General features: G+C 49.4%; 1 pseudogene across 1 annotated transcript; it reads left to right on the top strand.

Moving 5' to 3' along the window:
- Positions 1 to 34,914: 34,914 nt before the first annotated feature.
- Positions 34,915 to 66,738, top strand: LOC308263558 (single-stranded DNA-binding protein, mitochondrial-like; annotated as a pseudogene). The gene is made up of 4 exons: positions 34,915 to 34,972; positions 38,711 to 38,772; positions 66,100 to 66,357; positions 66,594 to 66,738. The product of its transcript is annotated as a single-stranded DNA-binding protein, mitochondrial-like (transcript).
- Positions 66,739 to 71,379: the final 4,641 nt, after the last annotated feature.

Genomic DNA, 71,379 nt, shown 5'->3' with positions numbered 1-71,379 from the left:
GTGGAAACAGCATTGGAGGGGAGTGGGGTAAGGCTGCCACTGAGACCCGCTTGTGCCTTTCTATACCTTGGCTCATCCAGTTCCCACCACGCAGTGTGGCATTATTAGTCCAATTTTATGGATGGGTAAACCGAGGCTCACAGTGGTGAAGAGCTTTGCTTAGGGTCACTCAGCTAGTAATGGAGAGATGAAGGCATGATGTGGGCCCTGGTCTGTTTCCAAACTGAGGCTGCTTCCATGGTGCTCCCCCAGGGAAGAGTCCTGGCCCTGGGGCCTGAGCCCTCCTCCCTCCCTCAGGTGTGTCCATCCTGGGGCACTGACCCCTTGGCTGGAAGGAAGGGGCTGGGTTCTCAACCCAGTCCAGCCTGAACTGGACAGGAAGTCTCCACCCACCTGAGAGGGAGGGGAAAGGGTGGGACTTATTCCCCTCTAAGTAAGAAGTAAGATCAAACCATGTATTTTGTTCTGCAACATGATATTTTCTCTTAATATTTCCGTGCTTATACATACAGACCTCTTGTATAAAGTCATGTAGTGCTCCTTTGCATAGATATTTATTTATTTATTTATTTATTTATTTGTGGTGTTGGGGGTTGAACCCAGGCCTTTTACCTCCACGCTACACCCCCAGCCCGATTTTTAATTCTTTATTTTGAAACATGTCTCACTAAGTTGTGGAGGGCCTCACTAAATAGCTGAGGCTGGCTTTGAACGGGTGATCCTCCTGTCTCAGCATCTCAAGTATTGGAATTACAAGCGTGTGCCACCATACTCGGCTGATATTCATGTATTATTTAGTCCTTTACCTCTAGATACTTAGATTGTCTCTAAAGTTTCTCAATCTCAAACAGTGTCTTAGTGAGCATCCTTGTAAGAATATCCTTATTCAGACAGAAGTATTTCTAGAATATAGATCCCTAGAAATAACATCAAAGAGTTAAATACTATCTTATAGATCTATCTTACAGATCTTATAGATAGTACTAGCCTTCTCTCCAAAGAGGATATCAGTCTACACTTCCTCTGCCAAACCATGGCTGTGCCCATGTTCTTACCTTCTTGCCACTGGATGGACACACACACACACACACAATTTGTGTGTGTGTTGCCAGTCTAGTGAGTGTTTCACTTTTGTTTTCATCTGTATTTCCGAGTCCTTGTAGCTCAACCAAAGACCCACTAAGAGCATTGATCGTCTTGAATGCTGCTTTCTGTATAAGATGTTGTACCAAGCGATTCAATTTCTTGAGTAGTTTTATCCTCACAACAATCTTATGACGTAAGTGTAACAAGCATCCCACTTTACAGAGGAGGGCATGGGGGCATAGATTCATGTGGCTTATCCAGGGTCACAGCTAGATAGTAGCCAGGCTGGAATATGAACTCAGGCCATGGGGCTTCAGAGTCCAGCCTTCCAACCACCACACATGAGACTCTGATGATCTTCTGAGTCCATATGATAACTACCATTAACTGAGAGCAGACCAGGCACACCAAATTTTTGTTAACTAACATTTTACAAGCCTGTGTTACTGAAGCTGCTACCCTTATTTAGAGATGAGAAAAGTGGACTTCAGATAGATTACAGATCTTAGCTAAGAATATTCTGGCAAAAAGAAGCTGAGCCAGGCTTTGCACTCAGATCTATTTGAGCCAGAAGCCCGGTCCCCTTTCACATCTTCACGGGGTCTTTCACAACATATGGAGAGGAGCAATCACACAACCACAGAATGGTTACCCTCAAAATGCTTCATCTCTGCAAAGCAGAAAGTACGTCACCACAGCCTGGAGAGAGCATCAACACACATGTGTATGGGGAGCCTCTTTGTACTGCTGGGGAGTACAGTAGGGCTGACAGGAGAGCAATTTGGAGGAGATTCTGGAGAGCATCCCTTCCCTGTAACTGGAACCTGGAACCCTTCTGCACATCTCCACCCCTTGACGTTCATATCCACCTCTTGCTAAGGTAAAGCATAACAGATATCCTGGTCAAACGTTCCTTTGAAGGGCTCCAGGTCACCAACCTTGTCGACCCAAGGAGTTCTATCATTTCACCTTACAGGGCTATCTGTAAGATTACGCCCTGCTCTTTCTGAGGGTAAGTGTAAAAGTATGAATTGCCCTTGACCTGGCCACAAGGGAAGAGGATACACTGGGTCATTTGCACCTCTCTGTGAACTGGTTTGTCAGCTAGGATGGTGTTTCTCCAACCTGGCTGTCTACTTTCAGAGTTCCTAAGTTCTCAGAATGTGTTTTGAATTTGGACTGAAATTTCAATAATACTGAGATATTTTAGCAGTTATAAAGACAGAACTCTCTGTAGTTAAACTTTTTCATAGACTAGAACTTTAGCTCCTTAAGTTGGTGTTGCTCAACTGCAGGTCTCTGAACTTCTGGGAGTTCACAGATGGGCTCTATGAGAGCTGCTTCTCCTTTCAAGAGGTCTTTTATTACACAGGTTTGTAAGACACTAGGTGGGTGTGAGCTCCAGCACAGTGGGCCTTTCTAGCCCTGTACCATGGTGGTCAGTCTGCTGGCAGCTCAGAGATCTGGGTGCTAGTCTTGGTCACTTGATGACTGGAGGCGTTGGTTTCTTTAGGTGTAAAATTCACTTTTTTTTTTTTTTTTTTTTTTGCACTAAGGATTAAATGCTGGGGACATTCTATCTCTGAGTTACACCCCCAGCCATTTTTATTTTTTTGTTTTAAAAAGAAGTCTCACCAGGAGAATCGCAGTTTGAGGCCAACCTCAGCTACTTAGCGAGGCCCTTTGCAACTCAGTGAGACCCTGTTTCCAAATAAAGAATAAAAAATAGGGATGGGGATGTAGCTCGAAAGTAGAATGCCCCTGGGTTCCAGCCTCAGTATGGGAAAATAAAAAGGAGTCTCACTAAGTTGTTGAGGGTCTTGCTAAATTACTGAGGCTGACCTTGAACCTGCAATCCTCCTGTCTCTGCCTCTCAAGTATCGAGGTTACAGGCGTGGGCCATCACACCAGACGCATTCACTTTCACTCTAGCGCTTTGCAGGCCTGCGTGGCTGCTGAGAGGTGTGGGAGAGGAGCGCATTCCAAGTCCAGCCCCAGAGGCCCTGCCAGGCTGTGTGGCCTCAGCACGGCACCCTGGCTTATGACAGTTCAAGACTGGAGATGCACTTCTGTGGCAGTGGGGAGAAGAAGGCTACCAGGTGGGGTAGGGGAGTAGTGGAGGAAGTGGAAGCCATCACTTCTGCCTGCTGTGGGCGCCCTGAGGCTTTGCAGCTGGGCCTTGAGCAGCTGGGGCCACAGGTGGCCAGGGGACAGCACTCCAGGAAGACAGGACGGAGAAGCAGGTTGGCTGGGATGTGGTTGACCAGAAAGCAAGGGAGTGAAATATGTTTAGGAGACTGGACCTGGAGCTACAAGACCTCAGAGATGCTCTCGGCCAACTCTTTAGGGGACAGGGGAACATCACAAGGCCTGGGTTGGTTAAGGGCTCCCTCAAGATCACACAGACCTTTGGGGCCCTGCAGACAGTAAGGAGGTGGGTAGGAATGTGTTCAATGTGAGCAGAGGGTCCTAGCTTCAAGAATGTGTGTTGTGTGGGAGTCCAGTCCAAGCTGGCTACCTTCTCTGCCTTCCACCACACACTCCATAAAGCCCACCACAGACTCCAGCAACCCCCATCTCTTGGCCCTACAGGCTCCTGAGGTACTCTAGCATGCAGGCCTGCCTGGGGCATTTCAATTTTACTTTCACTCAACAAAATAGCTACATTCTGGCAGAAACCAAGGTGGAGGGAGGTCTGTGGCTCACCCTTCCCATTTCCTCAGTCCTTGGGCTGCAGTAATAGAAGTAAAATCTGAGGCTGGAACGTGGTGTGAAAGCCAGACCCTGCAGAAGGCCTCCCTAGACCAACAACTTCTGGGTTGGGGGCAGGGCAGGGCAGGCTCCCGAGCCTTCAGCTGACAGTTTTTTTTTTTTTTAAGTTAACAGCTAATAGGCTGTAACTTCTAGTCTTTTTCATTTTATTTTTTTGGTACCCAGGAGTATTTTGCCTCTGCATAAAATCCTTGGCCCTTTCTTTAAAAAATTCTTATCTATTTTGAAGCAGGGTCTTACTATATTGCTTGGGCTGGCCTCGAACCTGTGATCCTCCTGTCTCAGCCTTCCAAGTACTGGGATTACAGGTGTGCACCACAACTCCTGGCTTAGTTTCCAGTCTTAGGCACAAGAGCCAGCCTTCACTGAGCTTGGGAGCCTTCTCTTTTCTCTGGCTGTGGGGACTCCGGATGTATCCATACCTTCTGGCCTATCCTCTGTGGGCAGAAAGGGTTTTTATTGCCCCAGGATTAATGGAGTACTGATCACCAGAATGAGGCTGGGCTGGAATACCTTTTATCAACAAGATGTGGAAAGAACAGGCTAGTGTGAGTCCATCATCGGTGTGCAAAAGGATGGCTGTAAAATCCAGAGCTGCCATCTGCTATGGCTTGGATATGTTCTCCCAGAGTTTATGTGTTGGGAACTTTACCTGCAAATTTACATATGGATGGGATCTGCAGATGGGGCCTTTGGGAGGTAACTAGGATTAGTTGAAATCCTGAGAGTAAGGTCTCCATAACACCATTAGTGGGTTTAATTATATATTTGTGGCACTGCGGACTGAATTTGGGGGTGCTGTGCACTGAGCTACATCTCCAGCCCTTTTTATTTATAGTTTTTGAGACAAGGTCTTGCTAAGATACCCAGGATGACCTTGAACTTGCTATCCTCCTGCCTCAGCCTCCTGAGATTACAGGTGTGTTCCTTTATGTAGGTTTATACATTAGTGGGTTTATAAGGAAAGGAAAAGAGAATCGGGGTATGGTGGTGCATGCCTATAATTCCAGTACTTGGGAGTCTGAGACAGTAGGATTTGGGTTCAAGGCTAGCCTCAGCAACTTAGTAAAATCCTGTTTCAAAATAAAAAATAAAAAAGCTGGGAGTGTAGCTTGGAGGTAGAGTGCTCCTGGGTTTCATCCCCAGTCCCTCCCACCCCCTGCTGCACAAGAGAAAAAGAGACCATGCTAGTTTTCTAGCATCCTGGCTGTCTCATGTGAGTCCTCTGTTGTATTATGATGCAGCAGATATAATGCCAAGTGGATACTGGTACCATACCTTAGACTTCCCAGTCTCTAGAATCATGAATTAAACAAAACCCTAATCTTTATAAATTATCAACTCTGTGGCATTTTATTATAGCAACAGAAAACAGACTAAAATCCCATGTCTGGTCTGGGTTTGGTTGTTGCAGCCATGACTACCGTAACCACCACAGTCACATTTCCATTTCTACCAGTGTCACTTCCATCTCCACCACCACAATCACTCCTCCATATCCACCATTATTATCACCCGCACACCCACTACCAACATTGCCATCTCCTCTTCACCATGACCTCACCTCAGCCTTTCTTCCAGCTCCACCACCATTACTGCATCCATCAGCACCACCACCTCCATCACAACCAGCACGTCCATCCCCCTCCCCATTGCCTGCAGGAGCATCGCTGCACTGCCACCTCTGCCTTTTCCACTGCCATTGCTACCTCCACTGCTCGCATTCCCCACCTTCCTGACACCTCAGTCCTGGCATCAGCACAGTTACCCGGCCCATCCCTACCTCTGCCCTATTCATCCAAGCCATCTACACTACAAGAACTCAAAGAACTGCTGTCTGGGTCAACCCTTTCTCTTCTCATTTGTCCAACTCCAGAAGGCCAACTGGAGACTCCATTCCTCTGGTTTTTCCTAGGAGACTTTTCATGGAAGATGGAATTAAATGCCTTGCTCTCTAAGTTAAGGAAGATTTTGCATCTCTTGCTGCTCCTGATTTACCAGGCCCATCATTCTGTCTTAGAAGGAAATTGGATTACTCTGACAGAATGTGTTCTTTGGAAGGCATTGCTGGTTATTACCTAATTCCTTATGACCTAGTGTTTGCAGATTGATTTTTTGACGACGTGTCCCAGTAGTTTTCTATTATAACAGTTCAGTTGATGGGCCCAGCACTTCCAAAGGCATCTGCTTTCTCCCGGGTTTAAAGAAAGGCAGGGACAGGCAGCCTGGGTCTTTCTCTTGTCTCTAGGTCCCTCACCAGTTCTCCATAAATCCCCTCGGAGTGAGAGCTAGTGATTTGACTCCAACTTGGGCCAACTCCTTAAGTACCTAAGCATGTAAGTCATCAGGCCTGTGGATGTGCATACACAAGTTCTTTCCTTATCCTCTTGGCTTCCTGCCCTCTCATGATTCCACATGGTGCCTCTTTCAGTTTTTAGATCACAGCTGACCTTTTTAGGCTAAGAAAAAATTAAAAGCCTCTGCTTTTTAGTGTCATTGCTTTATAGGCTTTCTCTCTCCCGAGCTTGAAACGAGCCAACAATCTCCTTATCCCCTTTCTTTGGCCTGTTACAGTCAGAAAATATTTTTCTCATTCTTTTGCTGCCCATGCAAGTTACATCTCATTTCTTTTTCTGAATAACTCCTGATTTTATCTCCACAGCCTCTTGTTATTTCTTTCTATGTACCCCTCCTTTGTAACCTGGCCTGATTTCCACTTTCTTCGGCATGTCCGTTATCATTTGCGTTCTCTGGGAAGCTTTCTGCATAACTAATAAGGAATCTCCAGGTTCCTTTTGGCACCTTTACTCATCAGAGAGTTTCATTCTCTTCTAGTTTTGTTGCCTTCTGCCCAGTTCTCCTGCAGTTCTTTAACTCAGTCTCTGTGCAGAACGTTCCCAGAGCTTGGTGCAGAAGGCTTTTACCAAGTGCCAATATCTGAGTCTTGTTTAAGTTCCTGCTTTTCTTCTTTTCTCGCAGGTAGTGGCTGCTTTTCTCAATAATCCCTGGTGTTTTCCAGTGCCTCTGCTCCCCAGGACCCAGGCTCAGTACCCACAGCAGGAAGGAACAGCATCTAATGTGGAGGGAACATCTACTGGGGCTGCCTGGCCACCCTGAGGGGCTCTCTCCCTGAGTGGCCCCATCTGTTGATTCTCAGACTCCCTCATTCCATTCAGAACCTCTATTTTTGCCCAGGGCCCTGCCAGCTCTGAGCTTACGGGGTGGATGCACCTTCCAGAAATTCAGATTGTTAATGGCCTGGAGGGGTGTTCCAATTAGCAAAGACAGCCCTGATGTGAGGTTAATTCTGTAGAAGGTGGAGAGCACAGGGCATGAAGAGTGTGCAGTGGTGTGCTCCACCTTTGTACTGAAGGAAGTTGCTCTGAGAACACCAAATCTAAGTAAGGTCTTTAAGTCAGGAAGTGGGAGGTAAAAGGGCAGAACAGGATGAGCCAAGAAACAAGGCCACCTGGGAGTGTCTTCATAGGGAAAATGGAGCCTCCAGCCCATGATCCTCCAGACCCTCCATTGGTCTGGATGGATCTTGTCAGGACGGCCCTGCCAAGGCCTCTTGTGGTGCCTCCCCAGGGGTTCCAGATGCTCCCAGGGTCATCAGCTGTCATGTCCAGACTTGCATCTTACATGAAGGCTTCCTCCATCCAACCTGGTCATCCCTGGGAGCCTGTCCCTTCTCTTTCCCAATGGCTCTGACCTTAGGAACACTACACAAATTCTTCCCAGGATCTTCCAATGCAGGGCTCTTCTCTACTACTGGAGGATCCAGCTAAGTATAATATGTATTCTAGATTAAATTTCTGATGTCTAGAAAAGTTAGAAGATACAGATTAGCTAAAATGTTAAAAGTTTCAGAAATATGCATAATCCCATCGTCCAGTGAACCTTATTGACATATTTTCATGTTCCTTTTCCCAGATATGCATAATATCCTTTAACAGAACATACAGTTGGCAACATGGATGTCGGTCAGAAGCATGTACAGGTCTACATAATTATTTTGAACAACTGCAGAGTATTCCACTGTATCATTGAATGACCACTATTTATTTGAACTCAGGATCTTTTTTGTGGTACTAGAGATTGAACTCAGGGGCATTCTATCTCCAAGTTACACCCCCAGGTTTTTTTATTTTTTGTTTTGAAACAGGGTTTCACTAGGTAGCTGAGATTCTCACTAAATCGCTAAGGCTGGTCTTGAGCATGTGATCCTCCTGTCTCAGCCTCCCAAGTACTGAGATTATAGGTTGTGCATCACTATTCCAGACTAAACTGGAATCTTAAGAAGGCTCTGACTGAACAAAAATGAGGAAAGGCCTCCGTAGAGTCATGCTCTGCTTCTTCTGTGTTACTTTGTTTTTTGGTGGTACTGGGGTTCCCAGAAGCCCTTCTACGTCCGGGCCACACTCCCGGACCTATTTTTACATTTTTGTTTGGAAACAGGGTCTCCTAAGCCAGCGCACTCAGCTGGCTTCGAACCTGCGCGATCCTCCTGTCTCTGCCTCCCAAGCGCCGGGATTACAAGCGTGCGCCACCACGCCCGGCTCTTCTGTGTTACTTTGGAACTCAGTGTTTCAAAGTCTGTAGAAAGTGAAAGTGCACTGGTCCTGGCCAGGCATGGTAGTATACACCATGTAATCCTGGCCACTTGGGAGACTGAAGCAGGAGGATCGCAGGTTCAAGACCAGCCTTAGCAACTTAGCGAGACCTGTCTCAAGATAAAAATAAATAGGGCTAAGAGTATAGCACCCTGAATTCAATCCTCAATATTGCAAAAATAAGTACATAAATAAATATTTATTTTTAAAAGAAAGTACATGGGTCCTAAGTCATGAGACGAATTTGAATGCAGTCTCTTCTAGCCACTTGCACGGGTCTCAGATCTATCCCCACATGTCTCTGAGTCTTATCCTATTTGACTCATTTTTGTGTGCTTCTGGGGATTAAACCCAGGGGTGTTCTGCCTCTGAACTACATGCCCAGCCCCATTTTTTATTCTTTATTCTGAAACAGGGTCTCATTAAGTTGTGGAGGACCTCACTAAGTAGCTAAGGCTGGCCACGAACCTGCGATCCTCCTGTCTCAGCCTCCCAAGTACTGGAATTACAAGCATGCACCACCATGCCTGGCTACCTGACATTTTTGAAGCATTTAACACAACCAGCCACTGCCCTTTCTTGACCTCCTTCCTTCCTCTGGCCTCTGCAGCCACACCCTCTACCACGTGCTCCTCCTATATTTTACCTGTTCAATTTCCAGGACTGGAACTTTTTCTCCAGACCAGAGCATACCATGTTGGTATTCCCCAGGGCTCTGTCCTTGGCTCCCTCTGTTCCCACTTCTCAATTCTTTAGGCTCGGTTTGTTCCCTTTGGATCCCCCCCCCCCCCTTTCCATGCATTTGAGGGCCAAAATCTCTCTGGCCCATTTTTCTTTCCTGAAATCTAGATCCACAAATTCAACAGCCCAGGGTGCGTCTCCATCAGAAGTTCAGTGTTTCCACATCGAGCTCATTTCCCCTCCCTCTGAACTGTCGGTCGCCATCTCAGTGACAGGCTGCCAGTCTTCGGAGCCAGCAGCTGGGGGTCATCTGGAGCCCTCTCCCTCCTGAAATCCAGTCCCTCTTTCCTTATCATCTCTGCACCTTCCCCAGCCCTGTGCCCTCGTCTCCCACACCTGACTTTGTTCAGTCCTGCATCCTGCCTGCACCTCTGCAATGTCTTCACCTTCAGATTCCCACAGAACTCACCTGTTTTGCTTGGAAAAAAGAATCAGGTCATGAGATTTCACTTGCTAGAAACAAGAGTGACTTATTATGAAGGCAAATGGATTATAGGAACGAGGATATACATGAAAATAAACAATCCAGCTATAGCATAAAATACAGTACGTGCACCCACCAAACGGGTTAGCAACATCATCTGGCATCATGGACGTGGAAGTCCCTGCAGACAGCGGGCCAGAGTCCCAATTAGAATGGTCCTGGGTGGAGCGCACGCTCACCTGTGGGTGAGAATTCAGTCTGCAGTCCTCAGGGAGTCCTTGAAGAAGGCACCTGGACATTGTAGTCTTAAGAGGCACATAGTTTGTGTGCCCAACATGAGCTGTGTGAGGCTCACTTATTCCCTGTTCTCAAGGAAGTGGCCAGTTTCTCTGAGAAAAGAAAAAAAATCACTTCCCATACGTGTTTATGTTACCAAATGTTCTCGAGCTCTTTCTGCACCTGAAGGCCCAGTCTACCTTGATGTCAAGGTGCAGGGCGTTTGCTCTATGCACTTGTTGATTTATGTGCTTGCTGATGCCAAGGTTTGGACAGTTTATTAACTATCTGTACACTACCCACCGCAATACTTTTGTAAAAATTTAGGGATAATTTGTATACAATAAAATGCACATATCTTAAGTATACAGCCTGATGAATCATAATAAATATAGTACAGATGCATAACCACAACTCTGAAGAAAATACAGGGAGTTTCTGTCCCTCCTAACATTCCTCAAGACCATTTTAGCTGGTCCACCTTCCCCTGGGCAATCTCTCCTCCAATGTCTTCCAGAGATGACTTTTGCCTCTTACATAGAACTTCTCATAAATGGAATCATCTCGTTTACATTATTTTGCTCAGCAAAAGGTTTTTGGGATTTCTTCATGTTTCATTATGATAATTTATTTTTATTTTTGTGGTGCTGGGGATTGAACTGAGGGGCATTCTACCTCCAAGCTACACCCCCAGCCCTATTTTGTTTTGAATCAGGGTCTCACTAAATTGCTGAGGGCCTTGCTAAGTTGTTGAGGCTGACCTTGAACTTGAGATCCTCCTGTCTCAGCCTCCCAAGTACTAGGATTACAGATGTGCACCACCATGCCCAGCTCATCATGCTCATTTAGAAGGGAGCATTTATTTAAGCCAAGTCCCTGTGAAACTTTTCTTAGCTCCTTACCCCACATTATCCAAATTCCAGGCCCCTGAATAATCTGGCCTCATCTCCAGTACTGTCTGGGTTACTCAGCTTTCTGCTGCTGTGACAAAGTACCTAAGAAAATTCAACTTACGGGAGGAAAAGTTTACGCTGGCTCATGGTTCCAGAAGTTTCAGAGTGTGGTCAGGGGCTGACCTGAGGCAAGGCAGAACATCATGGTGGAGGAAAGCTGCTGAGCTCACGGCAGCCAGGAGTAGGGAGAGAGAGACAGAGAGAAGCAGGGGCTGGGGACAAGATATCCCACAGGGCATGCCAGAAGGACCCACTTCCTTCAACTAGTTCCTACCTCCTACAGTTTCCACCACCTCCTAGTTGTCCATTCAAATTAAGAAGCCTTCGGAGGATGAATCTACCGATGGAGCTGAAGCCCTCGTGATCCAGTCACTCCTCAAAGCCCCACCTCTGCACTGGGGACCAAGCCTGCAAAACATGAGCCTTTGGGGAACACTCAAGACCCAGACCAGAATATTTTCTATGTTTTCTGTAACCTTCAGGATCACTGGAGCGTTTGTTCACCTGCACAAACAGAGCTTCTCGTAGGCCGAGTCCACTGGAATCCCTGACTCCAGTGCAGCTTACCTGGTGAACTCCTACTCACCTGGCAGCAGTCTGCTCAGACACAGTTTCTGTGAGGTTGTCTCTGACCTGTCCCCACGCCCAGGACAAGGAGTCCATCAGCTCTACCATCAGGGCCCGTGTCCACTATTCTAGCGGCCTCTGAAGTCCCGCCCTTCATTGGTGAGTGGATCCCTTTATCAGTCTGTCTCGTCTCCCTTGTCTTGCACTTTGTGTATTTATGTACCTCTGTGACCCTTAGCTATACTCAGAGGGCTAAAAACACTCATTCTCTTCCAGAAATTCTTCCTGTGATACACACTCTGGCTTCCTACCCAAGAACCATTCCCTGTAGTCTTCTTTGCTAACAGAGCCTGACCTTACTCAAGCAGCCATGAGCCTGGAGAAATAATTTCCAGCGAGTAGCTGAGGAGTGGTCTGGACTGGTCAAAAAGACAGGATGAGGACATTTGAAGGGGGCTCCCTGGAGGGAAAGGAGTGGCAAGTGCTCCTGCTTGTCTTCTGCTCTCTTCTGGCTTAGGTACGTGAGGGTGATGTTTGGAGTCGTAGCAGCCACCTTGTGACTGTGAGGAGGAGGCCAAGAGAAGGGCGCGATGCCAGACTAGTACCGTGAACCCAGTGGGCATCTAGAGGACCCTCACCCACTTCTAAATCCCCGTTAAGTGAGGGATTAAATGGTTTTACTGCTTTTGACACAACTGGCTAGATTTTCCGATATTTGCAGCTAACAGCAGCCTTAACTGATAAGTTTTGTGAATAAACTTTTTATTTTGAGATAATTAAAGAATGTACATTTTTATGAGATTACAAGTCCCTGAACATCCAGATGATGGTGCAGAACAATCTGTAGTCTCCCCTTGTGTGACCAGATCGCGTCCATTTTGTCCAGTTTTTCTTTTCACTCTGGAGATTGAACTCAGAGGCACTCTACCACTGAGCTATAGCCCCCAGCCTTTTCTACTTTTTATTTTGAAAAAGGTTCTTAGCCGGGCGTGGTGGCACACACTTGTAATCCCAGCATTTGGGAGGCTAAGACCAGAGGATTGCAGTTCACAGACAGCCTCAGCTACTTAGTGAGGCCCTCTGCAACTCAGTGAGACCCTGTTTCAAAATAAAGAATAAACAATAGGGCTGGGGGTGTAGCTTGGAGGTCAAATGCCCCTGGGTTCCATCCCCAGACCCGCCAAAAAAAAAAAAAAAAGGTTCTTGTTACACTTCCCAGACTGGTCTCAAACTTGCCCTCCTCCTGCCTCAGCCTCCTGAGTGGCTAGGTTTGCAGGTGTGTGCCACCACACCCAGCACCGTGGCCATCCCAGCTGGGCCTCAGGAGCTCCTCCTTACCTCCTTGCTTCTTAGTCCTCTGACCTCTTGACCTTTCCTTAGCAAAGAGGAAAGGGCTTCCTCTGCTGTGCCTCTCACCCAGGCTCTGGGGCTATCAATTCCATCTGAATTTCCATCCGAAGGAGCTGGGAAGAGGGGGTTTAAGGGCCTATATTATCTTCTTAGCAACCCATTGAAAAGGTGTAGAAATTTTTTTTGTGAAAAATGGAAAGTCATGCCTGGTGTGATGGCACAGGTCTGTCCCTGTTCTTGGGAGGCTGAGACAGGAGGATCACAGGTTTAAGCCTCAGCAATTTAGCAAGACCGTCAACAACTTAGGGAGACCCTGTTTCAAAATGAAAAATAAAAATGGCTATAGGTAAGCCAGGCGTGGTGGCTCACGCTTGTAATCCCAGCATTTGGGAGGCTGAGACTGGATATCATTGTTCACAGACAGCCTCAGCTACTTAGTGAGGCCCTCTGCAACTTAGTGAGACCCTGTTTCCAAATAAAGAATAAAAAATAGGGCAGGGGGTGTAGCTTAGAGGTTCCATCCCCAGACCTGCCAAATACATAAGTAAATAAATAAATAAATAAATAGGCTTCAGGAATAGCTCAGAGGTAGAATATACCTGGGTTCAATCCCCAGTACAGAGAGAGAGAGAGAGAGAGAGAGAGAGAGAGAGAGGTAAAAATCCTGATCAAGCCGGGCGTGGTGGCACATGCTTGTAATCACCGCGCTTGGGAGGCAGACACAGGAGGATTGTGCAGGTTTGAAGCCAGCCACGCGCACTGGCTTAGAAGACCCTGTTTTCAAATAAAAATGTAAAAATAGGTCTGGGAGTGTAGCCCGGAGGTAGAAGGGCTTCCAGGAACACCAGTACCACCAAAAAAAAAAAAAAAAAAAAAAAAAAAAAATCCTGATCAAGACCATACAGCTAGTAACAGAGGAGCCCACAGCGCAGTGGGCTCACTGTCTTTATGCCTCAGCTCCTGAGCTCCGTTGGGTTTTAATAATGCCCATGTCAGTAGGCAGCCCATTGCTCCGGGCAGCAGCTGTGAAGGAACACGCACCTCTCAGGTCTCCTCCTTGAGTGTAATGCCAAGGCCTCGCTTCCCCTGGGCAGCACTGCGCCAACACTGAGTGCAGCTGGATGCCAAGGTGGGACCATGCTGGGGACAAGCGTAGCTCAGGGACGCCCTACTGGCTTGGCCAACCCTCTTCCTACTGTGCTGAGTCGGGGCTCTGACCAGCCTGCCTTTCTTCCTCCCTTCCGGTCTTCCTCTTCCTCCCATGGGCCAGACTCACGCCATGGCCCAGCAGTTCTAACCCCTTCATTTTTCCCTTGGCAGATATTTTCCCCAATAAATCTCTTGCAAATCTAATTTCTTCTTGGGGTCTGGCTTCTTAGAGAACCTGAACTAATGCGCCTTGGTTTTTAGACCCCAGTGTCAACCTGGCAACCTGTACATACAGCACTGGCATACACTGGGTCATTTCTCTTCTTCCCCTCTGTGTGGGGTAACAGTGGCTATGCTGTGAAGCTGTCCCTGTCTCCAATGAAAGCAAGACAGACTGCCAGAGAGCAGGAGAATATGCACAGAAGCTGAGGGCTTCAGTCCCCAGTACCAAAGGCTGAGAGGCTGGGGCACTTACCCCAGAGCACAGAGCTCTCGTTAACATACCCAGGGACACATGGGGTGGGGAGACAGAGGCAGGTGGAGAGACACAGGGTCAGGATGCAGCATGGGGCAGGCAAAGGGCATGAGGAAAGTAGCCCCTTCCTGCCCCTCCCATCTGGCTTCCCACTGCTGGTCTGTGTGTTTTGGTGCCATGGCAACCGACCGCCAGGGCTGCGCGTGGAAAGTGAAGCTAGCCCGTAGGGCACTGTGGGCAGCTGCACTGGCCTAGATTCCAGGTCCATGACCGCCCAGGCCTCACGGTGGGGACATGCCCTCCTCTGCGCAGGCTCACGGCCGGGTAGCACACTGGGCTCACCCTGCCCATACCAGTTCTGACTCAGGAATGCTCCTGCCTTTGTCTAGTCCTTCTCTTCATCACTTAAGACTTCCCCGGTTTTCCCAGTCCACAGAGCCCTTTTCTTTCCCTGAACTCATCTAGTAGTTACTGCACTGTCTAGAAGGTTCGTGATGTGACCCTTGGATTCTGTCTGCACTGGTCCAACAGGATTCTAACCCTATGCCAGACGCTGTGCTGAGAGCTGAATGCAGGCGCAGGGAGCTGGGCGCAGCCTCTCTAGGCTCATCAGACTCAGCAGGGGAGCAGCGCACCAGGGGCAGCTGCAGCTTCAGGACCAGAGGGAGAGGCTCACAGTACTTCTTGAACCTTCGACTGAGTCCAGGCAGGCAGGTCATTGTCCGGGACTTGTTTTCCTCAGCTACAACATGAGCATGATAGTATCTACCTTGCAGGTCTGTTTTGAAGACAGTCACATGCGAGATAATACAGGTGTGGTAACTAACACAACAACTGACCTGGTGGTTTTCTGTCTTTCCACAGCAGCACCCCTCCCCTGCACGCTCTGGGTCTACCCAGGTGCAAACACCCTGTTCCTGCAGAACCGCTCAGAGCGTTTGCTGTCTTGGCTCACAGAGTTCATGGAGGTGGAGGCTAGCCTTCTGGAAGCTCATTGTCTGCAGCTTTCTCAGACTTGTTCCATTTCACCTGGCCTCAGAAACGAAGGCGCCAGGGCTCAGAGAGGCTGAGGTCCTCCCAGGTCTCAGAGTCAGTGAGCAGAGGAGCTGGGCTCAGTGTCAGGCTGAGACTAAGGTTCTAAGTGAGCAGGAAGCACTTGGGTGGGAGTCCCTGAGACCATGAGGAGTCAGTTCTTTTTTTTTTTTTTTTTGGTGGTACTGGGGTTCCTGGAAGCCCTTCTACCTCCGGGCTACACTCCCAGACCTATTTTTACATTTTCATTTTGGAAACAGGGTCTCCTAAGCCAGCGCGCGCGGCTGGCTCAGAACCTGCGCAATCCTCCTGTCTCTGCCTCCCAAGCGCGGGGATTATAAGCGTGCGCCACCACGCCCGGCGAGGAGTCAGTTCTACCCAAAGAAGTTTACAAACTCATTGTAATGCCAATGCAATCACAACAGGATTTTGTATTTTGGTGAAATTTATAGCCAAGTGTGGTTGGTGCGGGCCTGTAATCCCAGTATTTGAGAGGCTCAGACAGGAGGATCATGGGTTTGAGAACAGCCTCGGCAACATAGCAAGACTCTTAGAAACCTAGCAAGACCTTGTTTCAAAACAAAAAATAAGCCGGGCGTGGTGGTGCACGCTTCTAGTCCCAGCGCTTGGGAGGCTGAGACAGGAGGATCACACAGGTTTGAAGCCAGCCTCAGCTACTTAATGAGGCTCTCAGCAACTTAGTGAGACCCTGTTTCCAAATGAAATATAAAATAGGTCTGAAAGTATAGCCTGGAGGTAGAAAGCCCCTGGGTTCTACCCCCAGTATCACCAAAAAAAAAAAAAAAAAGTAGGGCTAGGGGTGTAGCTTGAAGGTAGAATGCCTCTAGGTTCAATTCCCAGTACAAAAAAAAGAAAGAAAGAAAGAAAGAAAGAGAGAGAGAGAGAGAGAGAAAAGGCTCTTGGCTGAGTACCCTGGTGTACACCTGTAATCCCAGTGATTTGGGAGGCTGAGGCAGGAAAAGGGCTGGTGGTATAGCTTAGTGATGGAATGCTCCTGGGTTTGATCCCCAGTGCTCCCCACAAAAAAGTTCTTGTATAAGAGGAATTCAACATGTGATGACGTGGGATAAAATTTCAGTTATAAGATGAATAGACCCTATTCAAATTTAATGTACTGCACCATAACTATAGTTAATGATGCTGTATTGTAGACTTGCAGTTTGCTAAGAGCAGATCTCAAGTGCCCTGGTCACATGCGCACAGGTACCACATGAGGTGACAGATGTGCTTATTAACTTGATTATGGCCATTACTTTACAATGTAATGTGCATCAAATCATTATATTGTATACCTTAAACATATACAATTTTTATTTGTCAATTATGCCTCAATAAAGTGGGAGGAAAGGCAGTAGGGAAAAGATGAACCCTTCAATAAATAGAGTAGCCACGATTGGCTATCTTTGTGGAAAAAAACCATAAAGTTAGATTCCTGCTTCACACCATTCACTAAAATAAATTCCAGATGGATTAGAGAGCAAAATGTAAAAAAACACCCAAACTATAAAACTATTAAAAGAAAATATAGGAGAATTTGTTTGTAACCTTGGGGTAGGAAAGACTTTCTTTAGCAGGACATAAAACTTAGAAACCATTAAGGGAAAGATTTGATTATGTCCACATTTAACACTGCTGTATGACAAAGGACACTATAAATCCTATTAAAAGACAAGTGACAGCTAGGAGTGGTGGCGCACACCTGTAATCCCAGTACTTGGGAGACTGAGACAGGAAGATCGCAGGTTTGAGGACAGCCTCCGCAAGTAGTGAGACGCACCTCAGCCTAGCAAGACCCTGTTTCCAAATAAATAAAATCAGATTGCGGTTGTAGCTTGGAGGTAGAATGCCTCTGGGTTCCCCAATAACACACACACACACACACACACACACACACACACACACACACACACACACACGGCAGACTGGAAGAAGGTATCTACAACATACACGATAGAAAAGGATTAACTTTCAGGATGTATAATAAATTTCTGCATTAATACGTAAAAGATAAATAACCCAAAAGGAAAAAATGAGCGATCAGAATAGACAGCTGACCTGCAAGGAAGTACATGCCTCACTAGTAATAAAAAAAGATGCAAAGAAAAACAGCACTGAGCTAACATACTTTTACCTATCAGTTGTGCGACATTTTCAAAAGATTTATTATAGCCAGATTTGGAAGAATCTGAGAGTAATGAACACCTTCGTTGCTGGCGGCAAGACCGGAAATGGTCAAGGTGCTTGTGGAGGGCAATCTGGCAGTGCTTATTAAAATACAAAGCGCCTAACCTCTTCATGGGAGCAATTCCAAGGCTCTGCCTAGAGGAACGCTCCCAGGGCACCAGAGGGCACGTTCAGGGGGCGTGGTGATGGTGGTTCCTGGAAATGGGAACAATTAGAAACAACGAAATGTTCATGGGTAGAGAGAAGGCCAGACAGATCTTGGAATCTGTACATCGGTAATGGCTTTCTGGGGTCTAAACACATGAGGTAGATCTCTCCATCCTGAAATGGAAAGGTCTTACTGCAAGTCACAAAGCAATATGGCTCTGTGTATATAAACATGAACGCACACTTCAGAACTATGTTTACACAAATGTGATGCACAGTTCAAAAACATCCTGGAAGAGCGGACACCAAATTGACAGTCCCGAGGAGGGGATGGGGTGGAAGGGGGGGATTTATCTGAGTTATTTAAAATTTCGTTTGCAGCAAGAATGTATACATGTAGTACTTATCTACTAATGATACAATTAAAATAACTAGGAAAACCACCCATGACTCAAGGTCTAGAAGTTTATGCCCTCAACATTTATTTTCAGAACTAGAGATTGAACCTAGGTGCATTCTACCTCCAAGCTACACCCCTAGTCCTATTCTTTGTTTTTTTGTTTATTTGTTTATTTGTTTATTTATTTATTTTTTTTGGTGGTACTGGGGATGGAACTCTTCTACCTCCGGGCTACACTCCCAGACCTATTTTATATTTTTATTTGGAAACAGGCTCTCTTAAGCCAGCACCGCTGGCTTCAAACCTGCATGATTCTCCAGTCTCCGCCTCCCAAGCGCGGGGATTACAAGCGTGTGCCACACACCTGGCTCTATTCTTTATTTTGAAGCAGGGTCTCACTAAGTTGTGGAGGATCTCACTAAGTAGCTGAGGCTGGCCATGAACCTGCGATCTTCTTGTCTCAGCCTCCCAAGTACTGGGATTACAAGCGAGCACCCCCACTCCCGGCTGCCCCCAGCTTCTTAAGTTCTGTTTACTGCCATGGCTCTGAGCCTGTGGCTGAGATCAGCGTGCCCTGACCCCTCACCACCTCCACTACATTTAGTCTCTTAGTCTGGGCTCTTGGTCTGTGCCATTTCTGAAGTCTGGTGCTTTTTATGGGTCAGGAAGAGAGGGGAATGCAGCATAGTCAGAATCCCAGACCACATGGTTTAGAGAGTAAGAGCTTCAAAAAAGATATTGTTGGAAAAAGCAAGCAGGGCTTCCCAGAGGAGGTGGCATTTGATCTGTAGCTTGAAAGATGGATAGCTTTTTTGTGTGTGGTACTGGGGTTCCTGGAATCCCTCCTACCTCTGGAGTATACTCCCAGACCTATTTTTTATATTTTTATTTGGAAACAGGGTCTCCTAAGCCAGCACGGCTGGCTTCGAACCTGCGCGATCCTCCTGTCTCTGCCTCCCAAGCGTAGGGATTACAAGCGTGCGCCACCACGCCCGGCTTAAGATGGATAGCTTTTATCCTAATTCTTCCTCCTAATGATGTTACAAACCACAAAAACCCTTTTATTTATTTATTTACTGTTTATTTATTTTGTGGTACTGGGGACTGAATCCACGTGTGCTCTACTACTCAGCTACATCCCCAGCCTTTTTATTTTATATCAAGGCAGGGTCTTACTCCACTGCCGAAGCTGGCCTCACACTTTCAATCCTTCTTCAGCCTCCCAAGTGGCTGGACTTGCAGGTGTGTGCCATGGCACCTGGCTATCACAGACACTTCAAATAACAAAGCAGAGCCTTCATCCATAATCCCATTAGCCTAACCAGATTAGTTTTGTGAATTTTCTTTAATTCTTTGTCTATGAGACATATTTAAGTATGCAATCCAAATAATTCATTTGATGACATGTTGTTTTAAAAATATATATAGCATTTTGTCATAGATCCTTTTTGACATTACTAAGTAACATACATTTATTTACTTATTTATTTATTTATTTATTTATTTATTGTACTGGGAATGAAATCTAGGGTCATTCTACCTCTGAGCTACAACCTAACCCTATTTTATGTTTTATTTAGAAACAGGGTCTCATTAAGTTGTAGAGAGCCTCACTAAGTTGCTGAGGTTGGCTTTGAACCTGCGATCCTACTATCTCAGCCCCCCCCCCCAAGTACTGGGATTACAAGCATGCACCACCATGCCTGGCCATATATTAATTCATTTATTATTTATTTTTTGGGGGGGTACTGAAGGTTAAACCCAGAGGCATTCTACCTTCAAGTTACACCCAGCCCTATTTTATTTTATATTTTGAAACAGAGTCTCACTAAGTTGCTGAGGCTGGTCTTAAACCTATGATCCTCCTGTCTGGACCTCCCAAGTACTGAGATTACAAGCATTTGCTACCATGCCCAGCACTAAGTTACACTTACAATGATGAACACTTAATGGCTGTGTGATCTGCCACCCAGTGAGTATACTATATGACCTGAGCAACATTCCCCTCTTCTTGGCTGTTTGGGTTGTTTCTTATTACTAACACTGCAGTGAACATCCTTGAGCATGCAGTTTTTTTTTCCCCTCTGTCCTTTTGGGTTATTTCCTTGGAACAAATAAATTCTCAGAAGTGGAAATACTGGGTCAAAATTTATTAACACTTTTATGGCCCTTGAAACACATTGCCAAATGACTTCTAAAAATGTAGTTCTAAAACACACTGAGGGCTTTGTTAGGCAAATGTGAGAGGTAGAGGCATTGGATGGGGGTCCTGAGGCCAGGAGACAATGTGCATTAAAGTTTGTGTTCCTATGCATTGACCAGGATGGAATTTTGCCGTCTATCCCTTGAATGCCATAACATGGCCAACATGTAGAATTGTATGGCAGATTCTACTACTAACAAACAAAAAAGCTCTTCTCCATGTTATGTGGTATAAAAACGAAACAATCTCTTTCCCAGCTTCTTTTGCAGCTAAAAGTGATTCTGTGGCTCCATTCTGGATTCTGGAAGGAATTCTCCCTTCCTTTCTTTTTAACAAGTTTATTAAACCTTTCAACTAGGAAATTGAAGGCTTTTGATTTCTTGATTAAAGGAAAAATGTCTTTTCTTCTCTCTGCCCTGAGTGCGGATGTAATGCCTGGAGCTACAGCAGCCACATTAAGACTGTAAAGTTGGACAAGGATAAGGAACACACACACACACACACACACACACACACACACACACACACACACGTAGCAGGAAAGAAAGACAGAAAGAATCTGGGTCCTTGGTAGCACCATTTGAGTGGCTGAATTGACACCACCAACCATCTACCGCTAACTTGTTCTTATGTGGAAAAAATAAACCCCTATTTGATTAAACCATCGTTTATCAGATTTTTTTTTATTTGCTGCCACAAGCTTCTTGCAGATACAAGACTGTACCCCACGCCCTGTCTCACATAGCACCTGGGATTCAGATCCCATCCTGTCAGCCATGAGTTTAATCCTTCCTCTAGGGACTGCTGACCTGGACCTCTGCACCCAGTACTTTCACTGCCCACCTCATGTGGGCGAGTCCTCTCCCTGGGTCTGCATGCTCCTAGTGGGCCTCGAAGTCTGCGATCCGTTCCTGTAGCCCCTGAGCCCCGTTGGTTTCTTTAAGAGCAACCACTAGGCCGGGACCTTGTGGTCAGGATGCAAGTCACTGGCTCCCTTGGAGTTTGTAAGAAAGTCTTTGGCCAAAAGTTGCAGATTCATTCCTGGCTCTTTTCTCTACCAGTTGTTGGGCTTGGTTAAGACACTTAATCTCTCTGAACAACAATCTACTTGTCTGTAAAAATAGGGATAATTAAACTGGGTACAATGGTACATGCCTGTGATCCCAGTACTGGGAGGCTGAGACAGGAGGATGGCAGGTTCAAGATCAGCCTCAGCAGCTTAATGAGGCCCTCAGTAACTTAGTGAAATCCTGTTTCAAAATGGAAAACAAAAGGGGTTGGGGGTATAACTCAGATAGAATGCCCGTGATTAGGGTTGTTGGCAAGATTTAGAACTGCAAAGATGGTAACATGGTAAGTGCCCCACATATGTCTTCTGTCTCCTCTGGGGAGATACGAAGCTGGGAGTGACAAGGGTTCTTTCCAGTCGCCCAGAATGGAACTGACAGCCAAGGGTTGTACCGGGCAGGTGACCAGGTGTTTCTGGGATTGGATTTACTGAAGTCTGCAACAGGCTCCCAGAGGAAAGAAGAGCTTTGTTTCTTGGCCCTGGGGCCTGCGGGGCTGCTGAGACCTCAGGGGTGGAGAGTGCTGTCCTCAGTCCCCAGGGGTGGACCTGGAGTTATGGTCAGCCCGCTCACCTCCCTTCCACAAAGCGGGCAGCACAGGAGGGGAGCCGGCACAGGCCCCTCCTGTTCGGTCCTAGTTCACAGCTTGAGGACCGCATTCCCCAGGCCCAGCTTAGGGCATGGCTCTGTCAGTGGAGTTTTCCTCTGGCTGGACACACTCACTCAAAAGTTCTCCTCAAACAATAAAGATGGAATCCACCAGAGGTTTAATGAATCATCTTACTTGGAAGGAACATACACAGAAGCAACAGGGACATCCCGGACACACCATAAGATGCCAGGAGAGGTGGCCATATCTTAGGCCTAAGGGCAGAAGGGGAGATGGGGAAGTGGAAAGCCACAGGCTGATGTTATCGCTTCAAGTGAAATCTCCAAAATTGCAACTTTTCAACCATTTTATTTTTTTGATACTGGGGATTGAACCCAGGGGTGTTCTACCACCAAGTTACAACTCCAGCCCTTTTAAGTTGTGTGTGTGTGTGTGTGTGTGTGTGTGTGTGTGTGAGACTGGGAATTGAACCCAGAGGCATTTTACCTCTGAGCTCCATCCCCAGACCGATTTTGTTTCTTATTTAGAAACAGGGTCTCCGCTAGATTGCTGAGGCTGTCCTTGAATCTGTGATCCCGGAGTCTTAGCCTCTCAAGTACTAGGATTACAAGCATGTACCGCGATGCCCGGCAATTTTTTTGTTTTGAAATAAGATCTTGCTAGGTTGTTGAGAGTCTCACTACCTTGCTGAGATTGGCCTCAAAACTGAGATCCTCCTGTCTCAGCCTCCCAAGTATTAGAATTATAGGCATGCATCCCCAGGTCCAACCTTTAGTAACACAGACACACACACACACACACACACACACACACACACACACACACACACAGGCATGTTGATGATTAGTGAAACTAGAATGAAAAACTGGAAACTGATGTGGCATGTAGGCAAACTGGGCCACAGAGAGGAGTGGCTAAAGGGCACTTGCTGTCTTCACTAGCTCCACCCCCAGGCCACCAGCAGTCAGGCCTTGTGCCCTTCCTCACCCTCAGTTTCTCTAATTAGACACTCAGGCTGGTCTCCACACTGAGGGAAGCCATCGTCCCCATTTCCCTTCAATAGTTTCCATCCAGCCAGGCATAGTGGCACACACCTGTAATCCCAGTATTGGAAGCCTGAGACGGAGGATTGCAGGTTCAAGGCCAACCTCAGCAACTTAGCGAGACCCTATTTCAAAACAAAAGTAAAATTGGGCTGTGGTATAGCTCAGGGGTAGAATGCCCTTAGGTTCAAGAGAGTTTCCACCCCTCTTCAGCAGTCTCCTGGCAGCCTAAGGGGTGAGTGTGAGGCCAGGAGGACTCTTCTGAGTGCAGCACAGCAGGGCTCCTCTGTGGGCATGTCCATCACCCAGAGCAAGGCTGGCCTCGCCAGTGAGTCTGCTCATCCTCCGGCCTCCTAGGGCATAGCCTCACTTCCCCAGCCTCTCGGACAGCCCCGTGCTGGAATGCCCTCTATTTCTGACTTTGCCCCTCTGGGGGGGGGGTCCCCAGGGGACTGAGGACAGGAGAAGACTGGGGTCCTCCGTTCAAACCCTTGTTCTGGCCGGGCGTGGTGGCGCATGCTTGTAATCCCCGCGCTTGGGAGGTTGAGACAAGAGGATCATGCAGGTTCGAAGCCAGCCGCGCTGGCTTAAGAGACACTGTTTCCAAAAATAAAAAAAGTATAAAATAGGTCTGGGAGTGTAACCCGGAGGCAGAAGGGCTTCCAGGAACCCCAATACTACAAACAAAACAAAACAAAACAAAAAAAAAACCCTTGTTCTGCATCTTATTCTGTGATCTCGGTCAAGGTACTTAATCTCTCTGAGCATGCATTCCCTTACCTGTAACCGGGACCTCATGCTCCCTCCCTCACAGGCCTAATCATAGATGCAGAGCGCCTCTTTCCTTGTCTGGCACACAGTAGGCCATTGATAAATAGTGACTATTAGCGTATAAAAACCATTAAGACACATAAAAGCATAAGGGATAACAACATTAACAATGATTGCAGTAATTATCCCTCTCTCCTGTTTCCCCCAGGCAGAAGGAGGCCAGGAGTGGGGACCATTACAATCCCTCCAGCCGGGAATTGACTTCTGGTGCAGCCAGCCCTCTGGTTCTTCCGCAGATGGGCTGGGGCTAATTTCTATGGTGACTTTCCTCTTTCACGATGCCCTTCAGAGATGGGAGAGGGCCTGGCCCTGTTCTCCCCTAGACAGGGAGCCACTCTTGCCCACCCCTTAACAGTCAGGGCCATGAGCCCACCTCCCGGAGCTGCCACAGGTGGCTGCACTCGGCTGCCCCGGCCCCAATGGCCCTGTGAGTGGCCCTTCTCGTTTCTCCTCTGCCCCACATGGCTAAAGAACTGAGGGGCTGTGTGCTGTGAATGACGTTGGTTGTCACTGCACTTCAGCCATGAAGGCCACACCGCGCACGTGTGGAAAAGGCCCTGCTCTTTGATCTTCGTCAGCAAGCGGGACCCCTGCTAGATGTCCATCCTCAGCCTCTCAGCTGGGTCCCTCTTTCCTGCCCATCTCCTGCAGCCTGTTGGGTGTGGGGGACCTCAATTTCTCCAGCTTCTAATCAGCACAGCTGGAAGAACCAGCAGGCAAAGGTCAGGAGGAGGTGAAAGGCCACGGGCCTAATCTACAAGCCACCCAGTCACCAGAGCCCGGCTTCCCTCCTAACAAGCCATGGAGCAAACAAATTATCTTTGTTGTTCCTGGGAAATCTGCAAGTACTTACCCGTGTAATTAGCATCTGTGCCTCGTGCTGGCAGTTCAGGTGAACAGGCCGCGGCTGCGCGGTGCCAGGCCACTGTAATCAAAACCAAAGCAGCGGCCAGGGTGCTCTGGGGTGAAGACGGTGTCAAACTCAATCGGGCCTCACTTGGGCCGGCTTCCCTGGGAGCTCAGCAGGCACACGTGGAGGCTCCGCAGCTCTGAACCACCAGGGGAAGGGGCGGGAGGCGGCTGGCCCAGTCTTTCCCACAAACAGCCCCACTCCCTGAAGCTGGCCAGACAGAGGCCTGAGGTGGGCCCAGGGAGCTGCATTTTAACCAGTTTCCCAGGTCACCGATGCTCATGCAAGGAAGTGATGCACCTTTAGAGTTTGGGAAATGCTGAGTGTTCTAGGATCCTCTCTAAGAGGCACAATAGTGATATCTGACATGATTGCCTTCCAGGGGCAGGTCTTTACCTACACATACCTATTCATATGTTATCCTTTTTTTTTTTTTTTTTTTTTGTGGGTCTGGGGATGGAACCCAGAGGCATTTGACCTCCAAGCTACACCCCCTACCCAATTTTTTAATCTTTATTTTGAAACAGGGTCTCACTGAGTTGCAGAGGGCCTCACTAAGTAGCTCAGGCTGTCCGCGAACCGCGATCCTCAGGTCTCAGCCTCCCAAATGCTGGGATTACAAGCGTGCACCACCACGCCCGACTTATTCATATGTTATCTTAGTGCAGGTTTCTTTTTTCTTTTCTCTTTCTCTATATACTTGTATGTGTGGTATGGGGGATTGATCCCAGGGGTATTCTACCTCTGAGCTACACTCCCAGCCCTATTTTTTTTTTTTTCCTATGGTACTGGGGGTGGAACCCAGGGGCTTTTCTACCTCTGTGCTATACTCTCAGACCTATTTTATATTTTATTTGGAAACAGGGTTTCACTAAGTTGCTGAGAGCCTCACTAAGTAGCTGAGGCTGGCTTTGAACCTGCGTGATCCTCCTGTCTCAGCCTCCCAAGTGTGGGGATTAAAAGCGTGTGCCACCATGCCCAGCTTCCAGCCCTATTTTACTTTTTATTTTGAAATGGTCTCGCCAAGTTGCTGAGGCTGGTCTCTAACCTGTGATCCTCCTGTCTCAGCCTCCCAAGTACTGGGATTAATAGGTGTATACTACTGTGTCTGGCTTCACAGTGTGTTTTTGAGGGTAGCTCCTTCTATGGCAAGGAAACTTAGGGTCAGGGAGAGTAAATGCCTTGCCAAAGTCACATGGTAGCAGGACTAAACCAAACTCCAAATCCTGTTCTGGGCTCTCCCCTGGAGTTAAGTCCCACTAAAAGCTGTGACTGTTAAGTGGAGTCTCCCTGCCATTCATTACACCTGGAGTACAGCTCCCTGTGTCCCAGGGGGCTGGGAGGGATGTCTTGCTCCTGCCCAAGGGGGCAAGCTGTTCTCAGCTCCCTTTATCCCACTGGGGCAGAGCATGCCACCCTTTCTCAGAACAGGCCAGAAACAGGGAAACTGCCTGGCGGGAGGACTAGCACAGGGAACAGACTCAGCATGGAGCCCACAGAGGGAGTGCTCCCTGGTGCCCGAGGCAGCTGGCTGGCATTTGCAGAAAGAACAGCTGGGGGAGGCAGCTCTTCTCCACACAGCAGCGGAGGTTGTGCTTAAATGAACCTGCGTAAGCGCACCCTTGGCGGCCCGGGGAGGGTCAAGGCCAAGGCAGAGCGGCCAGCCTGCAGCGGGCGGGCGCTCTGGGCCAGAGGCGGCGGTTTGGACCGCGATGGAAGATGTTGATCCTAGCCTGGACAGCACCGAGGGACTGGGCTTTCATCAGTTCCTCAGCGAAGAGGAAATTGGAAATTAATATCACAATCCCACTGAGCAGCGTCCATAGTTTCCATATGTAATCATGCTTGGCTTAGCTAGGTAGTAAAATGTTTATGATTTTCTCTCCAAGGTTGAGTTTAGTCATTCGCAGTGAACCATTTAGTTGGCTTCATAAAGTCCTGAATTAAAGAAGCCATGTAGGTAGGTGGTGTTTTAGGTGGATGGATACCTGGCCCAGGTGGACCTCCCCCGCTGCTGATGTCAAGGCCGAGACCTGGCCAGGCAAGCCAGGGAAGAAGCCATCCTGCGGACAGTCCTCGGACGAGGTCAGGCATCGCGTACCGCGTGGAGCACTGGCTTGACAAAGAACGCTAGCATTTGTGCCGCACACAGAAATGCGAAGAGGGTGCCTCCCCCAGCACTTTCCACACGCCGAGGCATCCCTACACTACCAGCCAATGACGGGAGGCCGCTGTAGTCAGGCCAGCACCGGCACTTGTCTTTCCTGCTCCATTCTGGAAAGAGCAAGAACGTAGCCCTCCTGTGTCCCCGCTCACGTTCAGCTCACTCTGCACTGAAAGCAAGGAGGCCCATGGAAAAGGCAGACCCGCAGCGGGCGTGGTGGCGCACATTTGTGGCCCGTGGTTGGGAGGCCAAGACAGGAGGATCATAGGTTTGAGGACAGCCTCAGCAAGTTAACGAGAACCTTAGTGTCTTAGTGAGATTCTGTTTCAAAATAAAAAAATAAAATAAAATTGGGCTGGGAGTGTAGCTCAGAGGTAGAATGCTCCTGGGTTCAATCCCCAGTACCACAAACACACAAAAAATAAGGGCTGGAGTAGCTCAGTGGTAGAGCACCCCAGGTTCAATGGCCATAAGGAAGAAAGGAAAGAAGGAAGGAAAGGAGGAAGGGAGGAAGGAAGGAGCTGTATGGCTGCAAAGAGAGAGAGAGATGTGCACGTACATATAGACACAGGTTAGAACACACACCCTTATACACAGACACTAAGGTCATACAATACACACTCGTTCCCAGGCACACCCCTGTGCACACACACTTCCCCTCCGCAGTTGCCCTGTGGACAGGAAAGGCAGCCTCGCGCTCTCCCCGTCTCTGCCCCACTGCCATGCGCAGAGGGAGAACCCCAGAGACCCAGCAGAGCCGCTCCTGCCACCCCAGCGGTCAGCACGAAGGCCCTGATGACCACACATTGGGCCTCAGCCCTGCCCCCTGGGTCTGCCTGTCTGGCTTCTCTCCCACACGGTACGGCCTGCACGCCCCGGCCTCTGACGGCCGCAGGACTCTCTCTGCCTCACCCACTGTCACAGGGGGCTGCCCCCCCTGAGCCTCGCCCAGTCACAAGGACACCACTTGCCTGTCCACCTCCTCCCACACTTTGGTCTTGTCTCCTGCAAAGACACACAGCCTCACACAGACACCTTGTATCTGTCTGTCTGTCTCCTGCACAGGCAGGACAACTTGAGCCATGGCAAGCAGGAGAGGGTGTGAGCCTGATGGAAGCTGTTATTCTTAGCCCTGTCACCGACACTGCCACCCCTCCCGGCTCTGTCCCTGTCCTGCCCTTCGCCCTCCCCACGAGGCAGCGCCTGAGCCTCACGGAGGTCTAATCCCCCTCTCCTTCTGTGGGCAGGAGGAGGCTGCAGCCCAGCACTGTAAGGGAGCAGAAAATGGGATTTATTTTTTGCTGCCCCCTCCCTGCCTCCAGCTGCTCAGAGAGCAGTTGTGTGGGGACTGGGCGAGGGTGGAAGGGAGGGAATTTGCATGTGAAGATACTTGTTGGTTGGCCTGAAGCATTTAGTGCCACTGCTGATAGGTTCTGTGCATGTGTGTGTACATGTGTGTGTGTGCACATGTGTGTGTATAGGGTATGGGCCATGTCAGATATGGTAAGAAGACTCCAAAGAAGCAGAACTCAGCGCCAGGCAGGGTCCTTCCTAAGCTACTTCTTACCCCTTTCTTGCTTTGGAGCCATAAATAGATGAGAGCCAGCTCAGTTTCTGACGGCCTCAGGAGCTGCCGACTCCCAGGCTGCCCTGTCTCCTGGCTCTTGCTAGATCTCCACGCCTCATGTCTAGCTGCCAGGAGGGGAAGAGAGGAGTCCTACCCGGGATGCCCCAAGCCTGCTGTGCTAGGATCTTTGCTCCCAATATTCCCTCAGCACCACACTGGAGATGAAGATGGCTGCATCTTCTCTCTGGCCCCAGTGCTCTGGGAGTGTGTGAATTCTTCTGTCTTAGAAGATGCCCTCTTTGTTATCTTGTGCCAATGCCAGGAGCACAGCCCTGGCCTGCCCCTCGTGGGCGCTCACCAGGAGCACCACAGTAGCTGTTAGCTGGTCTCCCGGCCCTCGGTTTCCCTTCCTGTAGTCTCTGAACAGAGCTGCCAGTGGGTGAGACCCTACAGTGGGGCCCAGGCACCACCGCCCTCACACCTCTGCCCACTGCACAACCAGGTCTTCCTGAGCACTCCTGTGCCCCTCTGCCTTCTCTTGGAATGTGTTCCTTGCCTTCGCTTCCAGTGCAGCAGGGTTCAACTCAGATGTTGTCCTCACCGGTGACAGCCTTGCCCTCCCCCACCTGCCACCAGAGGCTTCCTTGCTCTCCTGCGCTCACACCAACCTTCATTCCTGTCCTTAAACTCTGCCCCCAGGGGCCTGGGACCGCTCCCTCAGCTCAGCCCCTCAGTCTCAGCACCGGTTCTTGTCCTAGTCCTGTCTGGCTCCAGCTGGGCCTCTGCCATGGACTCTGGTCATCCTCCCTGTGGGAGGAAAGCTCATGGCCGGGTGAACACCTGAGGATGTCCCTCACGGGCACAGTTCCCATGGCAGGGCCCGGGAGCTCTGAGCCCTGTTGGTCTCCCAGCCAAGGCTCGGGCTTCATGTGGTGGGGACGGGGGCCTGGACTTAAGTGGGGAGACCACAGAGGAGAGGAAGAAAGGGGCTCTTGGTGGGGGCCGACTTGAGTCAGTCTGCAGCCCCCAGGCACACGGGCCATGCAGCAGGGCTAGAGACACCCTTGTCTGGCCGCTGTTGGGAAGGTCTGAAGGGAGATGCCAGAGTGGGGGTTCCTGGGGGCGAGCGACCTGGCTTTTAGTGAGGCTTCGATTCTAACATTGGCCTGCTGGGTGTCCCTCGGAGTGAGAGAGGCTCAGGGAGAGCCAGGGACAAAGACTGAGAGGTAAGGCAGGGCCGGTAAGTGAGAACAATGGTGGCGACAGAGTGGGACACTGACACCAAAAAATGCCACCCGGATGCACAGCGCTGGTAGCTGATAACTTCAGACTGAGGTCACCTGGGGACAGCAAACTCAGGGGGGCTTTATCTGAGCTCCCCTTCTCTGCATCTCAGGAATCTCCCCAACCAAGGAAGACTGTGTTTACATCATTGGAGCATGGACAGGTCGATGGCACGCACAGACAGCCTTTATCATAGCTGTCCCCCAGCCCTCTGAGGACCCCTTCATTTTTCCCAGGAATTATTTACTTTCCTTTAAGCTGCCCTGCTCGGCTCCCCTCTCCCTGCGAGGAGGATACCCCTTCCACTCAGGCCCTCACTCTTCTCTCATGTGGCACCCTGTGCCTGTAAGAAACGAGGCTGGCTGGGTCTGGCGATCCGCGCTTGGCTTGGGAGGCTGAGATAGGAGGATCACAGGTTCAAAAACAGCCTCAGCAACATAGCAAGACTCTCAGCAACTTAGTGAGACCTTGTTTTAAAACAAAAAGTTAAAAAAGAGGCTGGGGGTATAGCTTGGTTGAATGCCCCTGGATTCAATCCCCAGCAACACACACACACACACACACACACACACACACACACACACACACGTGTGCATGCTAACTTTTCTCCTTCTTATCTGCCTGATGTGCCTTGATTTCACAGAAGCAATGTTGGAACCTTCAAGGGTGGAGGGGAAGAGGTCCCTCCCCTGCAACACAAGAGATAAACCAGCAGAGAAACAGGCGGAGACAAAGAGACCTGGAGTTACACACAGGCCAGGTTAGAAACCAGGTCATAGAAAAGAAGGGCAAGCCAGAGAGACAAGCAGAAGAGGAGACAAGAAGGCAGGAGAGGGGCCAGGAAGGCAGAGAGGAGTGGGGCAGATGTCAGGAGAGCCCCCTGGAGAGCGGCGGGGAGCTGGAGGCTGCAGCTGATGCTGTGGGGCAGCGGGAGGCAGGGACTGTAGCTAGCACCTCTGTGGCTCAAAGCTAGGGTGGGCCTGTGAGAGGGATGCAGGAAGAGCTCCGTGGGGCCGGAGGAGAGCCCGGGTCCAGCCATGACCCTCCAGGACCCAGGGCTACCCCACAGGAGCCCAGGAGACAAAGCCTGAGCCAGAGACCAGCACAGGAGAGGCCCAGGCCAGCACTGAAGCCCAGTGACTGCCCTAGAAGAGCTTCCTGAACGCAGAACCTCTCACCTCAGTAGGGTGGGGAGCTGCTGAGGACCACGGGCTGGGCCCTACACTGTCCCTCCACAGGGACAGAGGCCCTGCCTCTGCGCCTGAGCCTCTGGCAGACTCCTCAGGGCCTTGCCAGCTCACTCCCTGTTCTACCACCCAGTGCAGAGAACGCATGGGAAGTTCTTTTTGCTGTCTAGTTTAGGTACCTCCTATTGCAAGTACAGCCCACTCAACTGTTTAGGTGGCTTAAAACCCTCTCCCCCCATCCCAGCCCTGCCGAATCTGAAATGTCACACAGTGCTCAGACAAAGACCCTTTTCTATAGAGTTCCGCCCCTCCCACACCTCTCCCACCCCACCCCCTTCCTTACTCCAGGCTAAATTGGCAGTGGGGAGGTTTTGAGTCAACACATGCAGTGGATTGGGAAGGGAGCCCTGAAGGGGATTCCTGTCTGGGAAACATTTGCTGACAGCAGTGAGTACGCAAGGCCTGAACACACCCAGGAGCAGCCCGCCTTCGCCTTCGCCATCCCTCCAACTCCCAACTCCAGCTCTCCTTGCCCCCAACCCAATCCCTCCCTCCCTCCCTCCCTCATCCCTCCGTTATTCACGCAACTCAATGAGCTTTGGATGCCTACCATGCACCCAGCACCTGCTGGGCACATGTTTTGGTGGTTTTGGGGAAGGAACCCAAGAGCATTCTACCTCTGAGCTACACCTCTAGCCCATTTTTTTTTTTCTTTTTGAAACAGGGTTTCACTAAGTTGCTGAGGGCCTCACTAAATTTTGAGGCTGACTTCAGACTTGTAATCTTCCTGCCTCAGCCTCCAAGTACTGGGATTATAGACGTGTGCCACCATGCCTGGCTGCCTGGCACTTTTCGAATTACTTTTTCATCCAGTCTTTGCGACAACCAAGTAAGCTACCTGTTATTTCCCCTCTTAAAAATGCAGCAAGCCGAAACCCAGTCTACTGAAGTTGTAAGTCACACAGAGAATCCAAGGCAGAGCTGGGACTTGCATGCAGGTCTGTCTGTCTCCCTGGTCGGTGTGTGGGCCTCTGTCTAGTGTTAGGAAACTGGGTGCCTGGTGATAACCTCCCTAAGGTGGAGCCCTCACCATCTTAAGTGCTATATGGCTAGAACTGCACCCAGAGCCTGCACATAGTAGGTACTTGATTTACTCTTATCCCATGAATGTTAGCTCTTTGAGGGGAAGGCAGGAGTCAGCAAAGATGAGATGCTTGAGAAGAGAGGGCCTTTCTGGAAGCAGCTGTATCTGGGTCCTGCAAACCAGGCACTCAAGGCACTTACTGAGTACCTACTGTGTGCTCACCACTGTATGAGGACCTCTGAATACATAGATTTAAAATATGCATTTAGGCTTTGCCCTGAGGAGGTTTTTGTTTAATGCAGGAGGCAGAATGTATGAAGATGGTATTAGGGCACTTGGGGTCCCAAGTGCTGCGGGGGTGGGTGGGAGCAGGTGGACCCACGTGTGAAAGCAAAACAGTAAAGCTCAGTGAGACATGGTAGAAAAATATCTTCATGGCCTCAGGGCAGGGAACGATTTCTTGAACAACACACCAGTAGAACACTAAACCTAAAGGAAAGGCTTGATAAATATGACTACATTAGAATTAAGAAGCTGTTTTTTTTCTTGGGGTGGGGAGAATTGAACCCAGGGTCATTCTACCTCTGAGCTATATTTACTTTTTATTTTTGAAACAGAATCTTGCTAAGTTGCCAAGGGGCTTGTTAAATTGTTGAGGCTGGCCTCAAAGCTGCAATCCTCTTAGCTCCTCCTCCCAAATACTAAAAATACAGGTGTGTACCACCTCACCAGGTTAGAAATTGTGTTCCTTAAAAGACAACACTAATAGACTAAAATAGGAGTCAAGAGTGGGAAAGGATTTTGTGATCCATGTAACCAACAAAAGGCTCATCTCCAGAAGGTGTAAAGAACTCCTAAAGCCAGATGCACAGTGCACATGGCTGTAATCCCAGCAATTTGGGAGGCTCAGGAAGGAGGATCAAAAGTTTGAGGCCAGCCTCAGAAACTTAGGGAGATTCTGTCTAAATATAAAGAAAAAATTGATTCATAAAAAGGGCTACGAAACCAGATGGTGGTGCATGCTTGTAATTCCAGCTTTGGGAAGCTGAGACAGGAGGATCATGGTTCAAGGCCAGCCTCAGCTACTACTTAGTGAGGTGCTTTGCAACTCAGTGAGACCCTGTTTTAAAATAAAAAATAAGGCTTGGGGTGTAGCTCGGAGGTAGAATGCCCCTGGGTTCCATCCCCAGTACTGGAAAAAAGATAGGGCTGGAGGTGTAACTCAATACTCAGTACAGTAAGCAATAACACACTCTTCCAAGTGAGTATGGAGGAAATTGACAACTCAGTGGAAAAACTGGACCAAAAATGGAGATGCAGAAATACAAATAGCTAGTTGATATACGAGAGGGTACCTGACCTTATTAGGAATCAAGGAAATGCTAATTAAAATCTCAACAAGTTCTCTGATGTACACTGATGTTCTCTGATGTTCAGCTGATGCTGTGGGGCAGCAGGAGGCAGGGACTGTAGCTAGGGACTGTGATGCGGTCTGGGGAGAGGCCGGAGTGCGGGAGGACTGTGGTGGCTTGGGCACCACCTTTGGGGTAGAGCAGGTAGGATGTGATATCTGGGGGGTGAAGGGGTAGGAAGGAGCTGGGCTGACTCCTAGGTCTCTGACGTGGGAAGGTAGAGGCAAGTGGGAGGAGTTAAGGGACTGCCCTGGGGACACCACACTGCTTTGGTGGGGCCTACAAGAGAGACAGGCCCACATCCAGGGCACCAGGATGTAGCATGGACATGGAGCCACAGATATCAGAACTCCAGGGCAAGAAGCCATGGGTGGAGATGGGAATATTCAGGGTTCAGAACCCTGGAGAGCCCCAACACAGAGGCAGTGGGCAGAGGAGGAGCAGACACAAGAGGCAGGACAGGGCTGAGCAGAGTCAGAGGAGAGTGGAAGAGGGGTCGCACAGCTAAGAGCAAGGTCCAGCAGGGCTGGGTGGGCTGCGAGTGACAGTCTGCATTGGAGACAGGCAGGGTTGGGTCTGGGATATGCAGGAAAGAGAAGTAGAGGGAGCTTTAGCCTGAGTTCTCCATTTTCTCTACTAATTATAGGGGAGGGAGGGGGCAGGCCAGATGCCTGAGAGGGTGGTAAAGGTTTAGAATGGGAGCTGGCCACCCAGGGGCCCCATGGCTGGGTGTCCAGGCTGAAATCAGGGAACATGATTCTGAAGTGGCACCAGTTTGCACGTTGGGCGGTTTTCCTACGCCTTCCAGGAGCCGGATCATGATGGGGGAAGCAGATGACTGGGATCCTCCGGGACTGGGAAAGACAGGGCAAGGGGGTGTGGGAATCAAGGATGCCAGGGAGAGCGAATGATGTGGTCAATCACAGGCCAAGCACGGGGAGGAAGGAGAGCCAGGAAGGAGCCAGCAGCCTGGCAGGATGCCTTGTCCAAAACCTGGAGTCCAGTTCCGTGGTTGAATGCGAGGGACAGAATGAGAAAATGGGAGAAATCTCTGTGAATAGAGACAGGTTCATTTTGGACAGAAGGAGAGAAATTGTGGCCTTAAGAGGGGAATGCTGGCATTTATGATTTTATGTGTGTGTGTGTGTGTGTGTGTGGTACTAGGGATTGAACAGGGTATTGGGACAATCTACCTCTGAGCTACACCCCCAGCCCTATTTTATTTTTCTATTTTGAGCAGAGTCTCGCTAAATTGCTGAGGCTGACTTCAAACATGGGAATCCTCCGGTCTCAGCCTCCCAAGTACTGGGATCACAGGTGTGCGCCACCATATTCAGCTGCCTTTAAGATTTTATAGACGACATGGCAGGTGATCTGTGGGTGGCTGAGGTGGAGAGAAGAAAGAAGGTCACTGGCAGTGGTGAGGCCAGAGGCCAAGGCGAGAGGGTGTTGAGGTGCCTGGTGATTCAAGGCACCCAGGATAATGGCAAGAGTTGGAAGACAAAGAAAGACCCTGGTGTCCCAGTCCTCAAATGATGTCGGATGGGGGTGTCATGCTGGGTGGTGAGAACCCAGAGGTCAGACTGAGTGGGAGGGGACATATAATGGACTGAGGTGGGGGGAGGCAAAGAATGCTGCCACTCCAGCCTGGCCAGCTGCAGGCTTCTCCCATCCCTTTTTTCTTGGCTTTCATTGTTCTTTAAGCCTGGAGATACCACTTAACCCTGGAGGATGCACAGACCTGTCATTTACTTATTTCCCTCCAGACCTTAGGGCAGGGTTTCACTCCCAGGTGAGAAATGGTCCATGGATAGGGCAGAGGCTTTGAGCGCAGCTTGGGATAGGGAGAGTATAGCGTCATTCTGGGACTCCTCTGGCCCTTCCCCTTCTCCCTGGGGGCACACAGAGCCTTTCTACCCCTTAAGTTGCACGTGGAAAATTAAGGCAATACAAAGAGGCGCTGAATATTAAGACACAAGCAGAGGCGTAGTGACGTCAGGTACCACAGCAGCATCCTTGGTCCGAAACACCTGATTCCTTTCACTGCTATCCAAGTCCTGCTCAGCCCTCAAAGCCCAGTCAAGGAGCATCACCTCCCTCCCAGTCTCCCCTTCTCCACAGCTGTTACCTTGCTGGCAAGATTATTAGTCCTTCCATTTGGCATTTGTTTCTGCCAGTTTCAGAGGCAATTGCTAAGGGTCTGTGTTTCTCTAAGACTTATGGTACCTCTGGAGGGGCCATGGGGACAGTAAGACAAGGTCCTGTGGGAAAGAGCTCACATTCTGGTCGTAGGGTCAATGGATCCGGGTGGGTTTCTGAATTTCCAGGACTAGGACTTGCAAACTATGATCCTGAGGCAGGGCAGGGCAGGGCTGTGGGGGAGTGGGAAGGCCCTGGAGCCTGGAGAAACTTCCGAAGATGGCAGAGAACACACCCAGAGATTCTGATATAATAAATAGGTGGAGGATGGAGGGAGAATTTTTAGAAACTTCAGTGGTTCTGAATCTTACTTCTGGCTAAGAACCAGGCTTTGGGAAAACACAGCGAAGTGCATTGTGAGATTAACAAAGTAGTAAGAGCAAAGCTACAGTCGGGGTGCCATGACATGGTCCTATACATAATCCCAAACCAATCACTGGGAGGCACAATAACAACTGGGCATGTCATATCCATGTTTATAGCCGCACAATTCACAATAGGTAATTATGGAGCTAACCTAGGTGTCCATCAACAGGTGAATGGATTACAAAATTATGGGATATATACACAATGGAATGCTTGGCAATAAAGAACAAAATTATGTTGTTTTCAGGAAAATGGATGGACATGGAGAACATTATGTTAAATAAGATTTGATAGTCATAGAAAGCAAGCATCATGTGTTTTCTCTCATATAGCGTCTGCCTATGAGAGTGGGATAGCAGAGGGACTGTAGATAATAGAGGAGAAACTCCAGTGGAGCCAGGGAGGTGGTCTAGGAGAAGGGGTGGAGAGAAAGAATCAATGAAGTAATCACTCTCATTGACATTGTATATACGTGAGAACCAATGTCAATCTCAATACTCTATGGGGAAGGGGAAGTGGGGAGGGAGCTGGGGGAAGCCCACCAAGTGCTGTGTGCATGTGTGCCACCATCACTGTGAACGACATTATGGTGTGAGACTACACTGCACAAGTAAAAGTATAAAGAAAACCGACTGGGCATGCCATTAAGAGGTGCCAGATCAGTTCTTTAAGGCAGCATTGGGTTATAACCAAATGACTCAGGACATCCCAGCTGCTGTTCAAGGCACTGAGTACTTAACACAGAAACCTCTGTGTGCTTTGAATCTCTGTCTTTTCACCTTTGAATCTTCTGGCCAGATATTCAGAAAGAAGGAAACAAATGCATATTGAATACCTATCATATGCCAGGAGTTTGTGGTATTTATCTCAACACCTACAACGCTTCTATGATGGCGAGCATTGTAACCAAAAAAGGGAAAAAAAGAAAGAAAAAAGGTTCGGAGCAGTGGCCTCTGCTGACCCAAGGCCAAGATCTGCAGCCAACTATTGCTGACTTGTCTACTCTAAGGGGCAGACTGTGGCATCTAACTCATATCTTAGCTGTAAAATGGAGCTAAGGTGATTGCCTTGTATCTCTTTATAGTTATCATGCCCGTTTTATAGATGAATAACCTGCAGCCTGGTGGTGAGCAGCTGCAGTACTTGCACCGAGGTCTACTGGGGGCACCATCGCTTTCCTTCACTCTCCACCACTAGGCAGCCTGGCCTCGGCTGGTGTGTGTGCCACGGGGCCCTGGCAGAGGCTGTAACCATGCCCAGGGAGGTAGTTACCTGTGGGGCTGGGGAGTGAGGGTGTGTGGGAGCACCTGTGGCCATTAGGAAGACTTTTATGAGCCTCTTACACCGATGGGCTCCCTCCCCCAGGCCCGCAGCACGCCGAAGCGCTTCCTGTTTGCTCCCAAGCAGATGGTGCTGGAATCTCTGCACCAACTCCCATTCATAAATCACAGTCCGTTCCAGGGTGCTGGAGTGACTGTTCTAATTACAGTGGGGGAAGTGTGTGTGTATGTGCGCATGCATGTGTGTGTGCGCACACATGTGGTAGTAGCCTGTTTGTGAAAAGACAAGGCGAGGGCTGCAGGCCAGGAGGTGCCACCTCTTTCCCATCAGAGCCACAGCCCTCCCCTCCTCTCCCTCCCAGCCCACCCTGCTCTACAGAGGGAAGACCGCTGCCCTAGGCCTGAAGGAGGCCTGGCCAGGGCTTTTCCTGTTTTATGTGGCGCTCTGTTTTAAGGGCCCCAGGACTAGGCAGCCCTTCTTACCCCACACTTTCCGGCCCCAGGCCCCCCGCAAGGTGGGGGAAGGGGAGGTAAATATTATCAGTACCCTGGGAGTGGGTTCTAGAAGGATTGTAGGGGGGTGGGGAGCTGGAGATAGGCTTGGTCAGCTCTTGTCTGCTGGAGGTGAGAGGCAGAGGAGGAATGGAGAAGAAATTGACAGGCTGGAGGGAAGGCTGAGACTCCTGCGCCTCAGCTCTCCACTCCCGAGCACTCCGGTCCCCCCCGGGGGCCCTGGGCTTGCGGTGAACACCGTTCCGCGCATATTCAGATACATAGTGTGCAACTTGGTTTGGATCCATAGATCTTGTGGCAGAGTGCTTGTGAGTACAAGCAGCCTGTAAACTCTGAATCACTCTCTGTTCACACTGGTGTGAACGGGCACGCGTAGGGTGGGACTAGGGATTTGATGGCATGAGTTTGGATGTATATAGAGGGCCTTGGGGGGCACGTATCCATCACGGGCAGGAGAGAGGAGCAGTGTGGGAACCCAGTGGAGCAGGGATGAGACTGGCCTAGGTCTGTGCACACCTTTGGGACGGTGCAGTGTTGCACGTCAGTGTGATTGTGTGTGTGGTCCTGTTCCCTCTGCCTGTCCATTCTGAGCACCTGACCATAAAGGCTCATCATTGTGTGTGTGTGTGTGTGTGTGTGTGTGTGTGTGTGTGTGTGCAGACCTTCTTCCTAATCCCTTCAGCTTCACTTACAAGGGAGGGAACATGGGAGAGGGCAGGGGTGTGGGTGTTCAGTCCTCCAAGGCTCTTCCCCCAGTGGCTGCCTGGGGCTCCCGCTGACCCTCTTTCTCTTTCTCCCAGGCTCCTGGCTTCTCCCTTTGCCAAGAGGCCCCTGTGAGAGCAATTCTGCCTACAACTCTCAGGTGAGTGTGTCTTCAGGGGGTCCTCCTCTTTTCCCTCAACTGCCTGAAGCGCCTTCCCCAGGGCTGGGGGCACACTGAGGGGAGCAGGTGGGGCCACCCCAGGGGTTGTCCCTCCCTCCCATTGGTCTCCTTCACCCTCCGCTGCTCTCCAAGGGGCTCAGCTGGCCTGGGGAAAAGAATGTCTGTTACTGGCTGGCTGTGTCCCCAGGCACAACCCAAAGCTCTTCTCTGAGAATCCGTTTCTTCATCTGTCAAATGGGGGTTAAAATATCCTGCTGATGTCACAGGATCATTGTAAGTATGGAGGGAGGTAATGTGCGTATGGAATGGTGGACTGTGCACATGCACTAGCTGTTCCTACCTCTAGCCTTTCTTCCTTTCTTTCTTTCTTTCTTTCTTTCTTTCTTTCTTTCTTTCTTTCTTTTTTCCTTCTTTCTTCACTGGAAATTGAACTCAGGGCTTTCTCCCACTGAGCTATACCCCCAGCTTCTTTTTTGTATGTGGGGTGGAAAACAAGAGCTTTTCTACCTCTGGGGTATACCCCCAGAACCTATTTTATATTTTATTTGGAAACAGGGTCTCACTAAGTTGCTGAGAGCCTCACTCAGTAGCTGAGGCTGGCTTCGAACCTGTGTGATCCTCCTGTCTCAGCCTCCCAAGCACGGGGATTACAAGCGTGCGCCACCACGCCCGGCTACCACCAGCTCCTTTTATTTTCTATTTTGACGCAGGGTCTCACCGAGGTGCTCAGGCTGGCCTTGCACCTGTGCTTCTCCTGCCTCAGCCTCCTGAGTCTCTGGCATTACAGGAGTGTGCTACCACACCCAGCTCTCTGCCTTTTCTTTTTGATAGATGGAGAGACTGAGTCTTGGAGAAGCTTGACATGTGTTGCTTTTCGCCTGAATCCCCACCCTTGTCTCTCACTCCTGGCCCCTCAGCAAAAGGGAGCCCAGGCCCTCCTCCTGCCCCACCTTGTCTGCTTTGCACACTCACAAGCATCCTGAGGCAAGGCGGGCTGCAGCGGCAGGGCCCCCTCTGCTGGGAGGGTCCCTGACCCCAAGTGTAGCTAGTCTCCTGGGCAAGGCTTCCTGGCTGCTGAGTGGATCTCACACCTCTTGGTAGCTCTTATCTGGGTGCCTGGTAATTGTTTGTTTTCTCAACACTGTTTCTCAATTACCAAGCAGTTTACAAACACTGACAACAGTGTGATCCAGCCATTGCAGCACAGCCTGCCCACCTCCAGGAGGGTCCCCCAAGGCCCACCTTCCTTGGAAGAAACCTGCGGCACCCCAGCTCCCACCGACCAGAGCCTGGCTGGGCCGCTTGGCAGAGGCCTACAGGCGGGAGGAGCATGTGAATGGGGCAAGGACGGGAGACTGGAACAAGACAGAGGGGAAGAGACGCTTCTCGTTAACATCTCTTTATAAAGCCAGCGAGTTCCTACATCCAGCTGGTGTCTGAATCGGGCTGATCATAAAACACGGAGGCCCCCGAGGCTGAGGGCAGCTGGCTGGCCAGTGGGCTTTATAAGGCGGTTTTATGGACTCAGCTGAGATGTGGTGATGAGAAGCCAAACTTTAAACATCCTCTTAAAGTTCACTTTCACTCCCACAGGGCTTCTAGCTGAGCAGAACAGAGGAGAAGGCCTGTGGAGGCACCCGTGGAGGGATGAGAAGGAGGGCACCTTCCACATGCACCCACAGGAAGCAGGCCACAATAGCAGCAGGAGAGGTGTACGTTAGATACGAGGAAGGACTTCCTTCTGGGTTGGGCATGAGGGGCTTGATGTGGGGAGGGTAGAGTTTGGACTAACTTGCTTCCCCGATCACTCTACACCCAAAGCTTCCACTCCCGAGGCTTTCACTGGCCGCCGCCTCAGGGATACAGGGATACCACCTCTGTGGCCAGCGCAGCCTTTCTCTCCTCCCTCTTTCCTGATCTGAGTCAGGTAGAAGCTCCTGAAGGAGGAAGAAGTGGAGAAGGAGCTAAGGTCACTATTAAAATCTGTCCAGAAGCTGGAAGAATGCAGTAGAGCCCAAGGCCAGCCAGGCCTGCGGGTATAGTCCCCCCCACCCCGCTCTGAGATGAGAACATTTTTCTCCAGCTTCCTATTTGCCATGTCTGACAGGAGAAAAGCAAAAACCTAAGGAACTGAAGAAAGTGCTGAGAAGAGATTCAGAGCTGAAGAAGGCTAAGGAGACAAGGAAAGAGGAAAATTAAAGCAAAAAATTGGGCAGAAACCTGCGTGGTGCCCAGGCCGGGGAGAGGCCTCAGCCACCCTGCAGAGCCTGCGGGAGTGCTCACAGTTACATGCCAGGACCTCAGGTGGAGGGGCTGCCGGGCCTCCTGTGGTCTCCCAGTGGAGTTTTGCACCCAGGACCAGCTGATTCTAGCTCCGGACAGTTCTAGGCCCTGGGGAACCCGCGCTGAGCTGCAGAGCCTGCCCGGTTTCTAGTAGGCCTGATACCCCAAGCCTACAACTCCAAGATCCCTCAGTGAGACCTGCTCTCTGGGGCTTATGGCCCGCTGGGAGCAGGCAAGACCCTGCCCTCAAGAATTGAGAAGTGGAAATCCAGCAAAAGCCTTTCCAGAGTCCTCAGCTGCAGATGGTGCCCTTGCCTTGAGACCTAGGTCATTTTTTGGAAGCTTCTAGTTCAAGCAGGATTGGCTCAGAGCTCCAGCCTGCAGGGGGTGGTCCAGGTCAGAGGAAAGGGGCTCCCTCTGCCTCCTACGTCTCTCCTGGTGGTCACCTCCCTTCAGGAACACCATTCATTCCCCACTGTGTGCTGGGCTGTGGCTTAGCCATCCAGGTGAGCCTGGTTCCAGCCCTTCTAGGCTCTGGGGGAGGGGTGGGGAAGGAGAAGGAACCGGAAAGAGCATGGAGCACTATCATGCACCAAGGGCCCTGCACACATTAGACACTTAATCCTCACAGACCCGTGGAGGGGAGTGACTAGCCTCACTTTCTAAGGGACAGAAATGAAGTTCAGAGAGATTAACTATCTCACCCAGGCCGAAGTGTTGGGATTCAGACTTAGGGGTAGGCTTGTCTGCCCCCCAGCACTTCCAAGCCCAGGGTGTTCCAGGCACACGCCACATGTGGCCTCTGGGGCCCAGGCCTCCTGGGCACTTCCCACCCCAACTCCAGGGTCCTTGGGAAAACTGCGCTGCCTTTGAAGGGGCCCCAGGCCCATCAGCATCTCCACTATTTCACACTTTCCCTTCAGGATCATCAGATGAGGAACAGCTGGGCCTGCAGATTTACTAGGATTTTGCAAGTGATTCCTCCCGGCTCTTTTCCCGCTCAGTCCAGCCCCTGCCCCTCCAGCAGCCTCTGGGAAGCAGAGGGAGCCCTTTTGTTTGGGCCCAAGACCCCACATCTCACCAGGGACAAAGAACAAAGGAAGAAGGAAGACAAACGTTAGTTTTACTTCTTTGTTTCAGAAAGCAAATTATAGAGCACCCCTGGCTGGAGAGACGGGAGGCCTGGGTTCTCCCGGTTCCACCAGCTGTTTGACTGGGGGACAGTCACGTCACCTCTCTATGCTTTGGGTTCCTCCTCTGTAAGATGGGAGACAGGACCTACCCTGAGCTCCTCACAGGGAAGAGAGCATCAAAGCCAACGCTTTGGGCTCTTCATGGGTCTATCCCAGCCCCTGCCTCACTGTCCTGCACACAGAACCCTAGGTGGACTTCTATGTGAGTCCACCTGGAGGCCGGCTACATACCTGCTCAAAGCAAGGAGTTGGCCCGGCTAGGCGCTGCTTCTGAAACATTGAACCTTTTCTCCCCTTTGCTCTTCAGGGGTCACCTGTGTGACCTGCATGTGTGGGAACTTGCCGTGGTCATGTGACATGTGGAGGGGAGGAGGCACAGGAAGTGGTGGGTGCCGGGGCACAGTAGGCGCATTCAGCGCCACACAAGAAACAAAGGCTCCTGGCTGCCAGGGTCAGGTTCCACCCCGTGGCCACTTGTCACAGGTGCCATTGCAAGGGCCAGGCAAAGCCCTCGGGGAGTCGAGTGGAGGCACAGACCATTTCAGGGCGAATCATTATAAATCACTTAAATTATTAAACAAAATGTGTTAATATTTGGTCAACTATTAAACTACCGATGGTAAGGTGATGTATAAGAATTCGTGGCTTGGGAGGCTATGATGATGGTCACTGCAGTAATGCTATGCTGAAGGAATTTTTTCTTTTTTGCCAATAGGCTGATCAGAAAGTATTTGAGGTTTGTAATCTGATTGGAGAACTGATGTGTAATGGGAAACAAAAAAATAAGTAGGCATTCGCCCAAATAAGCATGCAGGTGTCAACACACCAACTGTTTGCCTTGACCCCCTGGTGTGACTGAAGGTCTGTGTCACAGGAGGCCTTGTGCAGCCATGCGCTGGCCCCGGTAACTGAGGGCCAGAGGCAGCCTGGACCTGAAGGAGGCCAAGTGCTACAAGAGCCCTGAGCACGGACACGGGAGCTCGGGGAATGAGGCCAGCAGAAGTCCTCAGCCACCGCCGGCGACGTGATGAGAGACGGGGTGAGAGGCATGCTGGATATTGGCAGCAGAAAAGCTCTCACGAGCCTTGTGCCAATCGTGCAGCCAAGCATTACAATATAACCACCAGGTAGTGAGGAGAGAGAAATGGGGTCTCCAGGCCCTTGGCAACATGGGTAGATGAAGGAAACAAACTGACAACATGGAGAAATCGTGGCAGTCCAGGGACAGCCTGCAGGCTTGTCGGCCGCTGCCCGGAGGAGCAGGGATGGGCTGCTTGAACCAGAAAGACAACCATGCCACACACCTGTAATTAGGCAAAATGCTTACTTTAGTTGTTTAATAAAGTTGTAGTTGACTCTTCCTGTAATCTGGCTATTCACCAGGAATTCTGTCATTTCTTTGTCTTAAAGTTCCCATTTAAGAACTTCGAGCAGGACGAACCTACCTAAATTTCCAAGTGTCCAGGCAGAAATCATCTACTTTGTAGAGTCCAGAAAGGGATACACTGCTCAGCTGCTCCCTACCGGGGAGCCTTGCTGCGGACAGAATGCCCCACAGGGATGAGCAACCCACTTTTTAAAGACGCAGGATCAGGTAAGCCCCGCTGTCGCCTGTATGAGGATGAGAAGCAAGGCTGCCTTAACAGAGCTGAATCGGTGGCTCAGCCAGGAAAGGGCTCAGCACATTTGCCCGGGAGCTGAGAGACTGCATCACAGGACAAGGTCTGGGGCTGTGTACTCCATACTTCCCTGATGGAGAAGCCATCTGCTTTGAATTTTGCAAAGATCCAGTTTGCTCAGGCTCCTGATCAACTAAAAATGGCAGTCACCTTGGATGTAGGTAAGGGAAGCTGCAGTTAGAGTGGATTAAAAATAAAAGTGCAGTTGTCAATACTCTGGCATTTCCTTGTGGGGGAGGGTTCACACTCTTTTTGACTGGAATTCCCAGAAACCTAATGGAAGGTCTAGCACTCTTTTTTCGCAAGCACACTGATCACATAGTGTTCGAAAGAAGTTTAATGCATGAAAGAGTCAGCTGTCCTGTGTTGTAAAATAGAAAAAGCCCAGCATCCTAAAAATCTAATGATGCTCTGAGTTTTAGTGCTCACAAAGCCTGAGCATCACCTTCTGCTAGTGGTCACCTTGCCATGAAGATGTGCACACAGTAGGTCTCAAAAGTTGTTATGCCTTCCCCTCCCCTTCCCCGATGTGGGCCCCGACCACTTAAGGGGATATAGAACAGGTCAAGTCTCGCTTGCAAGTTTGTTCAACCTCACACAGTGTTGTATATAAATTCCTCATTCTAAATAACGGTCACTCATTTCCCCCCTGGCCTTCAAACAACAGGCACTTCATTCACCCCAGCTGGCTGTGCCCTGCAGACTGGCTAACTGGCTCTTATGGGCTGAAACGTGCTGCAGCTTGTTCCTGCTCCATTCCTCCTGCTTCTCAGCTTTTCTACAAGCCACATGCAAAAATCTGCCCCATTACTCGATTATCACATTTCATACAAAATTAGGTATTGCAGATCTCATGTTATTCAATGAACTTGGCACAGGCGGAGAGCATGACTCAGAGACACTCCCGGTTTCACCTCTTTCCAGTCGTGGCCTCCTCCTTTAGCCTGACCCTTGGGAGACCCTGTCTGGCTAGGATTCCCTTCTTCTTCCCCAAACTTAGGTTAAAGGCCTCTTCATTCCAGGACAAAGGGCCTTTTCCATCAGCCTCAGTTCCACTCCCTGGAACCGACTTCTTGTGTCTCCTAGAAATATGCAGATGGATAGCCTTCCTGGTCTTCCTTCCTCTTCCTTCCCTGGGGTCTGCAGCCCTGCCGACCAGCCCGGAGCTTCCCTTGGTCCTGGCGGTTTTTCCATTCTTTTCCCTGTCACTAGTCTAATAATTTCTCTAAAAAGCTCCAGCCCTCCAGGATGCCGTGTCAGCAGCTCTGGGTGGCCCAGCACACACTTCCTCCAGGTACACGTGAGCATGCTACAATCCTGGTTCCACCCACACATACTGGCCTAGTAGCCTCCCCTGTTCCATGCTGCAGCTTCCCCAGCCTCAACTCCCATGTTTACATTTCATCAGAGTCAACCCCAGGCTCCCTGCGATGCTCTCAACAATCTGCAGTGATGTTTTTGGCTATCCCTCTTGCCCTGGAATGATTTCCCTCCACTCCTGAGGCAGATGCATGTGCACCTTGGCTTCCTGGCACTTTCCCTCCCATGCCCCACTGCCCTCCCAGGGGGCAGAAAATGCATGCAGGGTTCACGTGCTCCTTCAGCAAAGCTGTCTGAGTACCTATTATGTCTAGAATCAAATCTTCACCTTTAAGATTTATTAGGAGGGGTGAGGAAAAACACAACTTTACTAGGAGGAGGGGTGAGGAAAAACACAACCAGAAAAAAAAAAAAAATGAGAGAAAGTTCCTCTTAGGAGAGAGGTGGAGGAAGATTGGACACAAGTGAGACTTGATTTGCATGTTCACTCAATGACCAGGTCTCAGCGTTGAGGGCCAGTGGGAGACAGTGAAAGGGATTTTGGGTCTGATGATAGGTCCCAGAAGATGGGATGATGACTTAGAAACAAAGGCAGGATTAGGATGAATCAGCTGTGGTTCTGTCTTGTTCGCCTGGGAATGAATAAACATCGACAGAGCCAGGTTCCCTTTTCTAACCATCAGATTTCTGAGAAAGTCCTCCCCTAATTTTGAAGTTCCCTTTGGCAATAACCCCTCTTAATTGCTCTGAAATTCACATGCTGTTTGAAGCAAAAAATTATAACATTGTCTTGTGGGTTTTATAATGTATGTAGATGTAATACATATGATAACTATAGCATAAAGGATGGGGGTAGGGATAATGGACCTCTGCGGTTGCAAAGTTTCTACATTTGACTTGAAATAGTAACTCCAAGCAGACTCTAAAAAGTTAAGGAAGTATTGTAATCCCTGGGGCAATCATTAAAAAATTAATGCAAAGAGGTATAGCTACAAATCCAATAGATAAATTTCAGTGGAATTCTAAAAATCTAAAAGAGGGCAGAGAAGGAGAAACAGAGAAATAAAAAACAGAGGGGGCAAATAAATCTAAATTCAACCATATCAATAATTACATTAAATGTTAATGGACCAAACATTCCAATTAAAAGGCAGAGATTGTTGGACAAGATTTTTTAAAGACCTAATTATTTTCAGTCTACAAGAGATGTAGTTTAAATATAAATACAAAATAAGTAAAAAATAAATTGCTGAAAAATTATAGATATTCAAAAGCTGGAGAGGCTATTTAATATCAGATAAACTAGACTTCAAGACAAAAGTATTACTAGAGAAACAAATATCTCATAATGTCAGAAGTTTCAATTCTTCAGGAAGGAAGAATAGTCATAAGTAATAGCAGTGCTTCTTTATTTATGTATTTATTTTGGTTGTAGGCATTGAACCCAGGGGTGCTACACCACTGAACTATACTCCCAGCCCTCTTTGTTTGAGGTAAGGTCTCTCCAAGTTGCCCAGGCTGTTTCTAACTTGTAGTATTTCTGCTTAGCCTCTCAAGTAGTTGGGATTACAGACATGTGCTACTGAACCTGGCTCAGTGCTTCAAATACATAGAACAAAACTGGACAGATTTAAAGGGGGAAATAGAGCTGGTCATGGGGGTGCATGTCTGTGATCCTCATACATGAGACAGGAGGATTTCAGGTTCAAGGATAGCCTCAGCAACTTAGTGAGACTCTCAGTAACTTAGTGAAACCCTGTTTCAAAAAAGAAAAAAATAGGGCTGAGGGTATAGCTTAAAGGTAGAATGCCCCTGGGTTCAACCTCCAATACCACAAATAAATAAATAGAGAGATAGACAGTACCATAATCAGAGTTGGAGATATCATCAGTAAGGGTGGAGTTGTCTGATTCCACCTTCAAGATGAAGGGTTTTTCCTGGGTTGAGGCGTGGGCTATGGGCTAGAGGCTGTGGGCTAAGACAGCTCAGGGTAGAGGCTGGGAGGGAGCCAGCCCATGACAGAACTTGGAGAGTGTCTTTGAGACTGGGGTGCTGAGTGTCCAGGGGATTTTTATGAAAAGTTGCAGTTCAGACCCATTCAGAGGTGAGGAGGTAATGGGGGAGGACATTGGAGCTGGTTCTGAAGGGAAAGGGAGATAATGCTCCTGTGAAAATATCCATTTTTGCCAGCAGTTCCAGAACAGGATGCCAAGTAGTGGAATGGAAAGAAGCAGCAGAGACCAAAAACACCTTCACCCATTTCATTATTACTACCCAGGATCCCTTTATGATATACCCGAAGAGGTGGGCTCAGGTATCAAAGACCACAACACCAAGGCTTGCTGGGGTCTGGAGAAGCAAGCGGCAGCCCAGTGGTTCTCAAACTTGTCGTGCATCAGAGTCACACCGAGGGCGTGTTAAAACAGATTGTTGGGCCTTGTGCCCAGAGTGTCTGATTCAGCAGGACTGAGGTGGGATCTGATGCTGCTGATGATCTGGGAATACTCTTTAGAACAAAGTGCTAAGGGGACCTAGAAGAAGGAGGAGTCCTTTTGGTACACGGAATCAGTGTAAAATGTCAAAGTTGGAGGTAAGATTGATAGGCAGGTAGAGGAGGCAGTCTAGCACACAGAAGAGAAGAGGACACATTTAGGGGTTGAACTGTATTGTTAAAGCAGAGAAGGATGGTAAGGTGAGCTGGAACCCAAATCAGGCATGGCTGAGTTTAGAAAGGAAGGTTCACAGACCCAGAAATCAGAGATGTGGGTTCAAATCCTGTTTCTACCACTTATTGCTGTGTGACCTAAAAGTGATTACTTAAATCCTCAGAGCCTCAGTTCCCCAATCTTTAAAATGAAGCTAAAGTCAGTATCCTCTCCAAGATCCTATAGGAGGGGGTACAGGTGAATACCTGGCATGATCCAAGCTGTCAGTCCACACTAGGGGTGTTGTGAGCACCAGGCAGAGTGTCCTGGTGACACAACTCCAATGCTGGTTCAGTGGGTTTACTGGATACACCAGGCCTGGGCCAGGACCCTTCTGTATTTCCAGAAACCCTCCCTAAGGACACCTGGGCTTTTGGCTGCAAGTTCCAGACCTCCTTATTAAGGCCTTGACTTTCCTCTAAGTCAGGCTCTCCCCAGCCTGGCTCCGGCCCTTCTGGCACACTCCCAGGGTGGCAGTGGCAGCTCTGCTGGCACCAGGCAGAGTTGCCACAAGGAACCTGGCTCTGGATTTATTCACCGTCTTTCAGAGTTATCAGCCGGCGTCCAACAGAGCAAATGGCAGAAGCTTCTGGGTTTCTTTTTTTAAGTAAGAAAGCAAGGGGGATTTAGTCCATCTGCATCAAGGAAAGGAAATTCATTTCCCCCCCTGTGTTCTGAGATAAAATGGTTCATTTCCATAAAAATTGAAACTTGGAGATGAATCCTTGCCGCAGCGCCTTTTGGCCTGTGAGCTTGCTGGGGGCAGAGTGGTGTGCACAGGCCGGGAACTGTGCCTTCCCCCAGGAGAGAAGGGCGCAGGCTCCTGGGTCACCCTCGCACAGTTCGATCTCTGTGTGAGCACCTTTGTGGGGAGATGGGTGCTAGCTTAGGTGAGAGGGGGTTTCTATAACCCCATAGAAACTGAAATAAGACTCCAACTCCTCACCTTTTTGGGGGAGCCCCCTTAGCCATCACCCTCCCCCTTCCCATATAACTCAAGTGTACTCCTCTCTTCTTACCAAGCCCCCACTAAGGCCTTAGCATGTCTTGGGGCCATAGCCTCATGAGCCAGAGCAGACTGGAACAAGGTGGACAGACACTGGTCCCGGAATCTAAAACCTTCCTTCCTGGTACTTTCTTCATCCTGGAGCGTGTCCACTCTGGAGCTAATTCTGACTCCTGGGTAATGGTGTCTTGCCCCAGGACTGTCTCCATTACCCCTACCCTCTGCTTTGTCTGTGTGGTTTGAACGAAGCTGAGGAGACGGCCAAGCCTGCTTGTCTTGGGGAAGCATTGCTCGTGGTTGGAAATCATGAGTAAATTTTGAAAAATAGTCAAAGAAAATCCTGCTTAGGGAAGCAAGTTTCCCAGCAGGGGGAGGAAAAAAAAAAAAAAAGCCAACTGGCAAAGGCCACAGAAATAATCAGACATAGTCTCTGGGTTATTCACCTTGGTGTCATCTGTCCCCTCCCCAATCTCCCCTGAAGCGCGGATAACAAGAGGTACCCACGTTAAGGTGCTTGTCTAGGAAGAATCAACTAAGACACGAAGCCAAATTCCTGAGCAGCTTCCACTGCGATCCAGATTCCCGCACGCAGCCTTCTCCAGCTCTTTCTTCATCCAAATGCAATTCACATTATGTATCTGCTCCCTGGGGGCTGCTGGCCCTGGCAGATGTTTGCGGCAGAACACTGGGACTGATCCAAGGGTTAGACCTTCTGAGTCCTGTGCAGGGAGGTGCAGCTTAAAGGTGTAGGTGGATTTATCTCATCAGCCAAGTATTGCCTGAGTGAGTGTCTACGTGAACAAAAGGACAGTGAATTTCCCTCACTTAGCCTTGCAAATCAGTCCCCCAGCTTTCCCAGCCCAATGTGATGGGGTTCTTTCCCTTCCTTGAGAGACTGAGTAGAATAAATGAGGCAGTGCCCCAGGTAGGAGGAGGGGATGGATTTAGGCCCCTGCCGAGTCACCCCTGCAGTCTTCCCATTTCCCCCGACCCCTGTGCCATGGCTTTAATTTGGTCTCCATCTTCCTTGACTCAGGTTGGCCTTCCTGCCTCCACTCTTGTGTCTCCAAGCATTTTCACAGGGCAGCCTATTACTTTATTTTATTTGGTACTGAGGACCAAACCCAGAGACATTCTACCTCTGAGCTACACCCCCAGCCCTATTTTTTTCTTATTTTTTATTTTGAAACAGGGTCTCACTGAGTTGCAAAGGACATCACTAAGTAGCTGAGGCTGGCCGGGAACCGCGATTCACCTGTTTTAGCCTCCCAAATGCTGGGATTACAAGTGTGTGCCACCATGCCCGGCTCCTTTTATTTTTTATTTAGAAACAGGGTCTTTCTAGGTTGTTGAGAATCTCATTAAGTTGCCAAGACTGTCCTTGAACCTGCAATCCTCCTGTCTCAGGCTCCCAAATACTGGGATTACAAGCCTGTGCCACCACACCCCGCCACAGGGCAGTCTTTTAAAAAAGGCTACGTTTAGGATTTAAACACAGAAATAACCAGATGTGGAGCTCTGCAGAGGCCTGGAAGAGAAATGCAAGTGAAAGCCCAGCCTGGGTTCAGCCCCTTCCGGAGCCCCGTGGACCAGGCAAGCCTTCTATTTGCAAGTAGGGATGGTCCCTGCTACTCTGGACTTGGGGTTGAGGGAGAACTCCCCTCCCTGAGAGAATGATATCAGAAGGCACAACCAGAACCCAGGCTCCTCACTTCTTTAACCACCCTAGAGGAGAAGACCACTCTTCTCTGAACCCCCTGCAGTGCCTGCTCCCTCCCGGCTGTTTGTGGAATGACTCTGGGGCACCTGGGAATGTATCGGGTTGGGGCAGCTTGGGAGTGGGGTGAGGATATATCACATTTCTCTCCCAAGCTCTCCCAGACTTGCCCGACTTGGACTCTATGGGACTCTGGAGTAGTCCAGAGCTGCTTCTGAGAGTTGACAGGCTTATTTTTAGTTTAGATTCTAGCTCACAAGTCTGATTGGTTTTCAGTTTTGCCTACTTTGGGCCAGGTCCTGGTGGAGTCTCCTAGGACCCTGGTTTGGGCTGTTAAGGGTCTGCGAGGCTCGAGTCATTGGGATAGGGAAGTCCCATTAGCTTCCTGTCCCAGGGCATGGGCTGCCCTGGGGCTGCCCCAGTTGGAAGAGGAAGGAACCTGGGCCTCCCAGTGCTGAGACTTTGGTGATCTGGGACGGGAGGGGTGTAGACTTAACATCCTGTTTAAATTTGGCACTAGTAGAATTTTTTAACAGGGGTTATGACCCTCTCTCCGCCCTCTCCCAGGCCTTCCCTACATATTCCTCTAATCAATTTTTAGCTTTGGCTTTCATTCTGCTTTTCACCTTGGAGATCTGGGCCTGACCCAGCTGAGGGAGGGGTACCCTGATTTCTTGAATGTGGCCTAAAAATGCACTGACCATTTGAGATTAGAAGGTGGAAAGAGGAGAGGAGAAAAATAATAGAGGTAAGGACCATAAAGAAGAAAAAGAAAAGCAGGGCCCAGGGACCATGTCTGTGTGTGTGTGTGTGTGTGTGTGTGTGTGTGTGTGTGTGTGTTGTGTCCTACACATGTGAATGTGTTGGGGCTCAGGGTTGAGGTGCAGGAGGTCCAGAGAAAAGGCTATAGAGAAGAGAAAATGCCTAATTATACCCAGGCACAACCACCATGGAGCCCAGTCCCCAGCCGGCCATCTGAGTGGAGGTTCTGCTGAGTGAACACCCAGCCACGCTGTGACTCCCGGGTGGAGGAGCCCACATTCCTGCCCGGCAAAGGCCGCTTTAATCAAGGCTCCAGATCCTTCCTGCAGCCGCCCGGGGGGGACTGTAACGCTAAACACATTAGTGTGTGAGATTGAAAGGTAACACATTCTCATGGAAGCCCTCGGAACAATGGGCCTCAGGTCTGGGTTTCATTTGGAGGAACTGTGCGGTGGGAATTTCTCTAATCAAATAAAAGGAAAATGAAAAACTTTATCGTTCTCAAACTTTAATGCTCTTAATTGCATTAATTTGAAAAACATACAAGGTCTTTTTGAGCCATGGTGTTGGAGCTTGATAGGAGAGGAAGCTCAGGGCCTGGCTGGCTCCGATGGGCTCCCTGGACGAGGCAGCTAGTGTGGCCCGGTCTTGAAGGATGGCCTGGCAGAGACCCAAGTGATAGGAAGTTAGGTCTCTGTCCTGCCATGGTCCCTCCCAGCCCTGGTATTTCCGGGGCCTCCATGGTGGCTGGAGAGGCCTGAGAGCCCCATCAGCCCACTTGGCTTGGACCTGCTGCTGTCACTCACTCATCTGCCCAAACCAGGGGGGAAGGGCAGGGCCTCTCTGCTCTGTCAGCACCACAGCCCAAGGCCAGCTGCTCGGCCAGTGAAAGACCCACCCTGAATGCCTGCAGAAGCCAGTCCCCAGGCTGTCCCTCCAAGACCACTCCACCATGCTGGACCTACAAGCCCCAGTCTCTTCCAGCCCAAAGCTCCACAGGGAGCCTTTTGAGGAGATGGAAACAGCCTACCCAAGGACTGGAGTCTGTCAGGAGGGGTGGTAGGACCCCAAAGCCTGACCTGTTGTAGCCTTCCTTTTCTGAGCCCCCGCTGCAGGGCCGGAGACATTTCTCACCTAGAGGTTCAGAGTCAGGGGCAAGAACTGGGTCTTGTAGAGAGTTGTGGGTTCTGGAGGTTTCTCATCTTTTGGAGCATAGCCATCCTTAAAAATCAGATGAGAGCTGGAGGCCACTTATCAGAAAAGTTTATGTGCATGTGCACACACACACACACACGCACACACACGATTTCAGAGGTTTTATAAACACCTGCTGTCTGTATCCAGGAGCCAGTTCAGGTTCTGCTCCTGAGTCTTGGCAGGGACATTAACTTGCTGGACGTTCTTCCAGGGTAATGGGATTCTTGGCAATGCAGGATGGGGTGAGATAGCTCTCTGGGGTTGGTAGGACCTTAAGGACTAAAGTTCATCCCTGTGACAGGGAGATGGCTGCAGGCTGATGACTGTGTGACACTCACACAATGGCCTTGTCTGTAGGAATAATAGAAACCCCATGGGGGCTGTGGTGAGGTTAGATAAGGTGCACCGTGCAGGGCAAGTGTAAGGTGGGCAGGTTCCCTTCGGACCACCATCCTCAGGTGCTGATGAGGGAGGAGCGTTGGCCATATGCACATAGGACTTTCAAGGTTTGTTTTCATGACCACTGCAAAGGACCCTTTTTCTCCACCCCACAGTTTCCAGAATTACTATTTTCTAGTGGCTCCCTCAACCTGGGTTTCCCACTTTGCTCTTGGACTAAGGTAAGCTCACCTCATCTCTCTAGTGTCTGAATCTCTGTGAGGTCTCTGTGAGAACTGACTCACCTGGAGGTGGGCTGGGGACAAGTTGTTATTCTCATTTTCCAGATAACTGAGACTCAGAGACATTAGTGTAGAATCAGGAAGAAGGGTCCAGATAATGGGCTCCGATGTCTAATACCTGCCCTGTGCAGGCTGCTTTGCGTACATGAGCTCCTTGAATTCTGCCAGCACCCAAGCATCTTGGCCCCAGGTCGGCAAGCTTTCCCGGCTCCACACTGCCTCCCAAAGACAAGGCTGGAAAGCCAGGAGGAGCAAGGAGCTTCCAGGACTCCTTTTGAATCTCCTTCTTTGTGAAGAACGCTGTCAGCCGTCAGCCAACACCACTTACTCAGAGCTCTGGGTGTGGACTAATGAGGGACACAGTCCTTGCCTGGGTGGAATGCAGGCTCTCAGGGCGGCCAGACCTACAGCCCTGGGGGCGGAGGGGTCACCCACACTCACAGGGACCTCATCCTTTGTGCATTCTGCAACTAACCAGCCATGTGACCGCTCAGCCTCAGTTTCCCCACCTATAGCACAAGGGATTGGAGGTGCAGGGCTCTCTCAGGACCCTCCAGGTCCTAGGCTTCTAGGACCTGAGACTTCTGAGAGTGCCTGGGCGCAGGGGGTTGGGATCCACGGGGGTCCTCGCCTCCTTGGGCTCTAATCTTACAGCCTCATTGTCTGCCAGAGCTCAGAGCTCAGGAGGGGGAGCTCATCTGGGATAAGGGGAGCCGTGGTTGGAGATGATTTACAAAGCAGGATGTGCTCAGGTTTGCAGGGCCTGATGGTGTGCTGGGAACAGGCAGATGTGCTCCCTAAGCTGGCAGATGTTATTTTTTAAGAACTTCTGAAGGCAGAGTCCTAGTGGGGAGAGAATCTCAGGGACTGTCTCCCGTGACCTGATTTAATCCTCCCACCTGGTCTCCTGGGGAAGAACACTGCTGTCCTCACCCCTAGCCCATGTCTCCCCCACTCTCCCCACTGGCACCGCAGTCCAGAGGAAGGCAGTGCGAGTAGGGCCAACTGGCGGGAAGAAGAAAGGCAGAGATTCTAAGACCCACAGGGCAGGTGCCGATGCCCAGGGCTGACAAGTCCATCATGCCACCCGAACCTCACTTGCATCAGCAGGAGCACGAGCCACACAACTGGCTGCCGAATCCCAAGGAAACTCAGAGAAGGAAACCTCAAATGAAAGGGTTGCAAACTGAATACTGGTGTGCCTCAGTTTAAGCAGATCCAGTATACCCAAATCTAAAAATAGCTCCTTCTATTGGAGCTTTCCCATATGAATTCGTTCCCATATGAAAAAGAATCACTGGTTCTTTTCTTCAAGAAGCCAACTCCATTAGTGCATTAAAAATACGACTGGAGTTGCCAAATGTGATTTCATATGCAATCCCTCTCCCCACCCCCAACATACTTCTCACTCCTGATCCCAGAGGAATACTCTGCCTTGCATAAAGAGAGGTCCGCCTGCAGTGAGCGGGGGCTGGTAACCAACATGGCAAACACATGTCCTGGATTTTCTGAGACCGGCTCACTTTCTAATATTAGGTTTCCATTGTCCCACGAGAATGCTTGGAACTATCAGGCCTTGGGGACGGATGCTTTGGTTCATATATGGTCACTAGGGAAAGGAGGACACTGTCCTGTCAGACTCATTTTCCAGCCTGGCAGGGCTGAAGAACAGGCCTGGTCAGAGAGCGGGAGACAGTGCAGGGCCCAGAGCCACGCCTGTGAGGTGGGGAGCCATGTGGGATGGGAGTGTTGAGCACGGGCGAGTCAGCCAAAGAGGCAGCCCCCTGGGTTCCTGGGATCCATTAGGAGCATGCCATGCAAAACAGGCAGGCTCGAAGATCCAGGGCCCTCCTCGGGAAGAGGGCAGGCGGGGCTCTGGAAGGGGGCCAGGGAAGAGTAGCTCCATGATTAAAGGGTTGGAGACCAGGACTTTTGAAGCGAGACCAGGATGGCTAGTTATTTATGCATTCATCTTTGGGCCCTGCCTCCACCCCACCCCACCACCCACAGCCCAGCCCCGGACCCCACACCAGGCCTTGGGATGCTGGAAGGGAAGGCAAGAGTTTGCAGACTGTTGACCACGCACAACCTATGAGGTAGGAGCTCTACCCCATTTTACAGGGAGAGACATTGAGTTGAACTTTGCTCAGGCTCACATGGCCAAGTGGAATAGGGTCCAGGTCTTCTGACTCCACCTCATCAGAGCAGATACGGACATGATGGAGGAGGGTTAGGGTCAGAAGGGAAGGGAGGGAAATCTGACTGAGTCTCTCCAATGAATGGGCTATTTCCCCAGGACTGTTTATGTGTGAAAAGGTGATTCTCGGCTCTACTGATGGAGTTGGTGCTATTTATTGAACACTGATAGAGTGGCTACTACATGCATGGCATTCAAATCCTTACAATTCCCCAAAGTAGATGTTCTAATCTTCATTTTACAGATGAAGAAATGGAGACTCAGAGGTCTTACCTGACTGCCTCATAGTCACAGAACTAAAAAGGGGCAGAACTGGGACTCTCAACTTAGTTTATTCTAACTTCAAAGCCCATAATCCTTCCCCCAGCCTCCCCCAGTGCTGCATACCTGTGGTCTCACCATGGTACTGTAGAAAGAACACAGGACCAGAATTCCCTTGGCCTGGGGTAAAACAGAGGTCTCAGTGACCAGCCCTGATGAGTCGGGAGTAGAGGCGACACCTGAGTAAGGAAGGGAAGGCAATGGAGCTTGGGGTACCCACTTCTGCTTATTTTGGGTTTTGCTCTTTGGGCTTCTCATCTGAGCTCTATGTGATAATGGCATGCCCTAGTGATAATGCCCTTGTGATGACGGCATGCCCTAGGTTACTCCTTGGCTTTCAGGGAGGGTCCTGGCCGCACTATGGAAACTCAGCTCAGGCACCATCTAAATCCTGGCAAGGCTCAGTTAGAGAGCAGCTTGCAAAGGAAATGGGTGATGGGATTGGACCAGAAACCAGACAAGCAGAAATTCTGGAGGGATCAGAAAAGATGGGGATGGTGAAAAGTGAGATAATGTTGGGAATAAAGAAAAAAGACTGAAAGGAAATATGTTGAAATGCTGATGGTGGCTGACACTGAGACGAGGTGTGGTTATGGACAGAGGACCCCTTTTCTGCTCCTATGCACTGCTATGTATTGTCCCGATTTTCTACCAAGAGCATCTATTTGATAATTAAAAGATGCAGCTATTGAAACTTGTTTAAAAAAGAAGTCATTGGTGACCTTGGCAAGAGCAGATTCAGTCGAGTTGTTCCGACAAGCCAGATTGCAGGGCATTAAGAAAGTGGCAGGGGGTGAGGGAGGAAGCAGAGTGCGCAGCGCTCGGAGAGGGCTGGCAGGAAGTGGAAGGACAGGGACGCACCTGGAGGCCTTGGGCAAGCAAAGATGTTTGTTCTTGTTTGAAGGTGGGAGGGACTTTTAAAACAGGTGACATTTTCTGAATGAGCAACAAGGATCTCACAATGTATTTGTGTCTTTTTTCAATATTAGACAGGAGACAATTTATTGGAATTCCTGAAACTTTTTTTTTATAGCTTGTGGGAATCACAGGAAAAAATTACAAACTACAGTTTCCTGGAAAATCAAGGCTTTGTGGTTATTGTGCATTGTGTGGTGTCAAAGCAGAGGGGAAGGAGAAAGAAAAAAAAATATATAAAGATGCTAATAAGTAGTCAGGTGTGGTAGAGATACCCATAGCCCCAGCTACTCAGGAGGCTGAGGCAGGAGGAAAGTGAGGAGCAGATAGGACCCTGAGCCTCCACTATTTATCTGGCTCAAATGTCTGAGTTTGAGTTGTGTTTAGGGAAGGCTTTAAACATAGAGCTGTCCAGGAGTTTGAGGCCAGCCTAGGCAACATAGTGGAGACCTTGTTTTAAAAAATTAGGCTGAACCAAAACTACCAATCAACTAACCAAACAACAAAAAGAAGTAGGGGGTATCCATATTCATAGCAGCATCATTCACAATAGACAAAAGTGGGAAGCAACTCAAGTGTCCATCAAGGGATGAATGGATAGTGTGTTGGGGTTGAACCTAGGGGTGCTCTATCACTGAACTATGCCCCCAGCTCTTTCTTATTGTTTTTAAGACATGGTCTCACTAAGTCATTCAGGCTGATCTTGAGCTTGGCATCCTCTTGCCTCAGCCTCCCCAGTAGCTGGGATTATAGGTGTGCACCCTCCCCACCTGTACAGTGGGACATTATTCAACCATAAAAGGGATAAAATGTGGATATATGATAAATGGGTGAGCTTTAAGGACATTATACTAAGCAAGATAAACCAATCATGAAAAGACAAATACTGCATGATTCCACATCTATGAGGTACCTAAGTCAAACTGATAGGGAGAGTAAGTAGAATCCTGGTTTCCAGGGACTAAGGGGAGGGAGAATTTGAGTTAGAGTTTTTGTTTTGTTTTGTTTTTTATTTATTTTTTTCGGGTCTGGGATGAAACCCAGGGGCATTTGACCTCCAAGCTACACCCCAGGCCCTATTTTTTATTCTTTATTTTGAAACAGGGTCTCACTGAGTTGCGAAGGGCTTCACTAAAGTAGCTGAGGCTGTCCGTGAACCGCGAACCGCGATCCTCTGGTCTCATCCTCCTGAATGCTGGGATTACAACCATGAGGCACCACGCCGAGCTTGAATTAGAGTTTTAATTTTGGAAAACTAACAGGGTTCTGGAGATTGATTGTGGTGATGGTTGCAAGATAATGTGAATGTACCTAATGCACTCAACTGTACACTTATAAATGGCTAACCTAGTGAATGTTACATTATAAATAAATGTGTTATAATTTAAGCAAGTTAAAGAAGAAATAGATAAATAAAAAGAATTGCCAGGCATTATGTCACATATTTATAGTCCCAGTACTTGAGAGGCTGAGACAGGAGGCTCACAGTTCAAGCCTAGCCTCAGAAACTTAGCAAGACTTTTAGCAATTTATCAAGACCCTGTTTCAAAATAAGAAATAAAGAACTGGAGTTGGTAGCACATGTGTGTAATCCCAGTACTTTGGAGGCTAGGACAGGAGGATCACAGGTATGGAATTATAGCCTGGAGGTTGAAGGGTTGAATAAATAAATAAATAAATAAATAAATAGGCTGGAGGCATAACTCAGAGATAGATGCCCCTGGGTAAAAGCTCTGGCACCAAAATTAATTCATTAGTTAATTTAAAAAGAAAAAGAATACCTCCAAAACAAAAAAGAAATAGAAAAAAGGGGGGAGCAAAGACTCCTCGTGGGGAAGGGGAGAACACCACAGGGGTCCCCCTGGCTTTAGAAAGTGGAAAGAATGTTTTCTGTTGGGAGCAGTTGAAGGTAGGAAAGATGGACAGAGACAGAAGTATGACAACAAAGTGGGTGAGCTTCAGGTCAGGTGCCTAAAGGAGAGGCTGCCCTACCTGCTATGGCTAAGACTTAGAGAATAGGTTAGAATTATTCACTCATTCCTTCGTTCAGTGAGGCGTGGTGCTCTGTATATTGTATATTGTATATTATAGGGAACTTAGTACCCATCAGCCCTGCATACCAGGCATTGTACTAAACCCTGTAGAGTTTTCTGAGCTATAGATGATCCATCTCTGGCCTGAAATAATTCAATGTTTTCAGTGTCGAGGGGAAAGAGGGAAAAGAAGAAAGGGAAGCCATTGGCTACATGATGCTGAGCCCTATGAATTAAAAAAATTTTTATTGGTACATTGTAGCCATACATCTTAATGGGGTATAAAATGGTAGAGGCATACACGCACACATCACTTATTTAGCTCTTCCCCAATTCCCACCCCATTGCCTCCCCCCTCCCTCCTTCTCATGTTTGGCTTACTGATTGACTTTGATATATTTATAATGTACATCACGTACATTGGGAAATTTCCCTCTTTCCCCTCCCATCCCCCTCAGTTAGGTGGCCTTATTTGCTCATGTATGGTTTTTCCTTCTTCATCTAGAGTTCCACCTATGACCCTTTTTCTTCCTAGCTTCTGCATATTAAGGAGAGCATCTGATTTTTTACTTTTTGTGATTGACTGATCTCACTTAGCACAAAGTTCTCCAGTTCCATCTATTTCCCTGTAAATGATGTAATTGTGTTTTAATTTATGGTTGAGTAAAATTCCATTGTGTACATGTCCCATAGTTTTGTAATCCATTCATCTGCTGATGGACATCTTGGCTGGTTCTATAGTTTGGCAATTGTGAATTGTGCGGCTATGAACATAGATACACATGCATTAGTTTGGTAGTTTGGTTTCCATTCTTTTGGGTAGATACCCAGAAGTGGTATTGCTGGCTCATATGGTAGGTTCATTCCCATTATTCTGAGGATCCTCCTACTGTTTTCCAAAGTGGTTGCACTAATTTGCAATCCCACCAACAATGTATTAGAGTTCCCACTTCTCCACATCCTCACCAGCATTTGTTGTTGTTTGTGTTTTGAATGATTGCCATTCTAATTGGAGTTAGGTGAAATCTCAGATAATTGTGATTTGCACCTCTCTGACTGCTGATGATATTGAACATTTTTTCATATATTTATTGGGCACTTGAATTTCTTCTCTTGTAAAGTGTCTATTTGGTTCACTTGCCTATTTTTTATTGGGTTATTTGTTTTCTTAGCGGTGAGTTTCTTAAGTTCTCTGTATATTCTAGCTATTAGTCCTCTATTGGAGGAATACTTGGCAAAAGTTTTCTTCCATTCTGTCTGCTCTCTGTTGAGGTTCTTGATAGTTTTCTTTGCTGTACAGAAGCTCTTTAGTTTAATGCAATCTCATGTATTGATATTCCTTTTAATTTTTTGTAGCACTATGCACTTTAAGTCTGCAGGGCTCTAAGGCCAAGAGGTAGGGATTAAAAAAAAAATATGGCAGGAGTGGTTAGGGTTGGGTGTTGGCATTAAGAACCGATGGCAGGTCAAGGAGCCAGTAGCAGGAGGAAGACTGTATTGAAGTGGCTGACCCAGAGTCCAGGCTTGCAGGGAGCTTAAGGACAGCACCCACGTGCAAGCTGCTTAGAAAGTTTGCCTAGTTGGAGTAAAGGCTCCAGAGAGGGGGATGAAGCTCTTTGTATCAAGCTGCTACATAGAGAAATATGGTCGCCCTTGACAACCTTTGGATTATCCCTAGGGCAGAACACCTACAACTGAGTTTTTAAAAATACCTTTAAGCAGCTGGGCATGGTGGCGCACGCTTGTAATCCCTGCGCTTGGGAGGCGAAGACAGGAGGATTGCGCAGGTTTGAAGCCAGTCTCTTCTGGTTTAAGAGGCCCTGTTTCCAAGTAAAAATATAAAAATAGGTCTGGGAGTGTAGCCCGGGGGTAGAAGTGCTTCCAGGAACCCCAGTACTACCAAAACAACAACAACAACAACAACAACAAAAAAACCTTTTAAGCAGCTGAGTGTGGTGGTGCACGCTTGCATTCCCAGCATTTGGGAGGCTGAGACAGGAGAATCTCAGTTTGAGACAGCCTCAACTACTTAGTGATGCCCTTTGCAACTTAGTCCCTGTTTCAAAATAAAGAATAAAAAATAGGGTTGGGGGTGTAGCTCAGAGGTATGCCCCTGGGTTCCATCCCCAGTTCAGCAAAATACAAACAAACAAACAAACAAACAACAAAACAAAACCTTTTAAGCGTGGCATGGTGGTACATGTCTATAATCTCAGAACTTGGGAGGCTCAGACAGGAGGATCACAGGTTCAAGACCAGCCTCAGTAACCTAGTGAAACCCTATTTCAAAATAAAAATAAAAAGGGCTGGGGGTATAGTTCAGAAGAATTCTCCTGGTTTCAATCCCTAGTACCACACATGGACACAATCAACAAAAGCAAAAACAAAACAAAAAAATTCTTAAGAAATTTAATCAACATATCATGATTGCACATACTTATAGGATACTGAGTGACATTTCAATACTCAATATGAAATGTGAAATGATCAGATCAGGTTAACAGTCATCTCTAGTACCTTGCACATTTATTTATTTATTTATTTATTTATTTATTGTGGGGAACATATAAACTTCTCTATACCAGCTTGTTTTAAATATACAATTAGGAGCTGGGCATGGTGGCACACATGCTTGTAATCCCATATCTGGGAGGCTGAGACAGGACAAATAAAATCAGGCTGGGTGTGTTGCTCAGAGGTAGAATGCGTCTGGGTTCAACACCCAGGACCGCAAAACACACACACACACACACACACACACAGAATTAGGATCCATGTGTGGTGGCACACACCTGTAATCCCAGTCTTAAGATTGCAGGTTTGAGGCTAGCCTCAGCAAATTTTCAAGGTGCATTAGCAACTTAGAGAGACCCTGTATCCAAAAAAAAAAAAAAAAAAAAAAGGAATGGGGGTGTAGCTCAGGGAGAGAATGCCTCTAGGTTTAATCTATAGTGTCAAAAAAAATTACAGTTAGGCTTGGGGCTGCAGCTCAGTGATACAGTACTTGGCTAACCTGTGTGGGGACCTGGGTTCCATCTCCAGTACTATGAGAAATAAACAAACATACAGTCAATTGTTGTCAACTACAGGTGCTTCCCAATTTTAATCAGAGGCCATCTGACCTGCCCACTGCATCTGGGACTGCTGGCTTCCACACTGTCAGCACAAGATAATGACCTTTGCACTATCTGAGATCTGGGATAATAGATTTGGGGGTCAGGGAGACAAGGGTTCAAATTCCAGCTCTACAATGTAGAAGGTATGTGACCCGGGTAAGTCTCAAGTTTCCTTATCGGTAAGATGAGTTCAATTATAGCATCCCCCAGGAGTTGATGAAGAGTGAATGCCTTAATACATACAAGGCCTGGTCTGTGCAAATGAACGGCAGTGCAGTCCATGGCACCAGGCTGTTGGAATCTCACATCAGTAAGGTTGACCCCTGGCCCACGCCTTGGGGCTGCCATGGGGGTGGGGTCTGCGCTGCTCCCACCTGCGGGCAGCAGAGAGCCATTCTGCGGTGGCGTCAGGCGCTCTCGGGGCCTCTGCTTCCTCCCACACTCCCACCGGCCTTGGAGACAGAGGGGCTCTGCTGACCCTGGCAGGGCTGCCTTGGCTTCCAAACACCAGCGGCTGCATTTCTCTGGTACTTGTGGTGAGGTTCGATGTCACATACTGAGTGGTACATTGTGGGGAGGTGAGGTACTGGGATGAAGTGGGACGTGCTGGGGGGGGGGGGTAGAGCCATGAGGAAAGGGTAATAGTGGTTCTGAGGCTTGGGTGGTGAGCAACAGGGCTCGGGGAGGTGCTGCCCTCAACTCTAGAGTCCTACTCGCCTTCCCAGCTCTACTCCACTTTCCAAATAGACTTCTTATCTGGATCCTGTCCGCTGAAGCAGGCTGAAACACCCCCTCTGCGACATGTACTCCCCCGAGCGGCCCGCGACTTCCTCCCGGGTGCCTCACCTCACCTCTGGGTAACACTTTGTGTGGAGCCCCCTTGCGCTGCCTTGGGGCCCAAACCAGACCCCATGGGTGATGCATGACCGAGGGGCTGAGCATTTACGGATGCGTTTACGGAGTCCTCCCGATGCCGTGCACTGCGCCAGCCTCTGCGGATGAGAGTGGGTGGAAACGGTCGCTGCTCAAGAGGAGCTCAGTGCGATGGGGGACATCACCTGCAGCTTTCACTGAGCTAAGAGCGCTCCAGAGCCACGAACCATGCGTTCCCTCAGGGGAGAAAGCGGGCCACCTGCCCTGCCCTGGTGAGCCTGGGAAGGTTTCTCAGAGGGGTGAACTTCGAGGATGGTTCTGAGGGAGGAGTAAGAGTGCGGAGCCAGGAACGGGGACTTCCAGGCTTAGTGGTTCCAGGAGGTCCTGACCTGGTGAGGGTGTGTCCTGTAGAGGTTCTTCAGGGTCCCACAGGGTGGCGGGTCGGCCACTCTGTTTCTACTTAGCAGAGGCAGGAGGGGAAGGTGGGAGAACCTGGCTGCTCATCTCTAGCCATACCTATCATTTCCAGCTGCGGAAGGAGGAAGGCCTGGTGAGGGATCCTCCCCCTCTGGAGCAAGGATGCTGCTGTGAGGAAGGGGAGGAGCTGGGTGGGCTGGGCTGGGCCTGGCTGGACCAGCCTGGCCCTGGACAGACTGGCCACTGGGCGGGAGGATGCTGTTTATTTGACTACGATGTATATTTAAAGGTCTCAGTTACAATGGGCCCCGGGCGCTCCTTAACAAGCTGCAGCTGTCTGGTTGCTCATTAGCCTCCCTGACATCTTCTCTGGGCTGGTCCTGAGGGAGCCGCCCTGAGCCCCTTCCTGAGGCCAAGGCCCTGAAAAGCTGACTCTTTGCCCCCAGTCCGGAGCTACCATGATGAATGGCGCTGCTGCCCCACGCAGACAAATGCCTTCCTGGAACAAGCCCTGTTTGTTTAAGACAAACAACCACAAGCTGCTCTGACGAGAAAGTCCCTCCTTTGATTGAAGGACCTGGCCTCCCCTCCTCCCCCTCCGCAGGACACTGGGAAATCACACAGCAAGGGGCCAGGGAGCTTTAGGCAATGTCCCCACAATGGGGGAAGGAGCCAGGTCTCCAGGGACAGCAAGGCCTAGACATCTCTGTAGGTGAGTTGAAAAGAACTAGCCCTCCAGGAGAACAGGAAAGAGAGCTTTTTTTGTGTGTGTGGTACTAGGAGTGGAACCCAGGGGCTTTTCTACCTCCAGGTTATACTCCTAGACCTATTTTATGTTTTATTTGGAAACAGGGTTTCACTAAGTTGCTGAGAGCCTCAGTAAGTAGCTGAGGCTGGCTTCGAACCCGTGCGATCCTCCTGTCTCAGCCTCCCAAGCGCGGGGATTACAAGCGTGCACCACCACGCCTGACTCAAGGGCTTTGTTTTCTGGGTATCTGTTTTCTGACACTTTCTGCATGAGTCTCAGTTCCAATTCATCTTCTCCTGGCCTCAGATCCCACATTTTGTTAGACCTATGACTCTGGCGGCATAAAAAGAGTCATTGGGGGAGCTTTTGAGAAATACTGATTTGCTGGCTGTATTGGCGCACACCTGTGATTCCAGTACTTGGGAGGCTGAGGCAGGAAGATTGCAATTTGAAGCCAGTCTCGGCAACTTAGCAAGACCCTATTTTAAAATAAAAAGAGAAGGCCGGGCGTGGTGGCGCACGCATGTAAGGAGGATTGCGCAGGTTCGAAGCCAGCCGCGCGCGCTGGCTTAGGAGACCCTGTTTCCAAATAAAAATGTAAAAATAGGTCTGGGAGTGTAGCCCGGAGGTAGAAGGGCTTCCAGGAACCCCAGTACCACCAAAAAAAATAAAAATAAAAAGAGAAGGCCGGGTGGGGTGGCGTACACTTGTAATCCCCGCGCTTGGGAGGCTGAGACAGGAGGATCGCACGGGTTCGAAGCCAGCCTCAGCTACTTAGTGATGCTCTCAGCAACTTAGTGAGACCCTGTTTTCAAAAAAATATATAAAAAAGGTCTGGGAGTATAGCCTGGAGGTAGAAAGCCTCTGGGTTCCACCCCCACTACCACCAAAAATAAATAAATAAATTAATTAAAATAAGAGTTGTAAATGTAGCTCAGAGGTATAACACCCCTGAATTCAGTCCCCAGTACTCCCCTCTCCCAAAAAACATACTGACTCAGCTTGGTTCCAGACACTGCCTTTCTCCACCTAAAGCCCTCCAGTGTCAATAATGAACAGCCAGGTGTTGGAGCCATTGGTCTTGTGGTTCCCAGGGCCTCCTGACTATGGCTCATTAAATTGTTCTTGAACATTCCTAGTTCCTTAGCAAGCACCCCTAGGAAGCCAGCAATTTGCAGACTATGGGTCCCAAAGTTTCTCCTAAACAGATTCACCTGGGGTAGAATCTGGGCCCTCAGAATGTATCTGCTCCAACTTGGTTTTAGAGATGGCTAAGGTGGGGATTAATACTCTTCTCCTTGGGAGGAACCCCAGCCTGCATGGAAAGTGCTTTGTAACACAAAGAAGCAACAATTGGGACACTTTTTTTCATATTAGAGTTGGGGTAGTCGAGGATGAAGAACATGTTTGGGCCAGAAGCGTAACTACCCTCGGTGTCCCAAATTAGAATGTAAGCCCCTTATGAGCAGGGACCAGGTCGTGTGTGTGTGTGTGTGTGTGTGTGTGTGTGTGTGTGTGTGTGTGTGTGTTCCTGACAATAATAAATGACTGCACACATGGATGGATGGGCTCTTCTATCAGGTAAGTTTCCCTTCTTTACTTGGGGTACTTATCACTGGATTGTCTGTGGATCACCTTGGGCTGTCACCACCTCTGTCGCCATGGTGACTAATGGATGGGCAGGTGTTGAGGGAGGCAGCAAGGTATTGAGAGAACCTGTTAGTTAACCTTGGAACTAAAGGAGGACCATTAATAAGGAGTGACCATCTGAAGCTGGCCTCGCAGGCTTGCTGTGAATGGGGAAGCCAATGACACACCTATTAGACTCCATTGTGTACATGGCTGCCTAAATCCCATCACGCAGAGTAGCTGGGAATGTCTTGGCCTCAAAGATATTTTGAGTAAAAAAGGCCAGTTCCAGCAAAGAAAGACCGAGGTCCTGCAGGCATTGGGTGTGGTAGAGAGGGGCTCAGTGCTGGATGACCACAGGACTTGGTGCTCCTGGCTGGGTTTGTACGACTCTAACAAACTCTATTCTTCAAAATCCTACTCAGGGAGAGAAGGAAGAAGGAAGGACACGTGTCCTGGGCTGGCTGAAAAGACTAAAGATTAGGTTGTAAGAAAATAAAAGCCATGTTTCGAAGAAACATGTACTTCATAAGTTTGTAAGACATGAATCTGAGATAGCCAGCAGTTTGGTTCTTGAAAGGTCTCTGAATTGTGTACAGTTACTTGGGCGAGTAGGTCAGAACCCTGTCATGAGACAGGTGGAAGGAAAAAATCCAGTCACAATATTTTCTCTAGCGACAAATGAGATATGGTGATCAGGGATGGTGAAGAATATCAAATGGGTCATGTTAGTCAAAAGACGACATGGCAGCCGGGCATGGTGGCGCACGCTTGTAATCCCCGCGCTTGGGAGGCAGAGACAGGAGGATCGCGCAGGTTCGAAGCCAGCCGCGCGCGCTGGCTTAGGAGACCCTGTTTCTAATAAAAATATAAAAATAGGTCTGGGAGTGTAGCCTGGAGGTAGAAGGGCTTCCAGGAACCCCAGTACCACCAAAAAAAAAAAAAAAAGACAACATGGCACAGAATATCAATCAGTGTTCCAGCCAGGCCTTAGGATGCGGCATCTCAGTATGTGAAAAGGGGTCTGGGATTTATGTGGAAGGGAAAGTCGACTATGGTGAATACATGGATAAAGACAACAGAGGCAACAGGCGACAACCATCATTGCTGGTAACATTATATTTCTGAGTGAGCAGACAAAAGAAAAGGCATAGAGTGGACAGTTCTCCTGTGGCCGTTCTGTGGTATAGTCCCAATTTCAAATCATGTTTAGTCTTTATAGTTTCTAAGAACAAGAATTAAAATGCTCTTTTCTATAAAAAAAAATCCTACTCAGTGCCCAACCATTTCCCCTTTCCTGAGCTCCTACTTAAGTAGACCCTCAGCATGGCTAAAAAATAAAAATAATGCTCTCCTGGAACTCACAGCCAAGATGCAGCCAGGACAGAGCCAGGGGCTAGTGACCCAAGGAGGACCACCTGCTCTGTAGGGCAGCAAAGGCAGAGGTGACTCCAAGGAAGAAGTGATATTTAAGCTCAGTGGGAGTTCTTTAAGTGCTTCCAAGAATTCAAACGTTTTCTTAAATGCACGGGGAAGCCTGGGTGTGGTGGCACATGCCTGTAATCCCAGTACTTGGGAGGCTGAGACTGGAGGATTACAGGTTTCAGGCCAGCCTCAGCAACGTAGAGAGACCCTCAACAACTTAGCAAGACCCTGTTTTAAAATAGAGTTGGTGGGAGAGCTTGGAGGTAGAACACTCCTGGGTTCAATCCCCGGTACAAAAATAAAAATAAAAAAGCCTTGGGAGTCTGTGCAGACAGGTTTAGGAGTCCTTTTTTTTTTTTTTTTTTTTTTTTTTTGTGGGGCGGCAGGAAAGCAGCTAGGCAGAGAGGACCACATGTGCAAAGGAAGGAAGGGTGTGAAGAAAACAGAAGTCACACTTGGTGGAAGCCAGCCTGTTTGAGGGCAAAGGAGATGTGACCAGAGCAGGAGGATGGGAGCAAAATGCCCTTTTGTTAGAATAGTTTAAAATGATTCCCCCAGGAAGCAGTAATCCATTTCAGTCCTCAGTCGGTGCTGATTTGCCCATGTTGCAGGGAGATCTGGTGCCGATTACCAGGTTTCGGTGCATTAGGTAATGCAACAATAAAATCTGGGTCATTGCCGCACAAAGTCCCCTTTATTTTGACAAGTGTAGTTTTTGCTCTGAAGTGTTATCATAAATAATTAAATTAAACCAGTAAATGGCTTGTAGTATGCTTTGCTGAGTAACACAGTCTCTGTAACCCCAGACACTGAGCCACTCCTTCGGGGAATTCTTGGCTCAGAAACATTTGGGAATTTTTCAGAATTCAAGAATATCCGAAGTAGTCAAGGGAGCTCATTCCACGCTGCCCCCCTTACCTACTGGGCTCCCCTATTCTGCTGCACCCCTTTGTGTCATTTGACCTACTGCAGTGAGAATTGGTAAAGGGACCGCTGGTGGGCCCTGGGATGGCCTGGGTGGAAGGGGCCGGGGGTCTCAGGCGCTTACTGGGCAGCCTGTTCTCATAACACCTACTCAGGTCCTAGGGCATCCATAAGTGGGCTTCCTGTCTCTGGGTAGAAGCTCACCCCTGTTCTCAAGACATGCTCTCCCAGAGGGAAACTGAGGCTCAGGGAAGCAGAGAGATTCCTCCTGTTGTTTTTTGGCTGATGGACAAGGATGAGCGACAGGCAGAGTGTGAGTGGAGAGGAAGCAGGAGCAAAGAAAGAATCACGTGCTGGCACGTCAGGAGCTGCAGGCCAAAGAAAGAAGTTGCAGGGAGGAGAGAAGGAAAGAGAATGGTCAGAAGCAGTTGCGGTACTGGGGACTGAGTCCAGAAGTGCTTTACCACTGAGCTACACCTGCAGACCTTTTTGTTTTTATTTTATTTTATCGTGGTACTGGGGATTGAACCCAGGGGTATTCTAACGCCGAGCTACATCTCCAGCCCTATTTTTTGTTCTTTATCTTGAAACAGGGTCTCACTAAGTTGCAGAGGGCCTCACTAAGTAGTTGAGGCTGGCCTTGAACCTGCGATCCTTCTGTCTCGGCCTCCCAAGTACTGGGATTACAAGTGTGTGCCACCATACCAGCAGACCTTTATATTTTTGAAATAGGGTTTCCCTAAGTTACCACACTCTGGCCTCGACCCCATGATCCTCCTGTCTCCACCCCTGAAGTACTGAGATTCTAGATGTGCCTCGCTGTGGCACGCTGCAGGGACAAGATTTGTTGGAGGGAGGGAAGATTTGAAGCAAGTTCTTGGAGGAGACCCTGAAGAGCAATCACCAGAGTCCTCAACCAGGGATGGATCTGAACAGTTCTTAACCTAATCAAGAAAGAAATGCGATCTTGCTGTGGAGACGACGTGTTGGAGAGAAATCACAGAGACAGGACACGCTGGTTCAAAGCCTTCATTCAGCCTCTTTTCCCATCCTCTTCTGCCCTGCCCCGCTCAGCAGTCCTCCTGACCACTGGACAGCCAAGCACATGCCACCCCCATCCTCTTCAGATAAGGTGGGGCTGGTGGCTGCACTGCGGAGGGGTGGCCTCAGACCTGTGCGTTCCAAGCAGGGACCACTCCATTCTCAGAGACATACCTCCCAGGGAGAGTTCTAGAACCTGGGCAGGGCCTCAGAGCTGAGCCAGCTCTGGGGAGAGGGTGGCCCCAGATCCAGGACTGAGAGGCTTCTAGAGAGTGGATGAGCCCTGGAATGAGGTGCCTGACCGCATGTGGCCTTTGTAGGGCCCTCCTCGGCTGGCTGTTTTTCATAGCACCTTTGGTGGAAAGGAAAGCATGTTTTTCTAACTCCACAGGACTCTGAGCTATGTAAACAGTGGGGATGGAGCTTGGAACAAAAATCACCTACAGGGCAGACAGAGCACCAGAAATCCCTGAGGGCGGGGGCCAAGGCCCCAGTGGCCAGGCACCTGCGCTCAGGGGTTGGTGAGTGTCCACGGAGCGGGCTTTGCCCGGGCTGCGGGCTTCCCTTGGAGGGTGAAAGGGAGGCCCACACCTGGTAAGCTGTGTGGCAACCCCTTCTCTCCGGGGCCCACCACACCCTTCACAAGAATCATGGATGGGGGAGCTTAGCTCAGCTGGAGAGTCCCAGGAGGCTGTAGCCCCCAACCCATCACCTGCTGGTCCCTTCAACTCCCACAGACCTATGAGGCTCTGGTGGGGACAGAGGGGTGCAGAGGGAGGGGTGCTCTGCCTACCAGATGGGATCTGTAACTGCCCCAGAAACCCACTGCTGCACTGGGTCCTTAAGGACCTCACCTCCCTGTGGCCTCTTTCTCTACATTGTGTGTGTGTGTGTGTGTGTGTGTGTGTTTTACTGGAGATGGAACCCAGGGGCATTCTGCTTCTGAGCTACACCCTAGCCCTACTTTATTCTTTTATTTTGAAACATGGTCTCACTAATTTGGGGAGGGCCTCTCTAAAATTGCTGAGGCTGGCCTCAAACCTGTGAACCTCCTGTCTCAGTCTCCCAAATACTGGGATTATAGTTATGCACCATCACACCCAGCTTTTCCCTCTACTCCAGGAAACTGCTCCCTAGGGTGCCTAGTTCTCTATGCTCTGCTGCACCTGTCGCACTCAAACCTCATCACAGTCCGTGCCCACCTTCATCCAGGCGTTCTGCAAATGCTTGTGGAACCAATGGGCACCTCTGGCCCAAGCTCCACGTCCCTTGTCAGGGTGGCTTTAGTGACAGGCCTGTTCTCTGGCCTGGCTACCCTTGGCCTAGAGGGAACGGTGTAGGAGGACCCAGGAGGTGAGAGCCATCTACAAAGCCCTTCAACCCAGCCAGGAGGGTTTCCCATGTCACCAGCATTCCCTCTCCTCCTGCCAAGCAGCCTGAGTGGCCACTGCATTCTCTCCCTGTCAGGCACTGTAGGGATGTGTGTGGCTAGGTGGTGGTGGTGGGGGGTTGTCTTTAAATAAACAGCCTCTGGCTCCCGGCAGTGTCAGCCCCCTCCCATAGGCAGGGACAGTTCGCTGGACTCTGTGACAAGGAGCCAGCAGGATTCATGAGCAAAAAGAAGCTCTGGTGTCCTGCCTCTCACTCCCCCAGCTGGCCAGAGAGCGCCCCAGCGCCCCTCCTGCCCCCTCCCTCCTGGGCCTTTCACCCCCTAATCCACCGAGTGGGGAGCGGTCACGTGGGCCCCCAGCTCTCGACAGGAAGCTGTCGGCACCACAGGCTCACAGGGCCGGCTCCCTCACCACCGGGAAGGCAGGCTGCCTTCCCCCAGCCAGGCGCGTTGAAACCCAACCCCTCTTTCCAGCTGCAGCTCCAAAGAGCCCGGGGCCTGGCCCTCCCCAGGGACCCTGCAGCCTGCCGATCTCACGGGCCGGGAATTTTCCCTGAGCCGTGTTCCAAGCCGGCAGAGCTTCCAGAACAAAGGGCAGCAGAGACAGCAACTGTCTTCCCCCTTCTCATCGTACCCCACCCCCAAGGGGCAGAAGACACCTAGGGACTGGGGAAAGGGGAGACCCAGAGGAGAGAACAAAGACCAGCCTTCCTGAGAAGGGCTTCCTGGAGGAGCCAGACCCCATCAGTCTGGAGCAGTCCCCATTTCTTCCAGCTCTTCCCCTGTCCTGTCCCCAGGGAGAAAACTAACCTTCGGGCCCCCACATCCCATGTAGCGGGAGGCCTGGGCAGGCTGCATTTGCAGAGAAGGGCACCATGGCTGGATGTGGGAGTCACAAGCTCCGGAACTCTCGGCTCCAGTAGGTATGGGTGGGTGAGGGAAGCAATTTACACAGGAAAAACTGGGCTTTTTTGTTATTACTCCTAAGAATAAACTGTTCTCAAACATCGCTGAT

Source organism: Muscardinus avellanarius (genome assembly GCF_963383645.1).
Source record: "Muscardinus avellanarius genome assembly, chromosome: 5".
Classification (NCBI taxonomy): domain Eukaryota; kingdom Metazoa; phylum Chordata; class Mammalia; order Rodentia; family Gliridae; genus Muscardinus; species Muscardinus avellanarius.
The sequence above is the reverse complement of the archived record's forward strand: the minus strand, read 5'-3'. Positions and strand labels throughout refer to the sequence as shown.